A 72,089-nucleotide genomic window follows, 5' to 3' on the forward strand; every position below is an offset into this window, starting at 1 on the left:
TTAATAATCTTTATTTTTCCACCATCAGTATCACGAATTGCATGAAGTTTGTGTGGGGCGAAGGGGAGCATCTCGTGTATCTTTGTGATGAAGGTCGAACCATACCTTACATTCCTTTTCCATACTAAAACACTTTCTGCAATACATTTAATGCAACAGCTAGGTAGTGAGTAAAATACCACATTTTGACTGTTGCAGAAAAATCATCACAAATTAAATCTTTAAATTATTTTTGTATATATTTCTTTATTTATTTATTACGTTTATATTATAAATTCTGTTAGATAAAATCTGTTCTTTCGTAATTTGTGTGAAGTTAAAATCGAAATCAAGTAGCTCTGTCACCAATCGTTGTCATCGGCAAGATCATCGTTTTGATTCTTCAAAGTTGAAAATAGTACATCACGTACCTTTGGTCTCGGATCTTCACTTATCTTTGTGGGGACTGCTTTCGCTTGGCCCAGTAACCATTCTAGCTCTGAAAATAGAGGAAATATGATTCCATAATATGAAATTATAGATAAATAATTCATAGAATAGTCTCATATTGTGCAAATACAAGTCGATTTTTAATTCTGAAATTTTAACTTAGTTATAATTCAATTAATAACACATAAAGCCAATCCCAGTAATAAAAATCAAGTATGAATCTTCTTAGTCGTTCCAACACCAAGAACCTTGACTTGTACACAAAACGATACAATATTTCTGTATCAGTTGACACACTGGATGGGGCATTTAAAGTATGACAGAGCAATAGTACTCAAACTATTGATGATACTCAAAAGAGTTTCAGATGAAAGTTACATTGTTCGAGAAGGCCGTCATACTGGACCATCTTATTTCTTTTTCGATGGAGGCGCCGAGGCTACGTCAAGGTCAACGCCACTTTTTTAAATGGAACAATGTATTTTTTTTCTAAGACATTATTACTGACTTTGAGGCAAATTCAGTAATCTACAATACAAGGTCATTCTAGGCACGCGAAGTACGAAAATAGTCGAAAAATGGAATCAAATCAAAATAATTATTGCCAAAGGATTTACTAACCTTGGTTTGTGTCTACCTACAGAAGCTGCTCGAAATGATGACCCTCGACTTTTAAGCAATTGTAACACGTTGTAAATTCGCTGTTTTCGTTTCGCGTAATCGTGGCAGCACCTACCACGCCTGACGACATGAATAAAAGAATATACCGAGCATGTGCTGAAATTACACCACAAATGTTGGCTGAAGTTGGACGATCTTTTCATCAGCGAATTAACAATTGAAAATAATTATTTTGATTTGATTCGATTTTTCGACTATGTATTTTAATACTTCGCGTGCCTAGAATGATCTTGTGTTGGAGATCACTAAATTTTCCTCAAAGTCAGTAATAATGTCGTAGAAAAAAAATGCATTGTTCCATTTAAAAAAGTGGCGCTGACTTAGACGTAGCTTCAGCGCCTCCACCGAAAAATAAATAATATGGTCCAGTATGACGGCCTTTTCAAACAATGTAACTTTCATCTGAAACTTTTTTGAGTATCATCGGTAGTTTGAGTACTATTGCCCTGTCACACTTTAAATGCCCCACCTTGTATGACATATGCAGTAGCCTACAATATTACGTATACATCAGTAACGGGCTGTCCATATATTATATAAGTTGATTTTTCGTGTTTGTGAACCCTCCTTCCCCTCAAATAATAAATCATAGAACTTCGTTAAGCCTCCCTTCCTCCCCACCTCAAAATCTTACATCACATTTAAAAACTATGTAAACATTCAAAATTTGTAAAAAATATTTGAAATTTACCAGGCTAAGCTTAGAGTAAATCCGATGTGACAATATCTACAAACATTATTTACTTCGATTCACCGGGTTAACCCATTACAAATACAGTTGAAGCTCGCTCATCCGACCTTCGATTAACTGAGGTTCCGCATTATCCGAGACGCCCATTTCATCCAAGCACTCTGTATTGACCGAGCTATATCTTTGGATAATACGAAGAACCTTGGATGAAACAGAATAATCCGCTATGCCTTGTAAGTATGAAATATTTTTGTGACGCTACTTTGTTTGAACACGCATAAACTTGTAAAAGTTTCATGAGATTTTTTACATTGCAAGATATAAACCCGACATTTCCGATTCTAGAATCAATGGGAGAACATCGCAATGGCTTGAATTGTATATGTTTTCCGTATCATCCGAGATTTCACTGATTCGGGGTAGGCTCTCCCCATATTATCTCGGATAAACGAGGTTCTACTGTACTGAAATTCATACCCATCGGGCACATGAAAACGTAAAATAACAAAATTATATCAGACAGTAAATTGCGTATTTTACAACAAGTAAATACTACTGATATAATCACAACAGTCATTAAAGTTATCAAAGGTCTATTAGGTCAATCCATTAAATGTATAGTTTAGGTAATACTAACACGATTTACGCATCTTTTTTTCCTGTGTTCCATACGTAAAGTAATCGTTTTTACATCAGTACAAAAAAGAGAGCATTGGAGTACATAAAAATGCTCTTTTTGTACTCCGCTGTAAAGAAACATCTTGTAAGTAAAATAGACGTTTGTTACGTAAAATATCATGTGCACCATGGAGGCAGTTTTTTTTTCTCACATGTTTGCAATTTACACTCGGCGCAAAAAGACCTTCTTTACCTCTTTGGTGCGCAATCTACTGTTAAATGTGTATTGGAGCCTGACTCCGTCTGTGTGCTTGGAAGGGACCCAGATCCCCATTGATCACAAACTGTAATTTTGACGATATTTGCGAAAGTTTATTCGTATTTTCACAATTTATTTCCGCATAAAACTTTATATCTTCCAATGAATCCAGAAAAAAAATCAAGCCAACCAGATTTTTTGTTGTAACTAATTCTGAGCCTCTCAGTAACCAACCTGTGTTGAACTTCGTTTGGTCTAATCAGTGTATATAAATTGAGCTATGTCCAAGTAATCTCCCTGGGATTTCTTACTTACAATTAAATTTGCTGAAAATTGAAGGACAATTGACTTTGTTGTTGAAAATTTTCAATAGAAATAATAAGGAAACTAGATCAATATCGGATGGAGCGTAATATACAGTGGTACTATTGTTTCAGTAATCTTAGGGTCATTCGAAACTCTTGATACAAAATACAGTGTCTTCAGGACGATGTCCTTTACGAAGTTAATATATGATATACACCTCACTCGAACGTTAAATATCACTCTGAGATCTTTGGTTCAACTTGAATAGGCTAATGGAAACAAGTAGAGTTTATAGCTAACAGTATATACATTTTACGATCTTGGAAAACTGATGCCATCAAATTTTTTTACGTTGAATCTTAGGCCATTTGTTTCACACCATTTTGTTAAACTATCAATATCAGTTTGGAAGAGCCTTCAATCTGCCTGCTCTAGGTTGCACAAATTTTCAAAGGTTTAACATCACAAGGCTCTTTACCATAGTAGATACGGCCCTGACGCGTAAATTCACTTTGATCCTTCCTATACCATTTTTTCTGCTGGGCAGACCCTTAATCGTCGATTCGCTGCCGAACTGTACAGGTCTAAAAACAAGTTCGGGTCTCTCAGACCCAACTGTGTACGAATCGGGCGAAATTTCGAAGTAAATACATGCATTTTTTTTCGTTGGTTCGATTTTAAATAAGTTATATTGAACAAATGCAAACGATTTTATTACAGCCTTTCGATATTACCATTTTGTCTTTTTTTTTTTATTATAAGTGTGATTTTGATATGGATGTGTAACATAATACGTATACTCGCTGCTAAGTGCATGTAAAGTCACAGAATAAATAAAGAAAATGTTTATTTGTTGATTTTATTATTGGCAAGCCCCATGTTTACTCGTAGTCAGGCAACCGCGTCTCGGAACGCGAGTACCATCGCTCACTGCTCTGCTTAAATTGCGCACTCCACATAGAATAAAGTTTTCCTTATAAACTATTTTTGTACTCAACAAAACGTTCTTGTCGAATTTAAAACCTATTTCGTATTATTCCTACCTAGAAACATAGAAATATACGTAGGTTCTGCTTTTGTGCTTTTACGCAATATAATTGAATCATAGCAATTTTGAGATCGGCAATGACGGTTTTCGTTATTCTTGATTCAATGTATACAAAACGTATCCAAGAAAATTGTACTTTTACAGTAGTGACATGTGAGAACGGGCCATATGTCAATTGGAACGAAAATCGACCTACTTCCCCTCTGGAGGTTTTGTTGATAAGGATCAAAAATTATATCATATTTTGTTTCTCAAACTTACATCTTTGCCGTTTTGAAATCTACAACGAAAATTGTATTTATATATTAAAAAAAAAAAAAAAGAAATGTCTAAATAGTCGTAAGTTCAGGGAAACTACATGATACGAAAGTTGGCCGGGTCTGGACCCAGTGTGTATAACTAAGTAGCGAAAAATACATATATGTGCACTACTAGAGTTAACTACGTCAGGACCATTTTCTGCCTCCAAATCGTTCAAGTACAAAGAGCGTGGAATATTATCGTTACTTCTTCGGTTATTTACAAACTTCCATAAAGCTACTATGTCAGAGTAGATCCCCACTTCTGTCTCCTCAAACGATATACCGTAGTCCACTTCCATTAGGATTTTACATTTGCTTCGAAGTAATTTAAACATGGAGTCATAATTAATGGTGTTATATTTTTGATCCACCTTATGGTATTTTTTTGTTACCCGTAGTGGCTACCCTGAGACAGTAGCTAAACCGTCTGAGGAACTTCGAGAAATGTGTTGCGTATCAAGCAGCATCTAGACTAACAAACTATAGTTATCGTAATATCGTTTGTACTGTCTTTGGATGATTTTTTCTTACATTTAAATTTTCACCCGATGGACGGTCAGATGCGAAAAATGCTTTCGTACCTGACCGCCATAAACGAAGGCCATAAACGAAGGCTATAAACCCTTCATCTGACAATCTGCCAAACTCTATCTCTCAACTTCTGCTTTTTTATTCTGCGTCCATACGGCAACCTTATGTTTTGCGTCTCTAATGCGAGACACTGCCAAATGGACAATTTTTGAATATTTTTAATCTTTGTGTCCACGCTAACCGTCACGTTCGGATTTTATTCCTTAAACTCGGGAAGTTTCTAAGTCAAGAAATTTGTCGAGTCTGCGTGCCAGCTGTCAGTAATATAATTTTATTATAGAGTGCATCCTCGTTTTAAGCCTACGCACATTTTTTATTTTCTCAGTATTTTCGCCAGATTTTCCATCTGGCAATTTAAACTACAACTCTTCCGTGATTAGCGACCTCTGGACCTCCTTCTTGGGTTTTCCGATCTGCGTGACCAATCATCTGTTTCTTAATATTCGAATAACGAAGTAAACGTCAACGCCTTCTTTTCTAAAGAACTCGAAATTGTCAATCACGGAAGTCAGTCTAGCCACAACCATCGAACTGTTAACGTCACACCCACTGTTTGACTGTTAGCTTCACGTCCACTTACTAACTTCTTAATTCGATACCTATAACTTGAAATCTTCGTTGTAACAAACGTATACTTGAATAAAGTATTAAGTTTTTTTAAAATAAAAGCACCGCGCAAGATTAAGTTGGCGCGCGGGTTCCCGTATTTGCGTGACGTCCTTTTTACTCCACCAAAAGGGTGGTGAGATTTACAACCTCATCAGGTATCGTACCATCGACGCGAGGAGACGAGACAAAATGTGTTGATTAGGGTACTACAGTTGATTATCTTGAATAGATACGAGTCAAGTTCATTAAAGCCCTCTGCACTGAGATCAATCGAATCTTTGATTAGTATACTCAGCTAATGTCTGCTCTGTTATAAACCTTCCTTTGTTCTCTTTCACGTTGTTCAAGGAGACGGTGTGGAGCGCAAGAATATTTGTACTACGCCGTTGTTGGGAGTAGACTGCTGACTATTCTGTCTTCATAGTCAATCCGAAGTCTCTAACGAAACTTTTTCAAAAATATCATAACTCAACACCTTGAAACTAATTGGAAGAGAGAACATTACGGTCGCACCTATATACCTATAAGGTAGTCGTTTAACACTATATGACAGTTTGCGCCATGTTTGTCTAACCAGGTGTCAGTAGGCACTATTATGTTACAGCTAACTAGTAGGATCACAACATTGGGGATAAATTCAAAGGACTGTTGTTAAACCTTGTAGCGAACAAGATAGAGTGGTATTGTTGGGTGTGAAGGTCAATGTCGAAATATGCCCAACCGAAACGTTTTGGTTTTTTATAAATAAAAGTTTATTTCGACATTGACCTTCACACCCAACAATACCACTCTATCCTATTGGGCATGAAGTCAACGAACTTCATTTTGAGGCTTTACATGTTTTTATAGTAAATTTTAATTCCACTATTATAATTCATTATTTTTGTACCGCTTGACTACCGCGTTGGGGTGATATAATTTTCGGTATCCCATGTATCAATCGAATCACCAAATCGGTTTCCCCTTTACCCTTTCTGTCATCCAATTCAGAAAAAACATTGTTGATCAACTCTCTTCACTTACGATTTCTGTCCTATGAAAGTTAACTATTATTCTTGGTGATGACTTTAGCATTTTGCAGTACCCAGATTACGTGCTCAGTTTCTTCGAATGCACATAGTGGGGCAGAATCCCAAAAAGCTGGTAAAAAATCAAATTTTTGAATTGTATGTATTCGTCTATATACGTCAAGATCTGGTTTACAGGTAGTCTTAGCATGAAATTCCGGACCTAGCAGATATGTACCTGCTCTAGGGTCGCCTCGGCATCGGTCGACATTCAGCCGTCGTTCGGTACGCACTGAACAAGTATACGCGTCAAAAAATTCTTGCCTGTTTCAAAGTGCTGTGAAACGGACGAAACTATCGCAATTTGGATTCTCCAAAATGGAATCACTTTCTGAAGGTATGCAGAATATATAGTTATGCACAGTTATTGCGTATTGTATGTTAGAAATATTTAAATTTTGCAACAAGTAAACATAAAAAATTGAACTGTTTTTTCTCAAATCGATTTTCTAATAGAGTTTTAAAAATGTCTTCGCGAGTCTCTGCCTCGTTTCGACAAGGAACTAATAGTGTATAGTATAAAGTATAATATACTAAAAAACTGGCTGCTCAGGACTGCTCAACGAATAGTTAGACTAATTTTTCGGAAGAAATACGTGGCGTGACATTAACGGACGTGTGAATGTAATGCATTGATTATTACGTTACAGCGCGTTGATATATTTTGGCAGCTCAAACGATGGAAATACAGCCCGCCGTTTTTTCGAAAACGTTGCCACATCTGCTGAAATTACAGGAGTTGATGAAAATATGATTCACCGATTTCATGTTATTTTGCAGGTAATTTCGACCGGATATGATATAGACGATGAAAAATTCAAAGACTATTGTGTAAATACTGCCCGTTTATTCGTTGCTTTATATCCATGGTATTACATGCCAACATATGTACATAAAGTGTTGATGCACGGAGCAGAAATTGTAAAATATGCCCTTTTACCGATAGGACAACTTTCTGAAGAGGCCCAAGAGTCACGCAATAAGGACATTAAGAACTACAAATTACATCATTCAAGAAAATGCTCCAGAGAATCGAATATGAGAGACATTTTCAATAGGCTTCTCGTAACATCAGATCCATTTCTCTCAAGCATCAGGAAATTGCCCCAGAGACCGGCGAAATCTCTATATAACGAAGCTAGAGAGATGTTTAAACAACCTGAAGTCATCAGACAAGAGACAAGGAACGATTCCGATTTAGATACAAGCGGGTCAACATCAGAATCGGAATCGAATGATTCGAACATCGAAGATGACATTCAAGATTTTTGTTACTAGAAATAAATAAGAGTTATTTGATTTGCTGCAAACTTTGTACTCAAAAAACTTTTGATAAATAAATACATTGCTCAAGAGATTTTTTACTCATTCAAACCCAAAAAAAATCATGAAATATTTTCTATTTAAAAATATTAAAAATTGAAAATTTTTACGGAATCGACCATATATCGCGTCTGCTATTTTACAAATTAACATTTCAATAACAAATTCATAATCAGTGATCCCAAAAACCCTTAAGAAATACGATTGGGTATTTTTTACTGAATAATTTGACTAATTACTTAAGTTATGTCTGCCATTTTGGGTCCGCCATTTTTAAAATCGTGATTCTGATAACAGTTTCGTAATCAGCGACCCCGAAAACCCCCGGGGAAAGAATTTAAAATCATTTACGCCACTTTCTGATTTTTGGCCAGCTTTTTGGGATTCTGCCCCACTGTGTCGAATGTGACCAATACCGGTATAGACTTTGTACTTCACGTCTTCTATAATCTAACAATTTTGATGTTGCTGCTATAAAATAATGTATTCCCAAGCAAGGGGAAACTTATCTCTGTCAGAGTTACGACCCTCGGTTTCATGTATGTTGTGAAACAGGATATTCTTGCCACCAACTTTTTTTACGCTTGATTCCTTTAAGACTTTCTCTTCAATATGTGTATTATTGTGTATGCTCGTAGTGTGATCATGCTTCTTACAGCATAAATCTTCTCAACAGCATTATCTGATCTACTTTCAACATCATTGATACAAACAACAGCATCCTGCATTATACAAAAGTTTACATTTAAACAAATTTTACTTATTTACAATTTCAAAATGCTATTTTTAATAGCAATTGCACAAAAAATACCTTACCTTAGAAAAGTTATAAGAACCCCCCTCCCTCAAAATATTATCAAGTAAGTAATTATTCTGCCCCCTCCTCGCCATAAACATTTTATGTAATATGCAGACAACCCCTAAGGGTTACACTAAATTCAATGATTAAAACTATGTAAATCTGTTGCGCGGACGCTATAGTCAGTCTTTACAGACCGCGTGTTATATCACTTATCTTGACTAATACCTAAGCACAAAACTGCATGCAATGCCAAATACAAATGTCCAATAAACTTTGTGATTCATAACACAATAATAGAAATGGTTTTTCTGCAATTGGTGGTAATCGAATTACACGCATACATGCTATGGTGTTTTGTGTAGTAACTTTATTGTCTTCTTCACCTGAAAAACTTATTAATCGAAAAAAAATCCTTACAAAAGGATATCTCTTGAAACCGAACAATCACTGAAAACCAGTATACAGCCAAAATAAAAGTACGAGTGTGACTCACAGTGGCTATGTAGATTTTGCACCAAGATTTGAATTGCATCAAAATATATTATAAAAGCAATGTTTTTTTTTGGTGTTGCGATACTAAAACTGTGAAACGTTATTTCACGGTAAATAGTTTTCTTAAAGTACCGATTTTTAAAACAAATTATCGATAAAAACTGTTTCATTTCATACCATTGAATATGATAAAATCATTTTTAGGTGTGGACATATATTGCATAACAAAATGGGTATGGTTGGCTCGGCAAGTTCGTCTCGTAAAACGTTTTTTTTCCAATTCTCAACATGCATTTTTTACCTGCTTCAGTGATCTTCATTCCACGCAATTCAATTGGACCAATGAACTGCTTAACCATGTTTCCGTTGTTATAGATGAAAATCGTTGGCAAATTACTGTCCGGCCAATTTGGAATACAAGTTGTAGAGATGCTTTTCAAAAACTTCGTCGCTGGGAACTTTCTAGCCAAAGATGTCAAGTGTTGATTCAGTAGAGAACACAAGGGGATCCTGAAAGAACATTGAACAATTGATTAGTGATTGTGAATTGAAGGTTGTAAGGTTGATTTTGTGAAAGAAACGAAATACGTAATAAATTAGTTCCGAATCAGCCTAATAAAACCATTACTATTGTACCCTACTATCCTCACCATGTTAAATTGTATCCAAATTTAACATCATCCAGAAAACAATTAGTCTTTTTACAGCTGTTATTTGGAAACAAAACATGACACAGACATGAAAAATATGATTGTAAAATTTCAGACATCTACAAATTTATCTGACATGGTCCAAACTTCAATTGTTTCCTAATTATTTTACGATTGTGATTTCTCGTGATTCATTTGCCAGCCAAAATATACACTTTTCTCCATAAGGAGAGACAAAATGAGGAGGGCCCCCTTAGCGCCGAAACATCACGAATTAAATCCCTCACTTTTTCATTGAACTAAACATTGAGAACTTTCACCGAGATAAGGTCGAGAAAATATTCAACACGAAATAGTATATCCTGAAAGAGAGAGGTATACCTCTGTGCTCAACAGGTAGTTAACAATTGATTTATTAAATAAAGATTATAATTTTTAAAATTAAAAATAAAATTTTTAAATCACAAAATACCTTGAGCCAGTACAACAGATATTACATTCATAGATTATTTGGTTATTTCTTTAATCAAGGTTGTGCTTAGCACAGTTTGTTATCTAGCACAAATTTATGTCACACTTTACAATTATCCAATAGCATATCTGATTCGGATAACTGTTTTATAGTACATAATAATGTACAACAAATATGTTTAATATACTCTGATATTTTTGCGCCTTTTGTTTTATCTGACACTTGTACATTTGGTAATAGGTTGAAATACTTAATAGATGTATAGATTTTTTTTTGAGATTGTTTTCTTATTCAATGGTCTTTTGATGTCTTTATTTCTTGTTACTGTTATTGTAATGATATATAGCATACTTCTTTCTGCATAGTTTTGTAATACCAAGTATTTTAGTACTTTTGAAAAGTTTTTTGAATCTATTTTGAAGTAATTCAAGAGGTTGCAGATCAGCTGCGTAAGCACCTCTCCAGACAATTAGAACATAGTTCAAAATACTATATACCAGCATAAGACCTAGGTATTTCAAATTTTTCGACTTACAAGAGGAATATACGGTCGACGGGTTTTTGTAATTCTTTATACTTATAGTAAAGAAAGGTCCAGACGCAAATAACAAATCCGCAAAGCTATAGGGCTAAGTATCCAGAAGTTTTCGAAAAAATGAATTTGGAATAATGTAGGAAAGTTACGAGCGAGGGATATACGCTTATGTTGAATAACTTGATAACGAGGCTCGTGGCTCGCCGGGTAGCACACGAGTCTAGTATCCTGTAGATCGCTAGATCGAGTTTCACTGCTGAACTTATTTTTTTGTCTCAAACTCTTTGAACGCCTATACCCACATCACTTAACAAGGAAATTTGTTTTCGGATGGAGATTTTGTAAAAAAAAATTTAGTTGCAAAACTTCATCCTTCATACAATGTGCAAGATGCCGTAAAACAATTTGCTTTCCTTGCTTTTACGACGAATATCATCCGGGTTCATGTGAAACTTTGGAGCAAGAGTAAAAGGTTACGTGATTGTAAGAAAAACTATAATGTAATAAAAAAGAATGAACGCCATATATGTAACGATTATTTTTGTACTGTAAGTTAGTTAGAATTAAGGAAAAATATAAAATAAACTCTTGCATTACATTTTTGATTTTTGTACAAAAAAAAAAAAAAAACGTGAGCTTTAGATAGAGATAGAGAGAGAGAGGGAGAGAGGAAGAGAGGGAGAGGGAGAGAGAGAGAGAGAGAGAGAGAGAGAGAGAGAGAGAGAGAGATAGAGAGAGATTATTTGCATCGTTGTACTGCTCGGTACACTATCCACATAACTAATATAAATTATTGCACTGCAAATATTATACACTACCATTACTTTACACGGAGATCTGTTTTCCTCTATAATCTGAAGCTTTCTTTGTCCAGCACAGCTGGGTCGACACATAATTTTTAAATTTTATTTCCCAAAAATGAACTTTTACCTGACTTTTCCAGCGTCTAAGAATTCCTTGAAATTTGCATATTTCCGATATGATAACAATCATGATAACCCGATATAAATAAACAAATTTACTTCTATTTGATGTAAATATGTTCATTCGGCATGCATTACCCTTGCTTGTAGAGATGTAAAACAACCCAAATCTCTTTTCCGGCACAATTAACTTCTTGAACATAATCTTGTGCTGATATTTCTCTAACTTCGCCAAATTTTGCCTTCTCCGTAAGTTCTTTAATTTCAGCTATCCTCTTTCTCCGGTATTCCAACAGCACTTTTTCGTCTTCTTCGTCTTCAAGTTCATCTAGCTCATCGAGTGTTAGACTGTCCGCGTTATGGCTAGCTGGAGAAAATATAATAATGAATAATACTGACTCATGCAACTCAAGGTGGGTAAATTTGCTCTCGCTCATCAGCAATCATGGTGACCACTTTTCGGACAAAAAATTCCCTGATTTCTCCCCGACCAGTTGTCCAATTTTACCTGACTAAACGTCTTATTATTTTCATTAGTGCTACGAGTTCCCAATTAAAATACCCCCAATTCTTCATTTCATTTAAAAAAAAAGTACATGTTCCCATTAGAAAAAACAATGTTGACCTCCAAATAACCTTGTAAACCTCCACCAAATGAAAAGTACGATGGTACGGTGTTTTTGCCCTTTCGAACCATGACACTTTTATTTCAACCACTTTCTCTAAAATGGCTGGTCTCGAGATATTCTGCTGTGTCAACTTAAATGGACCACCCTGTATACCGCGACTTTTCGTGGATGGTGAATGACGGGGACACCAACCCAAACTAGCGTGGCCTATGGGATTGCGGTTAACCATACCCTTTTCAAGCTAGATTACGGTTGGATTCTCACGTGTAACAAACAGCTGGATGCAGCATACTCTGATAGGTCAATTTACCAAAACCACCATTTGGTGACGTCTGACACTTGGTGATTTTGGTGAATTGACCAATCAGAGCATGCTGCATCCAGCGGGTTGGTGCACGTGAAATTCCAACCGTATACTGACACTACAGTTTGAACTCGAGAACAGCGCGCGTAGAATTTGAACTCCAGGATAGCTCGCGTGGAATTTGAAGACTGAGAGCATTTTGTTCAACGGAAAGAAAAGTACAATGAATTAGTTTGCTCGTATACGGAAATTATTCTGTGAATATTTATGCAAAATCGATCAATGTAATTTCGATATTGGGTGGTTCATGTAAAAAAAAAAATTGTTCATATTGTGAAGAAATGAACTAATCGATCGACAAAATTTATCAATTACGGTCAGGTTTGACTTGCAAACATTTTATCATGAATCAAGCCATTCGTAAAAGTTTTTGCTGAATCGTTGGAACAAGGAAATTATTGCCCATTACAATAAATGATTAATAATTATATTATAAGAAAATTATGCTAAATTAGTAATTTGTGTTACAGGACTTCCGTTTCCGGAGTGGTGTGAGTGACAGTTGGTAGAGAGAGTGAGCGCGACAGTAAAAGAAAGTAGTGGATTGGTAAGGGTGAGTAGGGAATGAAAGAGTGCAGGGAAGGGGGGTAGGCCGAGTAAGGTAGAGCTAATAGGTAGGGAAAGGAGCCATAGTATGGGATCGGTGATAACGGTGACGGATCTATGGAAGAGGAAGAGGGCAAGGAGAGAAGAGGAAGTAGAGGAATTAGAGGAATTATAAAAAAGGGAAAGAGTTTTTGGGAAGAGCAAGAAAGTGCAGACGTCGCCAGAGGGCACGGGAGGTGAGGAAGAGAAAGAAGAGGGAGGTAGCATAAAAGAATTATTAAGGGTGATGAGAAAGGGGATAAAGGTAGAGAGAGAAGAGGTCAAAGAGCAGGGAAAGGGCCTCAGGGAAGAAATGGAGAAAATAAAAGGGGAAATAGAAAAAAGAAAGGAGCAATAGGTAGCAGAGAGAAGGAAGATGAGGGATGCAATTAGAGACCTGGTAAAGAGATTAGAGGCAGTGGAAGTTGCGAGGAGGGGCAGTAGAAAAGATAGAAGAGATGCTGACAAAGGTAGAGAAAAATAAGATAGAATATGACGTAAGGAGGGTGGGGGAGGGGAGGGTAGGGGTGGCTGAGCAAGCAATGGAGAGAGTAAAGGAGATGGACTGGGCGTTACAGAGGAAAGAAAGGGAGGAGCGCAGGGAAAATGTAATAGTGAAAGGGGCAAGAATAGAGAAGGGACAGGAAAAGGAAGGGCTGCTGAAGATTATGCAGGTAGAGGTTGAAATGAGAGAGATGTGGGAAGTAGGTACAAAAGGGGAGGGGAGAAAAGGGATATGGGTAGTAAGGCTAGGGGTCAGAGAGCAAACGAGACAGGTAATGGAGAAGAAACGGAAATTGAGAGGAAGGGAAGAAAGAATAGAAGAGGATCTAACCTGGGTAGAAAGAAAAATGAAGTGGAAATTGAGAGGGGTAGCAGCAGCTGAGGAGAGGAAGGGAAATAGAGTAGGACTAGGATATGGGAAAATATGGATTGAAGGGAAGATGTGAAAATGGGATAAGATAGAAGAGGTGCTCAGAGATGATATAGGCAAAGAGGGAGGGAGAGGGAAAGACGGAGGGGGAACAGAGCCCAGAAAAGGACAGGGAGGGGATAACGAGAGTCGAAAGGTAAGAGGGTGACGCGGAAACACTGGAAAGGGGGAGAGGGGATAGGCTGGCGGGGGAATGGACAAAGGGGGAAGAGGAGGATGGGCAAAACACAGAGGGGTGGAAAATGGTATTCTGGAATGCAGCGGGGCTAGGGAAGAAAGTCGAGGAGTTATGGAAGGGATTAAGGAAGTAACGCAACTACCCACCTAGTCATAAAAACATTTGCCCGTGGTTTGACCAAAGTAGTACTTAATCTGGCAACGTCGCTTTTCATTGGTTGTGTGCGCGTGTATATGTATGTCAAATATGCCGTCGACAGCTCATCAGCGGTATCAGTGAATTTCTTTTAAGCGCCAGTTCGATATGCCTGAAGAAAAGAAGCCAAGATTTTATTGGAAAGGTAAAATATGTCGTGCAAACAAAAAACAAAGAATTATAAAAAATGTAATAGCCTGCACGAGTTGTCACATACGTTGAAATTTCAAAATGCGCGCTCATAACCTCGAATATGCGACGTTGCAATATTTTTAGCGATGATCCGAAAATTCGCTATTAGTACTTTTTATTGTTTTCATTATTTCTCTCATAAGTCACCTTTGAATATTTTTAAGCCGGATAAATGATGTTGAGTATTTCATCTCACTGCTGTTTACATTTCATTCTGATCTATCCATCAATTACGGAGATATAAGGAATAATGTGCAGCTAACTCCGTCATTTCTCATAAGAGGCCATGTTAAAGTGGCTTGTAAAGATATAAAAAGAATTACAAATATCTCGCGTAAAAACCCACCTCGGATCGTAAAAATTTGTATGAGTTCTTTTTACATTATAATCGAACATTCTGCCAAGTTTGGTATTTTTCTGTCCATCAATTCTATTTCCTGCGTTACTTCCTTATTAGAGTGGTACGTTGTGGTCTTAATGGAGACTTGGATGGAAGAGAAGAGATAGGATAAGATAAGGAATAAGCTGCTAGTGGGGTCCGAATGGGAAGTGCGATATACGCAAAAAACAAGAAAGGAAAAGTATTGGGGGAATAGTGACAGGGGGAAGAAAGGAATTCGTTAGAGAAGAGGGAATACAAGGAGAGGAAAAAGGGGGGATGGTTATGATCAAAATGAGAGTGGGGGGGCGGGGGGGGGGGGGGTGGTTGGCTAGCAATAGGGATATACGTAAACGGGGACGTGAAAAAGAAATTAGAAGAAATGGAAAGAGTAGAGGAGGCAGGCGAGGGGACAAAAATGCTCGTAGGCGGAGATTTCAATGCCAGGATAGAACAAGAGGGGGGAGGGTACTGGGGAAAGAGGAAGAAAGTGCAACTAGGAGGTCGAAGGACAGGAAAGTAAACGCGGAAGGACGGGAGCTGTTAAAGTTTATAGAAGAGACATACTGGTCGGTAATGAATGGAAATACAGAAGGGAATAAAGAAGGGAAATTGACGTACGTGTGAGGGGCAGGGGAGACGTTAATAGACTATGCTATGGGAGATAACGAGGTTAGGGACAGGATGCAAAGAGTGAATATAGGAGACAGCGTGAACTTACAATCAGATGATCATCCAGTTACAGTATGGATGAGGGGGCAGTGGTCAGGAAAGGAAGGGAAAAAAGGATAGGAGAGCAGCTAGAGGGGTGTGGACAGAGGAGAGCAAGCAGAGATTTAAAAGAGAGGTGAAATGGGAGGGAGTAGGGGGAGAGGACATAGGGAAAGAGATAGAGGAAAGGCTAAGGGAGTTTAGACGAGCAGTAGAGGCAGGGAGGTGGGGGGATAGAGAGAAAAAGGGTTGGTGGGACGAGGAATGTAGGCAAAAGAAAGCAGGGGTTAGAAGAAGTCTAAGAAATTGGAGAAAGGGGATGGAAGTGGGGGAAGAATGTAGAAAGACAAAAAGGGAATATAAGCTATGCGAGGTAAAAAAAAGGGAAGAGAATGAGAGATTCTTAAAGGAAGCAGATGAAGCAAAGACGGAAAGCAAAGTATGGGAGATAGTAAATAGAGAAAGAAAGAAGTGAAAGAGGATAAGTAAAGGAATAGGGGCAGAGGAGTGGAGGAGGTGTTTTATGGGACTGTTAGGAGGGCTGGAGAAAAGGGTAATAGGGGGATGGGGACAGCAAGCAAGGGCGGAGGGGGGGGGGGGGAGGATGAAGAGAGTGAGATATAGAAGGAGGGGATAAAGAAGGCGATAGGAAAAATGAGGGACGGAAAGGCACCGGGAGTGGATGAAATAGGGGGGGGGGGGGGGGGGGGGGGGTACGTGGTATGGGAATATCGGGGGGAGGAGATAGAGGAGTGGGTTTAGAAACTTTATAATGAAGTACATACTGAGATTGTGACCGGAACAAGTATATTTTAAATCGCGAAATCCAATGATGCTGAAACTGGCAGCCAGAGTTAGTAGCCGAACCTTAGAATGCAGGGACGAATAATAGGGGACGGGGCCCCGGGATAAAAAATTTTTAACGCATGTCCAAAAAAGTCTGAATAAAATTCACAGAAGTAGTTTTCCCATCGTAGAACACGGTGCCGTTTCAACTGTTGCGTTGCAAAGCTCCGTTGTTTATTAATTTGTTAATTAACAACCGGCTGCTAACATTAAAATCTACACGCATGACCGAAAAAATCTGAAAAAATTCACAGAAGTAGTTTTCGCATCGTAGAACACGATGCCGTTTCAACTTTTGCGTTGCAAAGCTCCATTGTTTATTGATTTGTTAATGAACAATTGACAATTCGTATAAAATGCTTTTTGCCGAAAGGTTGAGCAGAGAAGTCATGGAATAAGTGAGTCAGCGCGTATGAATAACAATCGGAGACGTGATATGTGATAAATAATAACAAAGAGGACATGCAGGTCTGCAGTGATTCTTGAATGTATGCATGCGCAGAACATATTTATAATTTGCATGAGAATAGTTATGTTCATTACCAGTATTATTAAAAAACGTGTGGGTTGTATGGATTGATTGTGTTTGGCATTTCAACAATTCTGTTAATAAACAATTGACAGCAAGACGAATACACATGCTCGTAAGAATTTTTGATAATTCACAAGTATTTCATTTTTATTGCACAAGACGGTGAATAGTCGACTTTTGCGTTTCATGACTTGTTTATTGATTGTTTTCATGAAAAATAGACGGTGGATGAAACGCGCACGCTCGTAAAAACTTGAGAAAAATTACAGATATTTCATTTCGCACCCAGAAAACGAGTTCGTGAGAACTCCGACGTTGCACGGCCTGGTTCGTTTGTTATCAATTTTTTTAATTAAACAAATGATAGCGACAAGGGCCCTCATGCTGAAAAAAAAGTTAAAAAATTCACAGACGTCATATTTCGAACCCAGAAGACGGTCACATGAAAACTTTGGCGTTGCACTTCCGAATTGTCGAGTTGAAAAATTATAAACAATTAGCAGCCGGTAGCAGCAACGCATCACGCATGCTCGGGCAAATTTAAAGAAATTGGAGAATGTTCCAATTCCAACTATAAAAACGGTAACAAGTCGACTGTTGCGTTGCACGATTTGGTTTTTTTTTTTATCTATTTTTTAATGAACAATCGACGGTGAGACGAAAACGCATGCTCGGAAAAATTTGGAAAAATTCTTGAATATTCTCATCTCAACTCTGAAAAAATTTACATGAAAACAACTATTAAAATTTGAAAATTGTAATTATTTTCAATTTGATTATTGAAATATATAATTATACATACATGATTATATAATACATAATTATTTGATATTGAGAGTTCTTTGATCGTATATTAATAAAAAAAATAAGTAAAAAAGTTGTCAAGAAACAAATTTTTTCATAAAACTGTGGAGGTACCCCATTTTACCCTCCTACCCCCCCTCCCCCCTTCTCTAAATATCACCTCACGTTCTTAAAAGTGTAATATTAATTTAAAGTTATTGTAATTATTAATGTATAAGTAGACTATAAATTTCCGGCTGTATAAATGAATATTTGCGACAGTTAAAGATTATTTTTAGACAGTTAGAAATCATTCCACAGTTGAAGAAATTTGATAATCGTTCTGAAATTATAGCTCGTTAAAAAAACGGAGCTTTGCAACGCAAAAGTTGAAACGGCATCGTGTTTTACGATGGGAAAACTACTTCTGTAAATTTTATTCAGATTTTTTTGGACATGCGTTAAAAAAATTTTATCCCGGGGCCCCGTCCCCTATTATTCGTCCCTGCATTCTGAGGTTCGGCTACTAACTCTGGCTGCCAGTTTCAGCTTCATCGAAATCCACCCTCTTGGTGAGAGGGGTTAGAGTTGAAATGAAAATCCGGAAAAATTAGGGAATCCTTTTTGAATTATTTGGGATCGATTTGGGGGGCAGTCTGGAAAAATTCTTCAACAGTCTCAATAATTCCCTTCCAGCCATTTATTAGATGTTGGTCTTCTTTTTTTTTCCTTGATCAAGTTTGAAATTCCCTGACATTTCCATGATTCCCTGGCCAATATTTTTTCATCCGACATTTCCCAGTTTTCCCTAACCATGGTCACCATGTCAATGCGTATCAATGGCATTTCAAAACAGACTTCGAAAAACTATCACAACCAAATTTTTAGATATCCAATATTTCTGGTTTCCTAGTTATGGAAAAAATTAATATAAAAGAATTGCGCTAATACAGGAGAACTAAAACTTATAAAGCAAGCTTCTATGATTTTCCTAGAGTACTAACAGCCCGTTGCGACTGCATCTATTAACATTTTCAAACGCGAACTTGTTTGTAAAATTCTTCGAGACTTGAAAACTTTTAAATATAACTTTCCTCTATTTATCAAAGTTTATTCAGCATTCGCATAAGTGTATGATCCCGTTTCGACTTGGCTTACAAATATTATATCTCCGTAAATGTAGCTATCCACATACAAAAAGAATCTCAATCGATTCACTAATTCTGGAGTTATAAGGTAACATCCGGACAGACAGACAGAAAGAAGTTGAGTTCAAAATATGCAGAGATTAACATTTTTGGAATTCTTTTAAAAGTTTTCAAGTGTTCTCCCTCGATGGCATTAAGAGGTGACTCAAAGGATTTCACGTGAAATATGGATTCCAATCAAATCTATCGAGCCGATCTTTGTAGAGGTCGAAAAGTGGTGCGTCGTAGTTTAAATTTGAAAAAATCAAAATTCAGCTGTTTTCTGATTTCTCGGGTTTTTCTGTAAAAACAGTGATATTTTTGCCTCAATTTGTAATCAAAAAATCGAAAAACCATATGCCTATGTATTTTTCAGCTAATATAAATGGGTCATGATAAAAAATCCATGTTACAGTAGAACCTCGCTTATCCGACCTTCGATTAACCGAGGTTCCACATTCTCCAAGACGCCCATCTCATCCGAGCACTCTGCATTGACAGAGGGGTATCTTTGAATAATACGGAGAACCTTGGATAAAATGGAAAAATCCGCTTTGCCTTGTAAGTATGAAATAGTTTTGTGTCGCTACTTTCAATACGCATAAAATATAAAAGTTTCTTGCGATTTTTTTACATTGCAAGATAGAAACGCGAGATTTCCGATTCTAGATTCAAGAGGAGAACATCGTAATGGCTTGAATTGTATATATTTTGCGTATTATCCAAGATTTCACGCGTCCGAAGTAAGTTCTCCCCATATTACCTCGGATAAACGAGATTTTACTGTACAAATTTTTTTTACAACATTCATCTGTTCTTTAAACTTTCTAGAATTTCTCAATCTTGACTCCAATTTCGGTCTCAGACATACTAAGAGTATTGACTTTATGTACCTTCAAACTAATGTATTTGAAATTCCATAAAATTTTGGCACTGGCCTACTCAGTGATTTGATTCATTTGTTTTATCTCAAATGAGCGAATCTGGTGATCACCGCATATTGCATGACCGCGAACTTCAGTAGACGTGGATCACAAGACTAACACGTCCTGAAGAGAGAAGTAGACTCCAGCGCTCGAAACTTCTAGAATATTTGACACCAAGAAATGGACCTAGACCTATCAGCCCTAAGGAGTGAAGGCGATGGGAAGACCTCCGTAAAGTTGGCCCCCCCCACTTGCTCAAACAAATTGGAAAAAAATAATGATTATAGAGCTATTTATGGACTCTGCAGTGCCGCAAACCGCGATTTTTGAGCTCGTTTCTGTTACGAGAAAATCAATTTTGAAAAGTAGGGGGGCCAGCTTACCGAAAAGCTAGCCCCCCCAGATTAAAGTAAATTTGTAAAAATTATTTTGAACACGTGGGAATTACGAGCTAATTACGAGCTCCTGATATACGTTGGAAACAATGTCGAAGAAACTACCCCTATGGATATATCCACGCCCAATCGCGATGAGAAAAAAAAAGAAGGATTCAAAATGATGAGTATTGCATGTTGCCTGATTTGAAAGCTTTTTAATACCAGAGGTGACAATTTTTGATCTCCACCCATTAGTAACAAAAAAAAAAAAAACACCATGCTTAAAATTCATGGCAGCGAATTCTTTTTTATGGCAAAATGTTCAGCGATTTGAGAGGCAACAGGATATACATGATTCAATTTTGGAGCCACATTCGCTTAAGCTGACTTACCGATTGAAGTGTTCTCAGGGTACTTCAATTTGTATCTTCTGCACCTACCTTAATCTTTCACCTTCTGCTCACATTCGTTGGCAATGAACATGGAATCCAGATTTCCCTCTGAATTTGAATAAATTATCCACTTTGTGAGTGTATGTAGAAATTGATTTAATGTTCTTTCGTATTTTGTTCAAATACCAATAAAATGCCCGTATTATTTTCAAGGACTACACATATATTCAATTATTGTCATTATACTAAACTTACATTTTAAATGATTAACAGTTTTATATCAACTGAGTATCGGATACGGTGTGCTTAATATTTTCACGGTTCCTCAGTAAAACTGTTACCAAGCTTCTTGACTAATCTTGAAACATATGTAAACTAATATTTAGATATTTTTATTCCTTCAAGAGCATATACGAGTCGACTGCTAAAGAAGTGAGTGAATTTTGGGAACTTACACCTCGACAACCAATGATTCAATTCGATTGAGGTTTTTTTTTCAATTTAAAAGCGGATAAATCGAGCGTGATTTGTATATTTATTTAATTATAATCAATTAATAGGAAGGATTTTGATTGACAATAAAGTCAACCATTTCACTCGGATTCCAAGTTGTCACTTGAACTGTACCAAAAAATCCAATACTTAATGTTCGTTGCCACGATCCCACTTTTTAAAAAATAAACACATTTATTCTCCTAGATCTACTGCCAACTCGAAATCGTGGGAATCACAAAACATGTCACATAGCGAAATGGTTCACGTTATTTTCAATAGCAATGCTTCTCATCAATTGATTATAATGAAAAAAAAATGTCAATGAAGCCCGATCTACATACTTTTTAATAAAACAAATCCCAATCGAATTGAATAATTGGTTGTCAGACACAACTTCCTAAAATTCATCCACTTCTCGACCGGTCAACTCGTACATACCCCCTTAATAGCGATTGAAAGTCAGTAGTTGATGCGTTTTATGTACCGTAAGTCGATTTTTCAATAACGGCAGGACACGCTTGAATATGCCAATACACCTCATACAGAGTTACAAAAAATATACAATCGAATCATGCATATCCTGTTAGCTCTTAAGTAGCTGAACATTTTGTCGTAAAAAAGAATTCGTTGCCATGAATTGAAAATCAAAACATGTCACCGCTGGTATTAAAAAGCTCTTAAATCACGCAACATGCGGCACTCATCATTTTGAATTTTTCTTTTTTTTTCTTTTTTTTACTCGTCGCGATTGGCCGTGGATATATCCATAGGGGTTGTTTCTATGACATTGTTTCTAACGTATATTAGGAATTTCTAATTAGCTACTAATTCTCACGTGTTCAAAATAATTTTTACAAATCGACTTTACTCTGGGGGGGGGGGGGGGCTAGCTTTCCGGTAAGCTGGATCCCCTACTTTTCAAAATTGACTTTCTCGTAACAGAAACGAGCTCAAAAATCGGGTTTCGCGACATCGCAGAGCCCATAAGTAGCTCTATAATCTATAATGGGCATAGCCGGATAAGCAGGTCGAATCGGCCCCCGCTGAATATTTTGTCGGTACTTCAGGGATCAATTTGGACCCAAATGAAAATAATTCAGTGAAAATTTCAGCTATTAATCTTAAACGGTTTCCGAGTAATTGTAAAAAAACCTATTTTTTAGTATTTATTTTTTTTTTAATAGTAATGTTACGGGGTAGATTGCGTAGGCTCCGATGAGCGGTAATCGGAGCTTACTCCACGCCCAGCCAAGGTGTTATTTGGCTATTGTAGGGTCCGTTCACGTCGACTATGCACTCGCGTGCTACTACTCCCAATGCAGGAAGGGAATGGAATAGAAAGGGATCGGTATTAAGGGAAGGTAAACGATTTAAAGTATATGATTATTTATTAGTGGTCAATGCAACGGAGTCGGTCAAGGGAAAAAGGGTATGGTCTTGGTTTAGAGGGATAGGTGTCTTGCTTGAGTGCTGGGATGGATCTGCGTGCTTCTGCCGGATGTAGCAGGCAAGCTAGCCGCGAGTTACAGGAGAACCTGCTGACTCGCGAACGATAAGGGTAGACTACAGAGCGTAAGGTAACTAAGAGCGTGGGAAAGGAATATGAAGTCTGGAGGACGTAACACGCCCCCCCTTGGGGAAGAACATTCGGTGAGGGTACGAAATAGAATGTTCGGAAGGAAGCGGAAGGCCATGAAACGTAGTGACTCACTTACAGAATATTACAAAGAAAGGTCTTAAAATCTAGCGCCTAAATGTTAGTGCGCGTTTAAGTGGGTTAGTGTACATTTGAATAAAAAAAATTTTATAAATGACATCTTATCGTACTGAATCACTTACAGAATATTACAAAGAAGGGTCTTAAAATATAGCGCCTAGATGTTAGTGCGCGTTTAAGTGGGTTAGTATACATTTGAATAAAAAAAAAAATTATAAATGACATCTTATCGTACTGAATCACTTACAGAATATTACAAAGAGGAGTCTTAAAATATAGCGCCTAGATGTTAGTGCGCGTTTAAGGGAGCTTTCCAGTGTGAAATTTTCAAAAAATCGATTTTTTTTTTTTTTGCTTTATCGAATAGTATACACTCTTCCGAACATTCCGTGAAATTTTCATGCCGAAATTCAGATTTTTTCGGTTACTGTACAGCATTTCTTGGAAGAAGGCAACGGAGCGCTACAGCTACCGCGTCGGCTGTTTGCCCGTGCGATCGTTATTTCTATTGTCTCGTTCCTACCTGCACGTACATGAACTTGTCTCGCCAATTGTCGAAAATGTGAATTCGGACTATTGTATAATTTGGCGTTAATTAGCCGTAAATTAGTCGCGCGACTTATTTTTTTGTCGCAATTTTCAAAAAAAAAGCGGTTGGAGTGCTAAATTCTTGAAAATCAATCAATCACTGTGTGTGGCAACTAGACCCAAAGTACGTATTCTGCGGCAAGCAGATAGTAGAAATCGCTACGCAGTGTGCTGTGTGCACCTTCAATGAAGGTTATGACCCAATTTTAAAAATTTTGGAGACGATGGGATGCACGATAGGGCCGAGCGCCGCAGATTTCGCCGCTAAGTAGAAGAATGCGCGCATCACCCAAGCAAACCGCCGGGCGTCCCTGGATAGCAAAGAGGCGAGGACAGCTCGTCGGACTGAACAATCCATTGAGCACGATCTTTTCGAAGAAGCAGAAGGGATATTGCATGGACCTGGTATCGCTGATTGACCGTAAGTAAACGATTTACCTAAAATTTCCTCACTTGAAACTTTGAACGCGTTTTTCTCGAAACAGCATTTTTCAAAACGGTGTCCAACTTGGAGGGCAGAGTTTTAAAGCTATCGAGTTGAATTTTTTACACAATATTCTTAACGTCATTGTTTATCGTGCTATGGAAGCTTTTTTTTTTTTTTTTTGACATCTTCCTATTTTTTTGTAAAAAAAACTGCCAAAAAAAATGCTAAAATCGATACTTTTTTTTCAAACCGGCGCCATTTTTGCAAAAAAAAAAAAAAAAGAAAAAAGCCTCCATAGCACGAAAGCCAATTATATACCGATCAATAATCTTTTTGTGTTTTTTGTTTCAGATCAAAATTGTGACCCCCAACGTGGACACCATATCCAAGTGCATTTTCTGCAACAATTGTTTCATCATTTTTATAGATATTAATTAATAAATAAATCGATCTTTAAAAAGTTGTTTTGTATTCTTCAATACCCAATTAAAATACAAAAAAAAACCAGACCGATTAGACTATTTTTTCTTTAAAAAAAAAAATCGCGAAAAACAGCGATTTTTGGGGCTGTCACACTGGAAAGCTCCCTTAAGTGGGTTAGTATACATTTGAATAAAAAAAAAATTTATAAATGACATCTTATAAATGTGGTGGTATATATGATAGATATTGTATATATGGTAGATATTGTGTATGTTATAAACGAAACTTATGCAACGTGCTGATGATTATATTATGGCTGCAGATTATTATGGGCAGAATAAGGCAATGAAAGAATATGATTGCTAATAGCGGAGGGCTTAGCGCCAGACTTCGAGTGATTCGGAGCTATTGTTAAGGGTCTGCTCGGGGAGCAATTTACGCGGCCTAGATATGCCTAGTGCCGTCATTTCAATTTCCGATTGGGTCCCGAGTAGCGACGAAGAGCGAGGAGGCAGGTCATCGGGAAATGGTATTATTTCTAGGTGCGGGTGGTGGATGGCATGGCGCATAGGAATTTGGGGTTTTGTACGACGCGGGTGAGGGATATGTCGTGTCCTTCCCAATTTGCAGCAAGAGTACAGCCTTGAGATTTTGCTAAATAACGAGATTTTGTAGCAGAAGAAAGCTACTGAGAGGGACGCGAGGCCGATGCCGCTATAACCAAGGCTGGTAGTGAGGCGGTGCATGTTATCTCGCGTGCGATAATGTGTGCTTAGGTCAGCTGAGCGTTCCAGTATATCATTCAGGGAGACGCTGGTGACTGCAAGATCGTGGGGGTTAATATGCGATGGTGCGCGAACGGGAGGGATGGCAACAAGGGATAAGTCGGTGGAAATATTAAAATCAAGACTGAGGGATACTTGACTTAGATCCAAGGTAACTTTGGGGACGTAGGAGAGGGTCTCGGTAGATTGTGAGCGTTTCGAAGTTTTGAGAGTGACCTCAGAAGTACTAGCCGTACACAGGTCGTCTAGGGTGATAATGCCTGAACCGGAAAGTGTGACACGAGAGGTCTGGTCATTTGGGCAGAGAGTATGAAGAGTCTCAGGAGTGGAAGCTGAGAAAATCCAAGAATTAGATGTTGATAATTCCGTCCAGTAGGTTCCATCGAATGCGGTCAATCTGATATCACATTGTTTTGAAATTTTTCTGGACGGGTTCAGAAAAAGGTCTACCTCGCAGAGTTTGTGAGTCGACGGTCGGAAAAGCGGTTGTGTCAACTTACATATGAATTTTCCTAAGGATAAAATGCATTTACTAAATTTGGATTCCGAGATTTGAAAGTACGACGCTCGGTTAAGTGCTATAGCTATGTAGTCGCTGCCAGGTTGAATGTAAGCGAATTTGTTATTTGCAGAGTCGTATGTCTGTCTAACGGGGACGGGAAGCAGTCGGTACAGGTCAAAAGCCTCGGAGTTGAGCAACGGAATAGATATCACATAAAGCAGTCTGGGTTCGTAATACGCTATGTCGATTTTAGAGATTCGAATCAGTTCTTCAGCGTAATTTGGATCCATTGGAATAGGAAACTCTATTTGTGGTCTGAGTGACTGGATATGTTTAAGACTGGAAATAATTTGTTCTGGTGATAGAATTTTAGGGTGGACGATACCTTTTTGAGCGAAGAGGATAGCGTTTACTAAGCTGGACAGGTCAAGTTCGTATTCGTTCAAGTGTCGGTCCAGGTCAATTAGTCGGTTAAGTAAAGTCGTTCTGAAGGTATTGTTGGCGATTAAGGCTTTTGAAATAGCTGCATCAGTCGAGAGGGCCGTGAGTAATTTATGTTGTTCGCGGTCGTGGCTTATCATGCTGTTGATTTCTTTCCCGTAGACGCCCAACGTTGACTGTACGATATTTGTCTGTTTGTTAAGCAGGGATGCTAAGTGTCTACTGTCGTTGTACAAGTTGTCAATTTGTTGGTTAAAATATTCTCCGTCTTTTACGTCTAGGGTGCCGAATAAGGATTTTGATACGCTACCAATGAAATTAATCGCGCCTCGTGTTCCGCGATGGTGGGCTAATTTAGCAAGTTCGGAGTGAGTGGATTCGCTTGCGCGATGGCCAACTAAATATTCTATTCGGTTTTGGTATAGTTTCATGGTTTTTATTCTATCAGCCAACATTTGAATATGGTCACCGGTGTAACAGTAGTTTTTGGCGACAGAGCATTTACCTTCTATTATGGTTAAGAATTCTGATGTTTGGTCAAGTCGGTCGAATAAATATTGGAGGTCTATGTAGTTCAATAAAGTCCATTCTTTGTTATATGTACGTAGGTCTTGCAATTGTTCGAAGAAGATTCCCGGGTTCTGATTCAGTTGCTTAATCGCGACGTTAGTCGAATCGTCTGTCTTGCTGTCGAGAGCACTGCACCTGCAACGATATGCAAGAGTATGAGACGTAATGTAACGCGATCGCAGGCAATTTGGTAGCATATGGCTGTTGATTTTTTTTTTTTTTTTATTTTAATTGCTTTCTTCTTGTGCCAATTTCAATTTATTGAAATGAACGATTTTAGTTTTTTGGGGGGTAATCCAAATTTCAGCGTTGATATTGTTAATTATACGCTTAATCGTATACGCTCCTTTATAGTGGTCGTCGAATTTGGATCGGGTTTCGTTCAGTAGATAGACCTTTTGACCTGCTTCGAAATTTTGGCTGTTGACGTTACGGTCGTAATACGTCTTGGAACGATGCTTTGCTTGTTGTAGGTTGGACGCGGCGTGTTTTCGTATGCTGGATAGATTAGCGATTAAGTCTAGAAGGAAGGAATCGTAGGAACGAGTATACGCGCTGGCAGGGTTCGCGTCTGTTGGGAGTCTGGCTTGAGAGCCAAAAATTAGTTGGTGGGGGGTGAAGTTAGTACCTTCGTGCTTCGCGGTGTTATAACAAAAGATTGCAAAGCGGATGTAATCGTCCCAGTCTTTACCAGCATCCGTGTAGTGTTTGATGTGCTCAGTGAGAACAAGGTGACTGCGTTCTAGCGATCCGTTAGACTGTGGGCGGTAAGCTGTGGTTCGTATTTGCTTAATTTTGAAAAGTTTACAAAGATGTTTGATGACTGTGCTCATAAAATTCTGTCCTTGGTCTGTGAGTATTGCTCGAGGAGCACCGTAACGTGTAATGTATTCTTTTGCGAATGCTGCGCCTATAGTTTTGGCGGTGGCATCAGGTAAAGGGATGGCGTCCAGGAATTTTGTCAAATTGCATTGTATTGTCAAAAGATATTTGTTGTTCGATTTAGTAAGGGGTAGAGGTCCAACAATATCTAATGCCACTTTGTCGAATGCATCGGCAGGCGTGTCCGTTATCATCATTGGCAATTTGGTTTTTACTCTGACCAATTTTTTTCTTTGGCAACTCTCGCAAGTTCTTATGGAATCTTGGATTTGTTCTTTCATACGGGGCCAAAAATACTTTTGTCTAATACGGTTATATATTTTAGTGACACCTTGATGACCGCCGATCAACGATTCGTGGCATTCTCTGATTATTTCTTTTCGTAAACATTCGTCTGGGATGGGAGGATCGGATTGCAGTTGCGCGAGGTCAGTGGACTGGATGGGGCAGGAGGGGGGATTATTAGTCGGTCGCGATGTACGCTTGGCGGCAGAAAGAATTAATGAGTTGCTGAGGAGAGGGCCTGGGTGCAAAACGAGGGTTTTGGCGCGGGCATCGCTGTGGTGGTTACTCGATGCAGTGGGCGTAGCGTTGGGCGTGACTGTACTCAGTGGCTCGTCGAACTCGTCTAGGGTTACTGTTGGGGGTCTTATCTCTACGGCAGATTCGTTACAATTGAACGCGTACGAGTAAGCTATGCCGTTCTGGTTTTCAACTAACGCTTCACCACATAGAACATTGTTGCCTAAATCGATGCGTTTAAGGTAACCTACTTTAGTGTCTGGGTTCGCAACTATTAGTGGGATGGCTTTCACGGTACGGGCCTGTATTGTAATTACGCGCGTTTTTTCGGGCGCGGACGAGGGTTCATCGAATTTACTAAAGTGGATTGGCAATGAGGATCCAAGCATCACCGAGTTTGAGTTGAAAGAAATAGTTGCTTTCTCTTTTCGTAAGAAGGGCTGGCCTAAGATGCCGTCGTGCGGAATCGGAAACGAGTCAGGGACCAAGTGAAAGGTATGGGATTTATTATTAAAACGTATTTCCGTTTTTGCGATAGTTTGCGTCTTTTTGTCTGTTATACCAGTCAGCGTCAAACGTTCGTCGGTTGTTCGTCGTACAAGGGGCCTAACGGAACTTTCTTTGACCAAGTTGACGTCTGCACCGGTGTCAATAATAAATGTAGATATTTTTATTAGCTCGGGGGTGTCGATCGAAATTAGTGGAGGGTCAGCTGAAGCTGTTATGAGGATATGACTTGAAGATCGGAACGCTAGTTGTTTGCATTGCTCGCGGGCGCGTTCTCCCCGCGGGCGATGTTCCCGTTTAAATGTTTATTTGAGTCTGCATTGCCTTGGTTATTATGCGGAAAGGATCTACATCGGTCTACTGTGTGGCCTCTGCGATTACAATTGCCGCAGTATAGTTCTTGATTTCTGTTGGTCCTGTTGCATTCATCGTGGAAGTGGCCCATTCTGCGACATTTAGTACAATATCTTTTACTTTGCAAACGGTGACATTCCGTGATGGAGTGACCCTGGTGGTTACAAAATTGACAAGTGCTGGGCAGAGCATTAACGTGGTCAGCAGAACTGGTGTTCGGATGGAGCGCTTGGGCGTAGGTTCCGGGTTCGGTACGAGGCGCTGGTTGATAAACGTAACCACGTGTGGGCAATGACATCAGGGGGGGGATAGAGGAGGCCGCGGTGGGTACCTGAGACGGAGGAGCAGTATGGGGGGGTAACGGCAGACACATGGGTGTAGAGGGGGTAAAATAGTGTGCAGAGAATTGCATCTGACGGTTAATTAGCTCGGCTTCTTCACCTTCGGCGATGCTGACGGCAGTTTCGAAGGTTGGTAATGGTCTGATAGTAGCGATTCTCCACTCCAATTCTGGCCGAAGCCCTCTAATAAACGATCTAGAGGTATCCTTCTTTAGATCGTTCAGTAGAAGCGTTGCTAAGTCTGGTGGGTGTTTGGCTATGATTGCTGTGCTTATTTCTTTTGATATTGCTCTTATTCTGCACGAGTAATCTATGATGCGCTCATATGGTTGTTGTGTAATTCTATCTAATTGAGCGGATAACTGGCGTATGGGGATATCCGGGCGGTATGCTCGGCTAAGGGCAGTTATGAGGTCCTCGACGTCATTACAGTTAATGCCTATTAAATATTGAGATGCGGGGCCTGTAACCTTTGATTGCGCAAATTTGGCGAAAGTCATTTTATCCGAAGCTTTTATAAGAGTCTCTACGTGACGTAATTGTTCTACAAATGAGTCAAAGGGCATGTTGTGGCCGTCAAAAGGGGGGATTGTCGGCAAGACATCTTTTACTGACCAAAAATTTGAACCGGTTTCGTTAATTGGTGCCATGTTGATTTAAGCAGGGTATTGCAAGTACAGGAATAAAAATATCTACTTAATACTAAGACTTAGAATAGACTTACAGGGCGAAGGTAAACGCAAAAACAGAGTACAGCATGGTTCTAGGCAGCTGGACGCAGGTGAAACTTGAAGAGGCGATACACGTCATGCGTCGGCACGAGGAGGGTATAGATGAGGTACTCCGTGGCGTGTTGATAAATAAGTGTGGTAATCCAGGTCTTAGGGCGATGTCACTTTCGGGTCCAGGTTCTCGTCTCAACAGGGTTGCAGGAGTCCGAATGAGCGGGAAGGGTCCATTCAATATTTGTCGGTTCGAAGGGTGATGTGTTCAGATGCGGTGTGCGGCTTAACTTGGCTATCGCACTGAATTTCCACTCGCTACACAGTTATTCGACGTCGTACGTATCGATGAATTTCAATAGTACCAAAATGTGACGGAGTTATTGAAATTGGGGACTGTTTGCAGAGCCTGTGTCCGTGGCGAGTTGAATAGGTTCTGCGTGCCTGTCACAGTACTTTGTGGCCCAGAGTTCTTTCGTAACACGGCTATCACTGATTGGTACGGCGTTAGAAATTTTGAGCACTGAACACTTTCGTAGAAAACATGCAGCACTGCACTGACGAGTAGGTCGACGGGCAAAACCGCTGCCACCAAAATGTTACGGGGTAGATTGCGTAGGCTCCGATGAGCGGTAATCGGAGCTTACTCCACGCCCAGCCAAGGTGTTATTTGGCTATTGTAGGGTCCGTTCACGTCGACTATGCACTCGCGTGCTACTACTCCCAATGCAGGAAGGGAATGGAATAGAAAGGGATCGGTATTAAGGGAAGGTAAACGATTTAAAGTATATGATTATTTATTAGTGGTCAATGCAACGGAGTCGGTCAAGGGAAAAAGGGTATGGTCTTGGTTTAGAGGGATAGGTGTCTTGCTTGAGTGCTGGGATGGATCTGCGTGCTTCTGCCGGATGTAGCAGGCAAGCTAGCCGCGAGTTACAGGAGAACCTGCTGACTCGCGAACGATAAGGGTAGACTACAGAGCGTAAGGTAACTAAGAGCGTGGGAAAGGAATATGAAGTCTGGAGGACGTAACAGTAAAATTAAAATTTTTTTTTTGCTGATTTTTTTTTAAATACTTACGAGTAAAAGCTGTGAAAAAAATTTTTTTTTATGATTTCTAGACTAATAGCCGATTTTTAAACTAAAAAACAAAATTACAATTATTTTTTTTTATGCCTATTTTAAAACATGCAATCACCAAATTTGGACAGAATACGTGTTTTATACCCCTCTGTACTCAGGAATTTTTTCAATTTTTTTGGTTTGGTGCAACGTCATGAAAAAAATTAAAAACCAATTTTTTGTTAATTATTTTATATTTGAACTGCTTAGAAGACTACTTACAACTAATTATAAAATGTATTTATTCATAAAAATATTCATCAAAAACGTAAGTGGTCATCAAAATATTTGTTAATATTTTCGTCAATCTTCATCACTGTCTTCATTAATAACTACACAGCGCCCGGTATTATTGAAAATGCGACTTAATTGCATATTTTACTGACAGGATCATACCAGCTTTCTCAAGCAGTGTCATACTTAGCTGAGATGATGGATGAAGATAATAATATAAGCCTTCAGTACGTAAGATCGGCTGAAAACATTCTTAGATTTCAAGTAAGATCTCGGCATATTAATGCAAAAACATATCGCTGCTTCATTGAGTATCATCGTGGCAAAAATGGAGTTAACGGAATTTCTCGATATTGCTGTGATTGTGCCAACGGTCGGCGTACAGTTGGTTGTTGTTCGCATGTAGCAGCTATTATTTATTACCTATCACATGCTAGATATTTATCGAGAATTGTAAGACCAGCAGAAATTTTAAGTCGCATTTTCAATAATACCGGGCGCTGTGTAGTTATTAATGAAGACAGTGATGAAGATTGACGAAAATATTAACAAATATTTTGATGACCACTTACGTTTTTGATGAATATTTTTATGAATAAATACATTTTATAATTAGTTGTAAGTAGTGTTCTAAGCAGTTGAAATATAAAATAATTAACAAAAAATTGGTTTTTAATTTTTTTCATGACGTTGCACCAAACCAAAAAAATTGAAAAAATTCCTGAGTACAGAGGGGTATAAAAGACGTATTCTGTCCAAATTTGGTGATTGCATGTTTTAAAATAGGCATAAAAAAAATAATTGTAATTTTGTTTTTTAGTTTAAAAATCGGCTATTAGTCTAGAAATCATAAAAAAAAAATTTTTTCACAGCTTTTACTCGTAAGTATTTAAAAAAAAATCAGCAAAAAAAAATTTTTAATTTTACTATTAAAAAAAAAATAAATACTAAAAAATAGGTTTTTTTTGAATTACTCGGAAACCGTTTAAGATTAATAGCTGAAATTTTCACTGAATTATTTTCATTTGGGTCCAAATTGATCCCTGAAGTACCGACAAAAAATTCAGCGGGGGCCGATTCGACCTGCTTATCCGGCTATGCCCTTTTTCCAATTTTTTTGAGCAAGTGGGGGGGCCAGCTTTATGGAGGTGATGGGAAGTAGGGTGGGCCCTTCCTTCGTCACCCTCCCGCCCACTAGAACTGTTAATCATGATACACCATTGCTGTAAAATTTAAGATCAAAACTCTGACGAGAACAGATAAAGTGATATATCTATTCAAATATATGCCACCAAAGATATTCATAAACATAAACGTTTCAAAAAGAAATCAATATTATTCATGAACAGTCTTCTGTTTTTTTAAATGAGATGGATCATCAAAGTTTTCAGCTTTATGAAGCAGTGATTTCAATGAGATCCCACTTTTTTTCATCTTGAATGGTTTTTTGCATGGAATTCAATGGAATAAGAATTGCAAACTGAATAATTATTGTAGTGCCTTAGAATTGTGTTTTTCGAATAGTCCACCTCTGTATGCATATATGAATGAATAACACATTCGCAATGGGTAGGGGTAAATTAAGATCTGAAAAGTTCCAAATACGCAAACGCCTACTCTATAAGATCCTGAACGTATAGAAACTCAAGATATAAAAAAGTGCAAACGTAGAAAAATGAAATACATAAAACCAAAACATAGAATTGTCAGAATTGTACAACATTTCTATTTATTATGCTGATTCTATATCACTTATACTTTCTATACTTTGACCTTTCCGATTCAAATTTTCTATATTTTGACTTTCTGCATTCTGAAAATCATATGAGATTTTCGCATCCTTGATAATTCAGTATTACGATACATTTACTTTGTAAACGTTCTATATTTTAACCCCCACCTATATGCAATTATTAAACAAATTACAAAAAAATAAAGTTTTACCAATTGACTATGATTTTTACTCATTAAAAGTACAAAAAAAATATTAGCACTTACTTGAGTACCTCAATGCGGAAGTTTTACGGGATTTGGAATATGTCAGTTTGAAGACATGTAAATTCAATATCTTGAGAGACTCTGATTGAGAAATTGGAGTTCAGATTTGACAATTCTAACTAGCTCCAAAAACTTATGAAACAACGAGTATTTTCCGATTTTCGAACACGATTCATCTATATTAACTGAAAGATATATACTCATATGCTGTTTCGATTTTATGATTATGAATTAGAGGTGCAAGGAACACTGTTCTTTCAGAAAAACCCAGGATATCAGAAAAAGTGCCAAAAAACGTTATTTTTTTTTTAATTTTAAGTATGACGCATCACTGTTTTTTACTACCACCAAGATCAGGTTGATAGATCTCATCAAATCCTATACCTCATGTGTAATTCAAAGAGTCACCTCTCAATGCCATTGAGCATGAGCACTTTGAAAATTTTGAGAAAACAAAATAAAAACTAATTCTTAAAAATGGTAAAAGATTTTTGAAATTTTAGTCGTCATTGACAGGCTCCATTATTTTTTTTTTTTTTGTTTGGATTAGTATTAATATTTATCAATGTCCATGACAATGTTGGACAATTTATTGTTAGATTCATCTGTCTTAACAGAATTAAACGATTACAAAAACAAAAAATCTGAAATAGGAGAAAGCCAAAAATGCTACTCTAGAAATTAAAATACAATTTAAGAACTTAAACTAGCCAAAACAAAACCAAAACAGTCAAAGTAAGCGAAACAGAGAAAGAATAAACCCAAGTAAAGCGATAAAGAATAAGATTACAGAGAAGCAAAGTAAAAGTACAGAGATGAAGGTCAGGTTATGTAAAATAAAATTAAAAATAAAAATAAATATAACCACACAACTTAAAATTCAAATCAATGTAATAAGTAGTTAAAATAGAATGAAGCATTCGGGTTAGACTGCACCCTGTCACGCATCCCCAGCGGCTAGCAGGTAATTAAAAAGACCCTGTGTAGCCTTCCAAGGAACTGGATTCCCTCAACTCAGTGGAAAGGAACTCCCATAAACGCAACCCTTCAACCGGAAAAGATCGCCGATACGATTCACTTGCAAACCGCAGAGTAATAAAACTGCTCAAGCAGAACCTGGTCAGGTCACGAACTGCAGGTCCCTAAAAAAAAGTTCTCAGGAAACCTGGTCTCCCAGATTGAAAAATTATGAAAAGCAGAGTACCCAAAAGATAAAGCTCGCGATCCTGAACAGAACTAGCGAGCCAAGCTTTCGATGGTAAGGCGTAATATGCTTCCTCCTTGCCACATTGTGAACAAAGTATATGCATGAATTAAGTAGGTGCTACAAGCATGCAATCTACACCCCAGAGAGATCGTTATAGACAATAGACAATTGTCAAGAAGGTATTGTGAAACAAATATTTTGAATTTTCTCCATATCTAGGAAATTGGAAGTACTGAGGGTCCAAAAGTTTGGTTTTGATAGTTTCTCAAGATCACTATTAAAATGCCATGAATGTGCACTTGGTAACTACTAAATGTAAATTTACCTATCTTAACCTGCATGAGTTATAACCTCTATACAGGTATACGTACGTCGCTATTACATACTCATTCTGGTGATTTATACTGACGTATAAAATGTAGCTGATAATACATACCTCGGCCAAGTTTTTTATCGATTGTACTTTCCAAGAGATCGACAATTTGATCCTCTGTGATTTCTTTCTCCTTTTCTTTTGCAGGAATAATTCCTTGCTTTCTCAAGGCATCATTCCACTCGGTATCTTCGTTTGGGTCTTGCTGAAATGTTAATTAATTGCAACTATACATCTCATTCCAAATCAAAATTCTTCAAGCGAAGGACGCATTTAAAATCGTACAGATAGAAGGTGAATAGCAGAAATAATACCATGTACATATCAACCTTTTATGTTTGGTAATAGGATCTCATGTTAATTTCAGGTATGTAATGGGGCAGTGTTTTTAGAAAGAATTTAAAACATACATGTCAAACACACAACATGTACATTTGCTATGTGACGAACGTACAATCGTTAGGTCCAAAAACTGCCTGGTATGAATGCGATGTTGTCACGTTTGAGTAGTTTAAATGCAGTGATGCGAAATGGCCATGTGTGAAATATCTATGATATCACGTATATACCTCTGAATAGTATTTACAATTCTTGTTTTGAGAATGACACCAAATAAGGTAACACTCACTGATAGGATAAAAATACCCTTGCTTATGGAAATATCGCTAGGGTTATGATTCTTGAATTTGTATACTTACCATTTTGTATTGAAAGTAAGAATATTAATAATTAATAATATGAAAATACAATTGTCTATAGAATTCTTTTAAGAGTACGTCAAAAACAAACTTCAGTACTCCACGCGGTGGCACTGCTTCGCACTGCTCGCAAGCTCGCATATACATATGTATAGATGACACGGATACCTTGCGTAGCATGCACGGTCTTACATACAGATCTGGCAACGAAGCCAATTTTCTACAGAGCGGCGTGGGTGGTTCTCTTGTTGTCCGTAGTTTTTAGTGTTTGAAATAGCCGTGTCGCAGCGCTGCTATCTAGGGATGTACGTGGGGTAGGGATGAAAATGTGCCACCGAAATTATATTTGTAATGAAGCATATAACCTAAAATTAGCGCGTGCGTCATACTCACGGTCTTACATACGCGTGAAACGCTGTTGCGTTTTAAAAAAAAAAATGGTTAAACCATGTGTGGTATCGTGGTGTGAAAAAATTATCGAAATTGGTTAACCAATAAAAACAACACCGTTTCTTTAAACAACATACGTTTATTTCATTTATTACCTTCGTAGATTTATTATTCGTACATACACATGAAATTTATATATTTTTTTCCTTAAAATGAACGATATTGATATAGATAATTTGTTTATATTTTTTTATATTATTCAAGTTATAGCCCTGCTTAGGGTTTAATCAAGCTTGGTGGTTTATTCGGTTAGGTCACTGCCTGAATTAATTCAAACGCAAGCGATACAAGTATTCCATAACTTGATAAGTAAACCATAAATTTCCATAATGACGGCTAAAAATAGAAAACGGAGATGATACTCTTTGCCTCTTATTCCTAACAAGTGATCAATAAATGTGAAATAGGAGTTTAATTGCAACTAATTTTATTTGAAATTACTTGAAATATATTTAAAGGTGTTTATTTTCTCAATAGACCGTTTACAGGGCACTAAAGGTTGAATAATAATTATTTCAGAGTCAAGACGGGCAAAAGCGTTATTTGATCGGCCAGAACTAAGTTCTAAAAAATGGAATATTTAATTGCGAGAAAAAGAATATTGGTTCTGAATTTCTGAGACAGCTTTTGAACGGGTAGCGTAGTGTGCAAATGACTGGGTACCGCAAGACTAGGTAGAGCAGGAATCTACACTACAGGTGGGATCTGTGGTATAAGCCGACAGAGCGTTTTAGAAAGTGAATATTTTATACTGGTGATAAAGGAATTTGAAATGTAAGAAAGCATAAGGATTGCGCCAAGAGACTTGACTCGAAAACAGGATGTCAAGTCTAGGGGCACGATCCGAAAGAGCGTTTTGACGCGTGGTGCCCTTATTTATAGGGACCGGTAGCTATGTTCTTCTAATCCCTTACTCTAGTTTTTTGTGGTACACTACGCTTCTTTCGTCCTTAGAGCATATACAGTATATGTTCTAAGCTTCCGTCGACTCGAGTAACTAGCTAAAGCAGGTCTATAGGGTTGTCGTGGTGTGGCCTTCGGAATGCGTATGAGTTTGATGATTCATACTGGGTGCCTTCCATTTACTGACTCAGATCGACTTGTGTCGCTATTTCTGATGTAACCGGCCAATCTGGGCAAAGGAATACACCAGAAATAGCGACACAAGTCGACTAGAGTCGGTAAATGGAAAGCACCCACTGTGTTGCGTTAAGCCGCCGTCCCATAGTCCGGAATTTATTCCGTCTCCACGAACCCGGAATTCAGTGACTTTTCAAGCCCCGATCAGAGGCGTTCCGGACATTCCGTTCCGTGTGCGCTACCAGTATTTGCGACAGTTTGCGAACTGTCTGTAACATCCGACCGGAACGTCCGTATGTTTTATCGACTATTATTACTGCATGTTACTTTTATCAACTAACCAAACTCGAAGTACGAGAATCTTGTAACCATAAGGAATTAAAACAATTGTCTAACTATTTGGAATATCCCTAGATGGAAATAACTATGACATTCACTAACCAAAGCTTAAAAACCATGTTACGAGATCTTCGCACTACAAAGAGCTATAATATTATTATACGTTACTATATATCACTATCATATTAACACCATAATTAACTAACACGATTATATCCAATTATTATATAGCACTCGACAATGCCATTTGTGCATTCGGAGCTGAGAGCTATACTATAGGCAACTTATGCTTATACCATATAGCCTGGAGTATAGAAGACTGTAAAACCATAGATAAATGTATAACCAATATAATGTAAAGATAGCACTGCTGCAATAACCCATAAAACCAGAGACTGCAAAACCTTCAAAACCGTGAAAACTAATTATCCAGCATGAACTATACCTTCCTCCGTAACGCCGGATTGTAGGCAACACGCGCAACGTTTTGAAGGCAATGCAGATCTCCAATGTGGAGCCATACAGAGCTTCATCTAGAGAACACATTAGGAAACTTACCGACGAAACTATTGAAGGTAAATCAACTCGCAATAAACTCAAAGATGCATACGTGGCAACGCCCAATGACAGGCAACCAACAAATATAAAGAAACGTTCTAGAAGCTTCCAAGCCGATTTATATCAATATAAGAATTAATAATTACAGAAGAGAATTATATACGAAAGCACACATGTAAACCTGCTCTAAAACTATGGATTATCAAATTGTTAAATACCCTAAATCTGTTAAGATAATTATAACACAAACACCTAAGAATATTCGCAACAGCGCGATTCTAATAATGTTAAGCAAACAGCAACTATGTCTCATAAACAATCGCTATTGTACTCCAGGTGAATAACGACAGTAATCAATTATAATACATATGTAATTTTATATAGATACACGCTATAAAACTAACAAACGACGAGTAACCAATATGACATATGGACTTTGTAACGAGCAAGATAGTAAAAATATTAAGAAGTAAACAGGAACTAGAATTAAGCGCATCGTGACCCCGAAAATGCACATGGCACTAACATAAAACATGAGTCACCACCAGCGCATACGCACTGCGATTACCATATTAGGAAATAGCTGCCGAAAGCACAAGACGGGGGAAAAGCACAGTAGCCGCGGGGCCAAGGGGGGCTTGCGCCCCAACAACAAAGCCCACGCAGAATGGAAAATTACAGAACAAAGACCCCGCACCGACACCACCGCACCAGTGCAGCTTTATACCATATGTAAAAACTTGCAATATAGTAATAGCTAATGAACTAAGATCACAGGCGTGCATGCGGTGAAGATGTCGTGTCCTAATTAGAATTCCTAGAAAAAGGGGGAGGTGCGGAAAGGGTGACAAAAAATCTAAAGAGGGGGATCGTTCTGCGCAACGATCGACCCCTATAAAAACGGCGACCGGTCACCCGATCGTCCTCTTGGTTTCTACCAGCAGATTCGTCATCTTGTTCCGGTACAGTCTCGCGGTAAAATCCTTTTGCCTTTTGCATTTGAACTTTTCATACAACGTTACTCTGCCCAAAAGTCCAGCGAGCTTTCAGCTCCATTTTGTCGTATTAATTTAAGATCTTACACTAAGTAACTCCATTTTTGTGACTTGAAATATTGAACTTATAAAATAACTCCAAGTTAATCAAAGTATCCAAATATATTAGAGTCAGTTATTCCGTTAAATCCTCTCACCAATCTACGCTGCAAGTCATCATATCCAGAGTATTCTCAAGAGGTAAGCCAATTGATTAAATCTTTTATCCAACAATTATTCCTTCCTCGGTTCGTTCGATTAGAGCGACAGAATGCCCGTTGTCCGGTGTATTTCAATACTTTATCGGTAATTGGTGACCCAAACTACTGATGTGAGTCTAGCTGTAGCTGTGTGAATGATTCCGGTGTCTAACATCTGGAAATTTCCACCAGGTACCGTTCCGACGTCACATGTCAAACAAATCTCTGTATCTGTGTCGTGGTCACGAACCACGGTCTGTTTTTTCAGGCCAGGTTCCATCATAGACTTATAATGATAGACCGAGCGCTCTTATAAGAGGCACTGAACCTTACGTATAAACGACAGAGATATGCCGGGAGTACTGCTCTCTCTTTTCAATCGGTTTCATAGCGGGAGACAAGGGCGCAGTGGAAGTGGAACAGCTATAGATATAGGCGCATAATTTCGCCTCATTCTCCGCTAGCGCCTCGATCCCCGCCACAAATATCGTCAGAGAGAGAAAGGAGTACTCCCGGCATATTTCTGTCCTTTAAATGTTTGCTTCAAGCGACTCATAAGAGCGCTCAGTCTATCTTATAAGTCTATGGGTTCCATCAAAGCAAGTAATTGATTGAAAAGGCCGGGTGTCATCGGAAAATAATTCACGTATTTGTCGTTGTCAACTGAATCCATTTCGCTTATCAAGTTGTCACTTGCACCCTGCTGAAATCGCATCTCTGCAGTAAATATTGGGCGAATCCAAAATTTATCTTTATCGAGATCATTTTCTGTCTCCAAAACATTGTAAATGCACATGAATCGTAACAACTTGCGGGGCAGCACTTCTCTCTGTCTCGGCGGTACTGCCTTCCATTTCATCCACACAGCCGCGATAGATAACAAAACGGTTACAGCATCCATTCTTAACAATATTACAATTCATTCACCAAAAAAGAGGTTAAGTGCGAAACACAAGCATGTAAACCACTGTCTTACATACAGGTCTTGCAACTCTGGTGGTGGGGGTGACTCACTTCTTAAGACCGCTTTCAGTAATTCTTAGATTGGCCGCAAGGGTCGCTGTAACCTAGTAGGGTTACTCGTGTCACCTGTGAGCGACAGAGATAGAAAAAATTTCTCTCTGTTGGCGCAAGCACGCTACAGCCTAACCCTAATCAACCACACTAATTACTTTATTAATATCCGAAATTGCGAATATCAGATAATAATACTATAAAAACGAATACAATGATATGAAAAAAATGCGATATTAAAGAGAATGGGCAACCTCACCATTTAGCGGTTTGCGACAATGGCCAAAAATAACGAAATTTGAGGTTCTGTAACTCAGCCCCACTAGATAGTAGCGACGCAGTGCCGAAACCGTAAACTACAAATTGATTCAATATCTGAGTCACTCCGAGCCTACCCCCACCACCAGAGTTGCAAGACCTGTATGTAAGACCGTGATGTAAACAATACATATGCTTGTGTGGGTGACACGAATCCGTCTCTGTCAGCATCGGGTGTCCCATAACACGGAATGCACAGGCCCAGAACCACGGTCCTACATACAGGTCTGGAAACTCCGGTGGTGGGGCTAAATTCAGTGCCACGTCAATGATAGGCACGTAGTTAAAACATTGTATAACATTTTGAAGAGTGTATCTTACCGTTATTATAGTATGTATCAGTTACTACAATTATGTTTGTAATTATTATCGTATATCAGGTATAGTATGTGATGTATATTTCAATATAATATATAGTAATATATTATATTATATTTACACTCGAGAATTCATCACAATTGTAACAAAAAAGGATAATTGTGGTTCGAAAGAAAACAGATGGCACCTGATGGCTGGAAACATGAAATAAACTGTCAAACAACTACAGACACCATCCAAATGCTTTGTTATGGGGAACTGCAAATTTATTGTGTAATATTGTTAATATTAAATATTACCGTCTGAATTAAAAAAAAAACTAGGAAACTAGTTTTATAGTTAATAGAGTTCTCGTGCTAAGCATTGTTGAGGTTACATTACTTACCGTACATGGTCTAAATATACTCATTCATTTCCTGTCGTGAATTTTGTTTGTAAATGCTCGCCAACATATCATTTTTTCAGTAATATTAAAATCTTAGCGCGCGTGTAACGAGTTCAAATTTCCAATGTGTCTTGACCAGAGATGAGTAGGGAGATCTCCAACGCTCGGCTTTTCGTGATACCAGCTAAGTTGGAGCGTCGACGTGACACCTAGGCGGCCACGCACCGAAGGTGGCCCATTTCCGACCTGACATCGAGCGGCCATGCACCGAAGGTGGCCCACAATCGTGTATATATAGATACACTCGGCTGCTCGAGCAAGTGGTTGCCAATCGCATCCTTGTCCCCGCTCGCACAGATGTTTCCAGGAATGCAAGAATTGGGATTTTTTTTGTTTCAGTTATGAATGTCAGCGAATAAAAGTATCTCCAGATTTGATAAATCTTGGAATCAATTAGCGGACGCTGAACCAAATTAGTTAACTATTCCCAGTCCGCATACTTTTTTTTTTTTTTTTTAATATATATTATTTTTTTATTGATATGAAAATATGTGACGCCTGGTATTCTCGAATATTTGTGCACGCAGTCTATGGAAAAATATACGAAGCCAGCTCGATGACATTTATGCAAAATGTGCAATGGGCAAGTGGTTGGGGGAAATTTTTTTTTTCTCGAACTGAATCTTCCAGAGAAGCATCAGCGAATTCCAAGCAAGCTCCATAAACATACCGAGCAAACGCGCGCTCACGGACGTAGCTGTGGTGTGGCTGAGTGGATACCACATGAGGATGAATTTTCAATCACAGGTTTTTGCGCGAAGTTTTCCTGTATTTAAGTTAATTACTGCTGCCTTTGCTATAATACTGTATTCAAGTCTTAAACAAAACACTAAAAAATAAGTTAACCACTTAATGTAAAACAAAATGTTAGATTGAGCTTAAAATTTAAGCCGGAGTTACATAAACTAAGATAATTACAAGTGCAACATTGTAAATATTGTACATTTATTGTTCATCTAAAAAAATATGGTTTCCTTCTCAAAAAAAAAAAAAAAAAAAAAAATGAGGATGGAGTGATGCGGGACACGGGTTCGATCGCAGTTCACTCTTTTTATTTTTTTTTTTTTTTTAAATTCAATCCCGGCTTTTGTTTTTGTATTTTCGGAGAGAAAAAACAAATGAAAGAAAGAAAATTTCCAGAGCCGGTCGATTTTTTCCTTCTTTCCTTTTGCTTTTTGTTTTACTGAACCCACCCTTTTTGTAGTGGGGGTAATCCAGAAGAGAACAAATAATTGAAACAATAAAATTCCGAGTGTGAATCGATTTATTCCCCGTTTTTGGCGCCTCTTTTTTAATAAGGAAAAGTTTTGACAGTAATGAAAAATAGAGATTACTAAAAACAAATGTATTGTTTTTTAATAACACCGGTCCACAAAAATAAAAAAAAAGTGGTCTGTACTTTTGACCGGACCTACCTATCTTTATGTATTTTGACGCACTGAATCCGAATCTGAAGTCAGTTTTGCCCGTACACCCTCAAAATTTTGAGTAAATTGCAAAAAACCATAAAAATAGCCAAAAATTAGCAGTTTTGGTAAGAAAAAAATTTGTGGAACTATAGACCAAGTATGATTTTTATGCATTTTGGTCCGCTAAACCCAAATCTGAAGTTTATTCAACCATAAGCCTTTTAAAATTTAATTGGGCCGGTGTTATTAAAAAACAATACATTTGTTTTTAGTAATCTCTATTTTCTATATATTAAAGAGTCTTGGTGATCGGTCAATTAAGAAAACGTAATTTTAGTTAACGTTTCGACCCGGATATGGGCCCTCCTCAGAACGATTTATTTAAAAAACTGTCAAAAAAAGAAAGGAAAAATAGGATTTTATAATATAAATAACTCAAAAGAACACTGTTTCCGCCAATTGCAATTGTGAATTCGACTACATCTTATTACACTTACTTAACTCAAAAAGGTAAATAACACCAAAAAACATCCTTATCACAATTAATCATAAGGTTCTTACTATCAACAATATTTAATAGCTCTAAGAATATTACATCTACAATATTTATGTCCGATTACTACTAGTACCATTATTTATATTATAAAATCCTATTTTTCCTTTCTTTTTTGTTTTTTGACAGTTTTTTAAATAAATCGTTCTGAGGAGGGCCCATATCCGGGTCGAAACGTTAACTAAAATTACGTTTTCTTAATTGACCGATCACCAAGACTCTTTAATATATTACATACGAGGTCGAGAATTCTTATTCATCACAATCTCTATTTTCCATTACTGTCAAAACTTTTCCTTATTAAAAAAAAAACGCCCATTTTATATCAGTCTTGACGAGTATTTCTTAAGAATTTTGAGAGATGCGAGATCGGAACGACAAAATTATTTCAGTAGCAACAATGTATGGACCCCTCTCCTTTTCTGATATTGGCAGCCAGTTAAGAGGCTTCACAGTGTTCAGTTTAATGCCAGCATCTCTCGAGGTATCAAGATGGTAAGTGAATTACATAATTATTTTACATGCATGCAAAAACCGGCAGGTTTGACGCTCGTCTATTTACTTTATAGATTAAAAAGAGAAAAAAAGGGAAGGACCTGTAGTCGTATTTTATACTTTATTTAATTTTCCTTGAATTGTCAAACGTTTTTATTTTTGATTGTATAGGAAGAAGATGTGTGGGGAATTCCATTCTAGTGCCCAAGAATGTAGTACACATTTTCGATCGTTTTAACTTTTTTTTTTTTTGGCAAAACATGTTCCTCAATTTCCAAATTTCCTTAATTTTTTGGTATTCAAATCGATTCTTAACAATTTTGCGCACAGGTGGGATTTCTTTAATTATTTTTTCCCTAAACCTGAGGATATTTCCTATCTGAGATCACTGTCAATAGGCGAGATTCCGGAAATCATTAATTACCTTTTTTTCTAATTAAAAAGAAAATCACATAAGGCCACTAAGAGCTCGAAATGAAAATCTGAAAAAAATAGAGACGGTTTTTTGTATTCGAAGCCATTAACGTAAAAAATCCGTTTAACGACCATCCTAATAGATATACATTGTACGTTGGGCATTTCACGTCAAATTTGCAACCCATGTACCTCACCCTCTTCGCTTTTGATAATTGTTTGGTATGATGTTGCAACCACGGTTTCAATCGACTTAAAACAGTGTCGGAATTTTTTTCAGATTTCTTTAGCCACCACTGAAATAGAAAAAAATTGAAAAACCAATTCCGAAAACGCTTCTTTCAAAATTCTGAAAAAATTCACACTGATTTTATAATTAAAAATATGATTCTTAAGCACGAGACGATAATGGGATCTCTACATTTACTATAGTTTTCGCAAGTTTTTAGTTTTCTTGGATCTTTGAATAACTTGAAAAAAAAGAATGAAATGGTATGAACTATATTCAGGCCTTCTGGCATTCCTCTAGATTTCAGAAAAATTGAAATCCATTAGTAATAGAGAAATTTATGACCGAATAAATAAATAGAAACTCCAATTCCGGCATGAGAAAAAAAAACTTGCTAGAAAAGTAGTAAATGTTGAGATCCCGTTATCGTGTTGTGCTTAAGAATCATATTTTTAATTATAAAATCAGTGTGAATTTTTTCAGAATTTTGAAAGAAGCGTTTTCGGAATTGGTTTTTCAATTTTTTTCTATTTCAGTGGTGGCTAAAGAAATCTGAAAAAAATTCCGACACTGTTTTAAGTCGATTGAAACCGTGGTTGCAACATCATACCAAACAATTATCAAAAGCGAAGAGGGTGAGGTACATGGGTTGCAAATTTGACGTGAAATGCCCAACGTACAATGTATATCTATTAGGATGGTCGTTAAACGGATTTTTTACGTTAATGGCTTCGAATACAAAAAACCGTCTCTATTTTTTTCAGATTTTCATTTCGAGCTCTTAGTGGCCTTATGTGATTTTCTTTTTAATTAGAAAAAAAGGTAATTAATGATTTCCGGAATCTCGCCTATTGACAGTGATCTCAGATAGGAAATATCCTCAGGTTTAGGGAAAAAATAATTAAAGAAATCCCACCTGTGCGCAAAATTGTTAAGAATCGATTTGAATACCAAAAAATTAAGGAAATTTGGAAATTGAGGAACATGTTTTGCCAAAAAAAAAAAAAGTTAAAACGATCGAAAATGTGTACTACATTCTTGGGCACTAGAATGGAATTCCCCACACATCTTCTTCCTATACAATCAAAAATAAAAACGTTTGACAATTCAAGGAAAATTAAATAAAGTATAAAATACGACTACAGGTCCTTCCCTTTTTTTCTCTTTTTAATCTATAAAGTAAATAGACGAGCGTCAAACCTGCCGGTTTTTGCATGCATGTAAAATAATTATGTAATTCACTTACCATCTTGATACCTCGAGAGATGCTGGCATTAAACTGAACACTGTGAAGCCTCTTAACTGGCTGCCAATATCAGAAAAGGAGAGGGGTCCATACATTGTTGCTACTGAAATAATTTTGTCGTTCCGATCTCGCATCTCTCAAAATTCTTAAGAAATACTCGTCAAGACTGATATAAAATGGGCGTTTTTTTTTTAATAAGGAAAAGTTTTGACAGTAATGGAAAATAGAGATTACTAAAAACAAATGTATTGTTTTTTAATAACACCGGCCCAATTAAATTTTAAAAGGCTTATGGTTGAATAAACTTCAGATTTGGGTTTAGCGGACCAAAATGCATAAAAATCATACTTGGTCTATAGTTCCACAAATTTTTTTCTTACCAAAACTGCTAATTTTTGGCTATTTTTATGGTTTTTTGCAATTTACTCAAAATTTTGAGGGTGTACGGGCAAAACTGACTTCAGATTCGGATTCAGTGCGTCAAAATACATAAAGATAGGTAGGTCCGGTCAAAAGTACAGACCACTTTTTTTTTATTTTTGTGGACCGGTGTTATTAAAAAACAATACATTTGTTTTTAGTAATCTCTATTTTTCATTACTGTCAAAACTTTTCCTTATTAAAAAAGAGGCGCCAAAAACGGGGAATAAATCGATTCACACTCGGAATTTTATTGTTTCAATTATTTGTTCTCTTCTGGATTACCCCCACTACAAAAAGGGTGGGTTCAGTAAAACAAAAAGCAAAAGGAAAGAAGGAAAAAATCGACCGGCTCTGGAAATTTTCTTTCTTTCATTTGTTTTTTCTCTCCGAAAATACAAAAACAAAAGCCGGGATTGAATTTAAAAAAAAAAAAAAATAAAAAGAGTGAACTGCGATCGAACCCGTGTCCCGCATCACTCCATCCTCATTTTTTTTTTTTTTTTTTTTTGAGAAGGAAACCATATTTATTTAGATGAACAATAAATGTACAATATTTACAATGTTGTACTTGTAATTATCTTAGTTTATGTAACTCCGGCTTAAATTTTAAGCTCAATCTAACATTTTGTTTTACATTAAGTGGTTAACTTATTTTTTAGTGTTTTGTTTAAGACTTGAATACAGTATTATAGCAAAGGCAGCAGTAATTAACTTAAATACAGGAAAACTTCGCGCAAAAACCTGTGATTGAAAATTCATCCTCATGTGGTATCCACTCAGCCACACCACAGCTACGTCTGTGAGCGCGCGTTTGCTCGGTATGTTTATGGAGCTTGCTTGGAATTCGCTGATGCTTCTCTGGAAGATTCAGTTCGAGAAAAAAAAAATTTCCCCCAACCACTTGCCCATTGCACATTTTGCATAAATGTCATCGAGCTGGCTTCGTATATTTTTCCATAGACTGCGTGCACAAATATTCGAGAATACCAGGCGTCACATATTTTCATATCAATAAAAAAATAATATATATTAAAAAAAAAAAAAAAAAGTATGCGGACTGGGAATAGTTAACTAATTTGGTTCAGCGTCCGCTAATTGATTCCAAGATTTATCAAATCTGGAGATACTTTTATTCGCTGACATTCATAACTGAAACAAAAAAAATCCCAATTCTTGCATTCCTGGAAACATCTGTGCGAGCGGGGACAAGGATGCGATTGGCAACCACTTGCTCGAGCAGCCGAGTGTATCTATATATACACGATTGTGGGCCACCTTCGGTGCATGGCCGCTCGATGTCAGGTCGGAAATGGGCCACCTTCGGTGCGTGGCCGCCTAGGTGTCACGTCGACGCTCCAACTTAGCTGGTATCACGAAAAGCCGAGCGTTGGAGATCTCCCTACTCATCTCTGTCTTGACCTTCCTAATCTAGGGACCTTGGTTCCATTCAAGGTCCCTAGATTAGGAAGGTCACGCGTGTTCCAGTTTTTCTCACTATAACGTGGGCAAAAATGTTCTATGCGCGTTCGCCCAAAAAATATCAAACTTACATTACCGCATTAACCAGTTTTGACCACGGTCTTACAGCAGAGAGCTTATAGACAGGTCTGGGCACTCCGGCTGCAAAACCGTGCTCGAAAATGAAGCCGATGTTGTGAATTTTCGCCAATAGCGCTAGTGAGGGAGAGGCCTACAGTAGGCATACACCGGCCTCGGAGATTGCAGCGCTCCGATGTTCGATGCACAAATTGAGAAACACAGGCTTCAAGACGGTCACGCTGCGTTATATAAGAAGGGGCTTGGAGTGCCCAGACCTGTCTATAAGACCGTGGTATTGACCAATCTTGCTCAATTTTTTAAGGTTAAGCATTAACGAGTTGCGTCTTTAGTGTCCTGACCACGGTCTTATGTACAGGTCTGGAAACTTCATTGGAGTGGGTAGGTCGCTTATTGAAGCAATTTTTGTGTGCACTAGTCGCCACTAGGTTCGTTGCGATCTTATCAACAGCGGCAGCGGGGACGGGGGGTCCAGACAAGCCGTGGTATTCGCCACGTATTCGCATATATGTATATGGGTATTCGCTACTCACGCTCACTCATCGTATTTATTGAGGTTATTGTTATTCTGGTAACTAAACCGCAGCGACAACTTTTCCACCACGTTAGTGAACTGTGATGCGATGTATACCTTAAAACTCACGAGTGACAACAAACCCATAACCTCACTACAAATCAGAACAAAGCAATATAGTATTTTACTTGAAAAACAACGTTCAATTTGATAATGGTGTACTTAAAACTCAAGGTATGAAAGATTTCGTCAACAAATTCCAAAAATGCTTTATCTTATATACTAATTTGTTGTATTAATAAGTGTTTCGAGGAAAAAAACTACTGTATGTGACGTGCGCCATTTTCTTGTCCCCACTTTTCTGCACCTTTACACTATTGCGTTCGCGCTATCTTATAAGCTACACTCGAGAAGCCGACGTACACTCCCCCGCAATCCCTAGTACACTACCCTAGTTCTTTTTACACTCACGAGTGTAGAGTGTAGCTAACACGAACAAACCTAATGTTTACACCGTGTCATATTGTGCTCTAAATGGAAAGCATCCATTGTCATACGAAACTTTTGGCGCATTCTCACTAATTTTTTTGCCCACGAGTGACTTGACCTTCCTAATCTAGGGACCTTGAATGCAACATATGATATCAGCGCTGCGGGTGGTGCTATCGGTACTACAAACTTTCAATCAGAATGTAGTCCACCTTTGCCTTCGGAAAGAGTACTGAGTTATGTCTACTTCTTCTTTTTTAGCCACGTGAACATAACTATTAGACGTATCGTAGTTGTAATACCGAGGTTTGGATTTAATAGATTGTAATTCGAATCATAAATGTTGAAAAGCTTAATTCTTTATTCAGTTATACTAGAATTAACGGACTTATCACATGATTCATATCCGCTAAATCTAACACTTCACACTGGATTATAAAATGCTAAATCAAAACAGTCAACCTATTTGGAATTCTGTAGATAAATACATTGAACCATTGTTGAAACGCGTTTTAGAAACGCAAAGAATTGGTAAGAAATTAGTTACAACTCAGTCAAAACGTGAAACTATATTCTTATTTGTGCCTTCTAAAATTTTTTTTAAACCTGCAGGTGTGTCATGTGGCAAAGTTGAAGTAAATAATATCACATCTAGCTGTGGAAAGGACCGAGGTGATCGTTTCTACCTTTCCATACCCTACGCTGGAAAGACACTTATTTGGAACGTGTTGTTCAATTCACTGTGCCCAGAGCTAAGCCCAGATTTCTTATTCGATGATGACAGTTTTCTTGCTGACCCAGACGTGACTACCATTTTAACTCATGTCCCAAGCCTAGCCAGTTGGGATGTGACAAATGACGATGCCTTGCTCATGGTGATCGTTCAACTTCTTTCATATTATAAAGAACATCAGGTTAATAATTCATTTACATGATACAATAGCAAAGCACAAAGTTAGCTACAAAACGTACTGACAATAATTAAAATAAGCCAAGGAAGCCTATTAGTTCAAATTCTGGCTGTTATTGGGAAAAAGTAATATATTTATTACTTTGGAGGTGTAAGACTGTATCATACTATCGTATGTGAAAAAAGTTTTCTCGTTTTGGCGGACAGTTTTGGATTTTAGCTCACTATTATAATGTGGATGTAAATACCTAGTTTTGATGTATCATTTTTTTAAATTTCTATTATGATGAAACAATTTTTTTTTCTATTACATTTTAGTTTTAGCAATTCTTCTAGTTGGCTATCTTCTTGTAAGAATATGTGAAAATTTTAGCAATTCCACAACTCCTAAACTCTACTGTAGTAGAAATCAATATTTTTTTACTGGTAATTCTCATAATCTGGAGACATCAAAGCAAAAAGAACTGTCATAAATGCAAACTACAATATTTATGAAAACGTTTTGAAAATTGTCAGCAATATTTTACAATATTCTTATTCTGGCAAATATCATGCAAAGTACCATCAACTTTGAGTATGATAGTCAAAAACAGCTTTTTATTTTTACACATTTCTGGACAGGGTGGTGACAGACTGGGAAAACTGAGAACAGTCAAGGAATTTTGTCTGTTGGGAAAAGTCAGGGAATTATAATGGATCATAGGGAAAAATGTACTTTTTTTCCAAATCGTTTTCAAACTTCACTTAGCTCTGCTTCGTAAATTCAGTTAAGCTAACTTTTGAAAATAGTATTGTTTAATTTCTACTTATTTGTGTCAAACGAAGCAATACGATGTATTTATTAGATCCAAATTTATATATTCAAGGTGCACAACTTCTGGAGCTTTTGGTCATAAAAGCTGCCCAACATTACCTAAGTTTCGTAGGAAAAAGTCAGCGAATTCTGAATTTTTTGACAGGAAAAGTCAGGGAAGTCAGGGAAGAAGAATTTTATGTCAGTAAAATTGTCGCCACCCTGCTGGACCAATATTCTATATATCGAGAAAGACAATGCGGTCTGTACTTTCATAATACCTTAATTTCAATCTGATTCTACTTAGGAAGCAAAATCTTATGAATTCTAACTTGATACCAATGAGGGTCGTTAAAGTCTAATTCCTGTTTTTCACTTGTACTTTAAGGACAGATATTAATCAACTCATAACTGGAGTCTGCTAATACCTAGGGTTCATCCCTAAAAATTCGCGAAATTTTTATAAATTTGCAGACAATTTTTTTTGGTATGCATTGCAAAAACTCACAAATCTAAAGAAATTCACTTTTATAATTTGAAAATTTCCCGAATGTAATAAATATAAGTTATGCAAAATTATATGAGATGTTCTAGTTTTTCCACGACAATCTTTTTTCAAAATTATATTGATATCAATACTAGTTATAAAAAATGTCATTGTTATTCTATTAACAGATCAACCTTCTTGAAAAACAAGGAGAACGGTTGAAGTTCGAGTACAGCACTCTAGTTAATGAGACTGAAATATGTCCCGAAGACATGGAAGTAATATCATTGCCAACAGGTGTGAGGCCTGTAGAAACTCGATTTTTAATACGTATGGCAATGGATTTTTCAAAATTACCAGAACGCATTTCTCATCCTCAAGACGATGAAGCTATGCTGCTTGTAACCTTCAATGGGCCAGATTATGACCATATAACACCAGAACTATATCTTTCTAAGAGTTTGGAAGATGCTTTTGGAGGCCCTGCAGCTCTTCATATACCACCGTTCCAGTCATCAAAATACTTGATGGATTATGTACCGGAAGTGAAAGGATATATAAATGAAAAAGTAAGCTTCTGTCTTGTATCGATATTAACATAAATACGAACACTTCATCATCTGCTAGTTAACTATCTGAAACAATAATCTCAGTCTTTGAACCTAAATTTTGCAAATGAGATAAGTTTCAGACCTTTGAAATTGAGTGGTCTTCGGTTATACTGTTGAGCTTATCACACATTATCTCAGTTTTCAGGCGAGTATAAAAATGTATGCAAGTTCCCAAACAAAGTGTTCATTCTTTGATATGATCATTTAAAGAAAGTCACATTAATAATATATACCATGTAAAAATCGCCTCAAAATGGGTATAATTTATCACTGAAACTGTAAGATTTTTAGGGTCAGATAAAAACCACCTACCATTAAATCTTTTCACCTATTGATATCAGATACATTGCATGAAGGCAGATCTCAGTATACTGCAACTGATGAAATTCGGACATACATTTAAAAAACCATGAGTAATAAAGGTCTGAGATGTACAGATTTTCAGTTCTTAGTATGTATTACGCAGATAAGGAATACGATCTGTCTTTCAGTATTTACCAAAAATCGTTGGAAATACCGAAATATAATTATATTCCCTACATTTCAAAATAGGGGTGTGCAAATAACATTCGAATTATCAAATAATTCAGATATTAGAATTATTTTAGTAATTCAAATAATTCGAATAATTTCCGTAATTTAGATAGTTTGATTTACTCAAATTATTCGCTATAACTTTCAAATTTTCCGTGTGTTATTTCCTGATTTAAGAATACCGACTTATTGTTAGTTGAATAAAAGTTGTGAACATTGAAATTATTTCTGACAGGAAATTGCATGTAATATGTAATGTAAAATTAGAGTTGATTGTCAGTTCTGCCTGAATGGTTCTAAAAATTGGAATTGTCCGAACTCGAAGCAAATTATTCCATTTGAATCACATTACTCGTGATTTCGAACTATTCATACACTCCTATTTTAAAAGTCTACAATATAATTACTCACTCCTAACAAATCATGTGGTTTCTTTCTACAGATCAATTTACTAGCAATTTGCTTTGAGAAGAGGAAGAGTTTCATAGCAGCACTGCTTCTGTTAAAGCGTGGTAGCATCATAGAGTACGATGCTGTGGAAGCCAGTAATGTGACATTGCTGGTTGAACACCGAGACTTTTATTGCATGATTCATTTCAAATTGCCAACAACATTTCCAAAACAACCGCCACAAATCACTTTGCGGTCTATATATCACATGACTTCATTAGGGACACTCTTCAGTCAAAATGTAGAAGATCTTCCATACAGTCCTCGATGGGTGCCATTTGAGATGGTTACAAAAGCACTAAATCATATTGCAGAAAAGGAAATTCATAAATTTCAGACCAACTCTGTAAAGAATAGTCACTTCTGAATCAGTAAATATCAAAGTCAGATACACAATACCTGTTATTTGGTGATAGCCCAATATACCGTTTGCTGAACAGTAACACACTTTTGATGTATTATTATAAATAAGTCTATTTTCAAAAAGGTCATATAAATTGTATAATAACTGCTTTAAAATACTAAATTAAAAAAACATTTCATTAGTCTTACTTTATCATCCGTGATGCGTCAGTTGAATCAATGTGATTAATCAGTAAATGAGGTCAAATACCATGTCTATTAAGTTAGGATTGGGACATGTACTGCACCATTCCTCTAATATTCGAGAATTGTGATCTAAAGGGATCACAAAAATATGATTTAAAATACAGCAAATTCTACGAAAGAATGCATACTGACTTCGAATTTACATATTCACAAATTGCATTAGTTACATTTCTATTGTCAGTTCTTGTAAAAGGTGGGTTTAAATTTCTAAGTAAACTCTGTAGTGACTTGGAGCAGCAGAGTTTTGGAATGAAATCCTTCAGAATTCGTGTTCAACTTTTTTATTCTGTGTCAAAAAATGTACGTTATTTTTTTCAAACGGATAAAGTGTTTCGTTTGGAAGCAAAACTTTTTTTGGCTCCCACCTGAAAAATTACTTTAGAAAAAAAATTGATATTTCTTGCAAAATGATACGTCTTAAATTCAATTTTCAAATATCTTGATCGAAATTTGAATTTTCCCTATTTAAATAATATTAAAAATGTTACCATTCGTAATCAGCTACGTTCAAAGACTAATACTTCATTCCGTGGACCTTAATTTTAGAGAATTGGTTTGGCTACGAATTTATCAATTAAATTTTTGCTATAAACTCAATAGCTTAGTCACTAACGACTTCTAAAGGTAAATTGTTAAATACAATTGACAGTGGTTTATGCATACTTTTTGAATCGTTTGGGCTACAGAATTCGGTCGCGGACTTTTGTTAATTCTCCAAAAAAAAAAATACTTATAGTATCAAATCTGTGTCATTAAATGCGGCTGAGTGGTGCCAGAAAATGATATCTTCCCGATTTGGTTTAAGAAGTAAAAATTTATTTTACTTTCTATTGCAAGTTTTTTAGTTTGGAGCAAGAAAAAATGTTGCATCCAATTGGAACAACTTATTGCTCATAAAATCAGACCTTTATACAATGACAACACTTCTGTTAAGTCGAATGTCGTTATGTTCCACAGACACATGAATATAAATTAATCTAACTGGACGACAGGCTCTGCAAAGATGAGGATAAAATAGAATATTGTGTTACAATAGGCTAAGAGCTGGTGGCCATTTTAGTTATGTCATTTGATAAACAAAATTTTCCATCTTATCGTACTCTCTTAAAGACACCCCAACCTTCATTTCTAGCTATATGAAGCAACAATGTCCCAAAGCTGAAACTTTTTTAATATGGAGTATTTTTTACATAGGATTCAATTATAAAAAAAATAAAAAATCTATTTGGTTGTATTTTTTACGAAAAAAAAATTCTTTCTTTTCTCCAAAACGTTTGTTTTTTTTTCTCGATATCAACGGCACACGAATTTTCCATTCTGTATTTATCATTTTTATTCATATGATAGTAGGTTATTATGAGTACCCTCCATGCATATACTATACATACTTCCGAACGACTTACTATATTTATAGTCAATGATTTCGCAAAAAGTCGAACTTTGCTGTGAAATTCACATGATGCTCATGTGGATATTGCCTGTGTATAAGACATGCTATTCAGATATAGTAGATCATTTTTCCCCTTTGAAAATCACCAGTATCAGACATTCAAAACATGACATTGAAGCATCGTTTATGCCTCTGTGGTCACACCGGAATAGTCGTGTATTGTATTCATTCGCGTTTACTATACTTCGTTTACCCGTATTACACCATCAGTCATAAAAATGCTGGCAAAAAGAAAGCAGTGTTCGTATTTCGAAAATTTAGTGTGTAAGAGATGGAGGAGTAATAATTGTACCACTCAAATGAGATCCGAGCCCACATGTGAAACAAGCACAAACGTTTTGGAGATTGATAAAGAACTACAACTCAACCAGCCGCTTCCGAATATTCATGTTGCCAAAAAAAAATTCGAAATCAGTAATAATGATCAGCAGTATATGATCATTGACGTATCAGTACTAGAAGATATTTTGAGTGGAACAGTTTGTAGTGTGTGTTTTACGAAAAATATGGAGATCCACATACCGGATGTCAATTGTGGCTTTGCGTATAAAACAGAAATAAATATGGATTCGACAATATCGTCAACATGGTCTTCAGATGGTGTGACTGAACCTGGATCTAAGTGCAAAACTTTTGTCATAAGCTCACGTCTTACTGCAATAATTCTGCGCATCGGTAAAGGTTAAGCCAGTATTGTAACATGCGCGATGGTAATAAGTATGAATCCATTTTGGAATAGAGCATTTGATGGGTACACGAAGGCTTTGAATGCTTCAATTAATAAAAGAATTGAGTAAACGCTACATGAGACTTATTTAATAGTAAAAAGGCGTACATAAATCTCTCAACCGACAGTATTAGTACCTGGTTTACTCGTGGCCATACGTCAAAATATGTCGTGAAATACGTGATTGATGCAATCACCGGATATGCAATCGATTTTACAAGCATGTCAAAGTATTGCTACAGCTGTTTACAAACAAAACGACTTGGGCGAAGACATTCCAGAATAGGATCGGTGAATTGTAAGATCACAAAGCAGAATGTGTAATGAATTGCTCGTGGTCTTCAGGAGCAATGGAAATGACCCTGGCAGCGGAACTGTGGCAACGTCCTCAACAATATGGTCTATGATATACTGGAATGCTGTCAGACGGTAATTCTAAAGCGTTTTATCATTTAAACCAATTACAAGTATATGGCCCAGAAATCGTAATAGTCCAGGAAACGGGTAGAAAAAAGGGCAGTTTTATGTCACGGCGTGCAGAAAGGATGAGACCTGCGGATTCTGGTAATTCTACTAGGTAACTAGGATTCTGGTAATTCTACTAGGATCTCCTAAACTATTAATTATACAGAAAAAAAGTTCAATAACTTTTTGTAGGTCTTAGACGGACGAACAATTTCGTTTTTGGAAAATTGAAATCGGACAATTAGTTCTCTTGTAAAAAAGTAAAAACCGGCTGAAATGTCCATTTCTTAATTAACTAATTATGAGTCCAACCATGCATGTATGGCTTTAAGAATCTCGGAAAATATGTCTCTTAGGGCACTCGAGAAACTCGCAAAACCGGGGCTCGATCGGATAAATAGTTTGTGAGAAAAGCTATTTGTTATGAAAAAACCGACTTTTTTTGCAACGAATTTGCAGAGCCGTAGAGCGTCGTACAGCAATTTAATTAGCGGATTTTTAATCGAGAAGGATCCTATTATCATGTACACTTAGGGGCGAAATGATTTTTTATTGTTAAGTTGGTGATAAATAGCTCCAAAAAGAGGGCATGTTTTTCAGCCATAAACAAATGGAATTTCATCACCAATTTTTACGTTACAGGGCTACGATTAGTCTCACTCGAAAGCTGTTATTTTTTGACGAATTTACAGAAAAAAAAATTTACCAAAAGTCAATTAGGGAGGGAGATAAATTTTTTTTTTTCCTTAATTATTGCACCGCCGGTTTTAAACATAGAGGGCTAAAAATTGGACACGATACAGGAAAGGCTTCATACTAACCGTCAATAAATTCTGGTAGCAGTTGCTCATGAATTTGTTCATCCGCTTTGCGGTCAACTCAGTGATAGAATACAGCACCGCGTATGGCGGTGGAGTGGGGGAAGCCATCTCGGCCGGCACGCCCTCGCGTAAACCCGACTAACTTTTTCCGCTGATCAAGAATTTGTTATAAAAAATATTTTAAAAAATGATCTTCCGTTCGAAATATGTTTATGTAAATTTTTTTTTCTTTTTTTACCGTTAGTTTATTTATTTTTTCATTTCATCTGAATTAAATTATATTGACGTCATATGCTTTGATTACAGAACTCACAAAAAAAAAAATACGTTGTTATTGCAATACGCGTCTCTTCGTTTTGGAAAAAAATCGACAAAATAAGGGACATGATATAAAATAAGGACAAAATAAGGTCTGAAATAATTATGAAACGTTTTTATAAGTTACAATGGCCTATTTATTATGAGAATACGTTACAAATAATATCAGAATAAAACATAAAAAACGTTGGAAAAAAATTAAACACATTCAGACACGTTTTTTTCTTCATTTCACGAATGTTACAATATTTTTATATTTAATGTACTAAATAATAGCTACAGACATTTTTACTTAAATATTAACAATGTTTTCTTAAACATACAATTCTTTACAATCAGTATTTACAAGTCTACGTATTCTACGCTGTTCGCTCGAGTTCTTTTTATTGGCACCTCTGGTTCATCCATCTGATGACAGCAGCAATGATAGTCAAATAGAATTTGAGGACGAGATCAAAGATGGTTTAAGTGACGAGAGCGATGATGAACCAGAGGTGCCAATAAAAAGAACTCGAGCGAACAGCGTAGAATACGTAGACTTGTAAATATTGATTGTAAAGAATTGTATGTTTAAGAAAACATTGTTAATATTTAAGTAAAAATGTCTGTAGCTATTATTTAGTACATTAAATATAAAAATATTGTAACATTCGTGAAATGAAGAAAAAAACGTGTCTGAATGTGTTTGATTTTTTTCCAACGTTTTTTATGTTTTATTCTGATATTATTTGTAACGTATTCTCATAATAAATAGGCCATTGTAACTTATAAAAACGTTTCATAATTATTTCAGACCTTATTTTGTCCTTATTTTATATCATGTCCCTTATTTTGTCGATTTTTTTCCAAAACGAAGAGACGCGTACTGCAATAACAACGTATTTTTAGCAGATCTTTTTTTTGTGAGTTCTGTAATCAAAGCATATGACGTCAATATAATCTAATTCAGATGAAATAAAAAAATAAATAAACTAACGGTAAAAAATTTAAAAAAAATTTACATAAACATATTTCGAACGGAAGATATCCTAGGAATTTCCAGGACTATGTTTGGTCCTTTATTGTTTGGTTACCCTTATTCTTGTTGCTGCTTTTCTTTTTCTTTTTTCCCTTTTCTCTTTCCTCCCCTTCTGGAGTGTACCCAGTTGCGTTGACATTTGCAAGGCTTCAGGCGGGAAGAATGTGACAGCATGATAAAAAAAAAAAAAAAAGCGTGTGTGTCAGCTCCGACGCACGACTGGAGTTTACTCCTTACGAACGATAACTATGATATATATCGAATAGAAAAAGAGGGTAAATGAACGCATCTTCCAAAATGATAAGAGAAACAAACATATATCTAATTATTCGGATTATTTATATTACTTCAAAAATTTCCAAATTTTGAGTGCATATTCGTAATAAGTGACCGCAAAAACCCCTGAGTACTAACTTTCGTTCCCGTCAAACGACTTTTTACATTTTCGGTCCGCCACATTGGATCCGCCATCTCGAATTTCTAACTTTTGAGTACAGATTCGTAATTAGCGATCCCGAAAACCCCCGAGTACCAACTTTCGCTCTCGTCAAACGACTTTTGCGTTTTGGTCCGCCATATTGAATCCGCCATCTTGAATTTTTAAATTTTGAGTGCAGATTCGTAATCAGCGACCCCAAAAACCGTCGGGTACAAAATTCAAGTCGATAGTAAGTAAGGAAAAATGTGTGCCGCTAAGAGTTAATATAAGTAATGAAAATAATATATGAATATAAAATATATTAAATCAATTAATCAAAAATAATAAAAACACTAAATAAAAGATCTAGTTGTTCGTATTTGAAATGTGTATTATTCATAAATGTAAAAGATAAGCTTACCAATTAACCACATCCATGTGTTTTTCGGATTCTTCTTCATTATCATCTAAATCAATTTCTTCCATATTTTCAAATATTTTGACGTGATAACGTCACGTCTTATAAATTCATACGCAGGCACACAACACACACGTACAAACATACGCACACATTCAACTCTCAGACCAGAGGTAGTGAACTATACAGTGAGACTACGAACCACCGCAGAAAGAGGAGACCCCGAGTATAGGATACGCTGTGTAATGTATTCCATCTCATTCTTTTGCACGTTCAATGTATATGTTTTTCTCTTTCTATAACGCCTCAAGTTTTCGTGTTACACTTGATTTTACTCCTCATATAATTTCCGTGCCGGGCCCTATAACTCAAATCGTTTCTTAAGGAGTAAACTCCAATAAACTCCAAAAACACTGAAACAGAGACAGTTAATGTATTATTGTTTAGCAACCTAGATTATAAGTTAAGATTATTTCTTATTATAAAATCAGCCAGAACCGTGATAACCTGGGTTGTCCATTTTGGGAAAATTTCTTGCACGTCGGTGCCTATTGTAATTTTGTGTGAGTAAAAAGCCTTTGAGCTTGACTAGGGGGAGGCTAAAGTATGGGCACTCCTAAACCAAGTGGTCAGCCGACGGAACAGGGTGACCACACGTGCAAACCTGTGGAGCAGCCACACCCATCCTGGCTAGGTGCTCTTTGTAATTTGTATGACTTGATTTAACCCGATTCATCAGTGCTATTTTTTTCTGCCAAGGGACATATTGGCAAATCATGGACGGCCAGTAAATTTGGTCGCTAAAGAGCAATAGGTGATTCCTTTCAGGCGTCCTGATTCGAGGGTACTAGACTGACTTGAAGTTAAGGTAGTGCGTCTAGATAAGTGCCTTAGGTCGGCCCAGAATAGAGCTCGTTTTCGGATCCAGATACGGAAACATTGGTAGTCTAGTTTGCGGAGGTTGAAAAGCTTTACTTTTATTGAGATTAAAATAGGATTAACTTTATTGTAGGTCAATGGGAGCGTGAGGGCCGTGAGGACGCTAAGGCAATCGGAGAGGATTAACGATCTGTTGCATCTCATTTCAATAATTAGCTCAACGGCCTTGCAAATACTGAGCGCTTCCGCAGAAAAGATGGATGGAGTTGCTGTTCAAGCCAAAACAGGCTGGTTCCCTTTCTCTCGGTGGAATAACCGAGGTAGAGACCCTCAAAGGGGAAGATCTTTTGGAGCCGTCTGTATAAAACTGTGAGTGATTGGGAAACCTCGTACCGCAAATGGATCTCAGCCTTGCAGTGGGGAAAGGATCCTTCCTTACAGTGAAACCTATTTCCGTGTTAATATTTGGTTCGGTGAAAATTGCAAAATAGTCTAGACCGAAGCATGGGGGAATCTTAGAGGACATAATCCATGATGCCGACGTCCGGATACAAGTCCAGACCTTAAAACTGAATGGCGGGGAGCAACCCGGGCCCCGACCACGCTTATCGATGATTGCTACAACGAGTTTGAGTTTGGGGGGGGGGGGGGGGGGGGGGGGGCACTGAGATGGAGGCCACGTTATTCGAGGTGGTTTTTAAATAACCGATACAAATTTTTAAAGATATAGACTGGACAACATCCAGTCTAGACAAGTGGAATCTAGCCGCATCACCAAAAAATTGGGAGCCCTAATCAAGGATGGCCCTCACGTAACTCTTGTAAACAAGTAGCAAAGTGGAAGGATGACGTCCCCAGGTGAAACTGGAGATAGATTTTAATAATGCGACTGCTTGTAAGGCCTTGAGTCGTTTGTACTCTATGTGAGCTTTCTACAAAAGTTTCTTGTCCAAGTACATTCCCAAAAATCTAACTTTAGCGAGGTTGTAAATCGGTGTGCCGTTCAATTGGATCTGAATCGGGCTATTCCCAAGACACCTTTTGGAAAAGATGTATAATTGTGTCTTGGTTGTGCTCACCGAGAGACCCCTTTCGAGAAGCTCGATGCTGAGGGAGCTGAATGAGGATGAGATCTCATTAAGGAAGGTTTGTAGGACTTTATGGAAGGAGTAGATTACCACGTCATCGGCATATGTAAGAGTCCTAGTATCAGCACCTGTAAATTGGGCGATGGTTTTTAAGTAGCCGTTGAAAAGAAGAGGGCTCACAATAGAACCCTGGGGTAGTCCCAGGTTAGTAGATCTGATTCCCAGGCTGGCACCCAAGGCTCCCCCATGGATCACTCTAAACGAAATGACCTTCCGGATGAAAAAGATTATCCCTTCCGGAAGGCCAAGGTCTTGGATTAAAATTTTTGGAATGACATTATCAAAGGCACCCTCTATGTCCATAAAGACTCCGGTGAGGAATCCCTTGCAGGGAAAAGCTATGTTGATCTCAGTTGTAAGGACAGCCACGTTATCGTTAACCGATTTGCCTTTCCTAAATCCGAAAATCAATCTTGGCAAGGCAAGGTGGTTTTTAATCCACCAATGCAGCCTGAGGTTTATTATTCGCTCCATGGCTTTAAGAAGGACCGAGGAAAGGGATATTGGCCTTAATCCCTTGGAGCCCGGCTTTGGGATAAAGCACAGTACACAGTAAGACCACTCTGAAGGGAATTTGTGGGATTTAAAAATTAAGGTCCACAAATCAAGTAAGAAAACCAGCCCCTTGGGCTGGAGACGTTTCAACACTTCGTTAGAGATGAGATCAATCCCCGGCGAGGATTTGCTCTTAGAGACCCGTATATACCATTCTAGTTCTCCTCTAGCGAGATTGCTGTCTTAAGTTGGGTCTATTTTACCTGATATGGAAAAAACGGGTTTTTCGGCGACGTAAGGAATAGATATCTTTTCAAAAGTAGATATTATTGCAGGATTATCGGGGGAGTAGAAATCCACAGATTTAGGTAGATGAAACCTTCTCTTAAAGCCTTTAATTGATGCCCAAACTCTGTCGATGCTCGTTCGAGGGCAGATAGAAGAGCAAAATTCTGTAAAGCTATTACACTTGGTTTGCCTGAGGAAGTTTTTCACCTCCTTTTCAAGTTTGTTATAATCTTCCCAATTCGACTCGGAGGGGTTATCCCGGAATCGTTTGGCTGCCGCCCTCCTGGCGGTAACCTTGATGGTACAGTTCTGACTCCACGATGGAGCGGCGGGAGGTAGGTACGGGGCGCCTTTCTAAAGGGAGTTATCCGGGAGTTATACTTCCAGTTAACATCTGCCTCATTAGGAATGGAACGAAGGTTGAATTTCAAGGTGTTATTGAAAAAAGCCCAGTCTACCTAATTAAGGGACAGCCTTTGCTTGACTTGCAGCTTGTGGAAATTTAGTTCCGCCAGCCTGATATAAATTGGATCGTAATCGCTAGGGGATCGTCCAAGTTTGACCAGGAGAAGCTCGAGAAAAGCGAAGTTGAAACAAAAGTCAGGTCGGGCACGCTCTTTCTATATAAATGTACATGGATTCTGGTGGCTGATCCATTGTTTAGTATGCATAAATTACTCTCTTGGAACGCCTCGGACAAAAATCTTCCGTCCTGATTTTGTAGTTGGCTGCCCCAAAGGGATAGTGTGCATTAAAGTCTCCGCAGATGATTATATTATCGAATTGGGATACAACCTGGAAGAACTCCCTCCACTCGAGACGATTCAGAAATTTGTTCGGAGGGCGATAAACGTTAAGAATAGGGATGCTGCTGGAGTTCGAAAGCCGTAGTCGGATCATGTCCCACTTCATCTTATTCGGGAGGGGGAGATGGTCAATTCTTTGGAAAAAAAGGTCTTTTGAGATCAGCAAGGCAACGCCGTCCCGAGGTGGGGCCCAGCCTCTCCCTCCTGACCGTACTGAAGCGTCTGTGGTGTAAAAGCTGATTCGAAGTTAATCAAGTCTCCGTCAGACATACGACGTCGTATCTATTACGAAAGCCCTCGAACTCGTTCCATTTAGAGAAAATACTGCGACAGTTCCATTGAAGTATATCTAGAGAATAAGCCATATTAATTGTGGCGTTGCCGCATATAAAGCTCCTCCGAAGCTTTGATGTTCGCTATGTTTTTTCGGAGTCGGGAAATTCTTCGGCAATCCGATTGCATAAAAATTTGGAGAAGTCCCCAAGGAACTTCCGAATTTCAGTCCGCGCCCAGTCCATCATCCTCATGTCCGAGTCTGACGAAGAGGGTAAGGTTTGGGATATATCAAGATACTGTGCTACATCCATTGAGGAGTAGTCTGTTTTTTCCTTAAAGGGAACGGGACCTGTTAGGGGGGAGTCTGAGAACGATATGGAGGTAGCCTGTCCAAAGAAATTTGTCGTAGTTCTTCTGGAGTTCCGGTTAGCATAGGAAGAGATTACTGGAGAGGATGTGGATGACATGGTCTTAGAGTCGTTCTTTCTGGCGAGAGGTTCTTTCTTCATAGCGAAGAGAATTCCTTCCTGTTCAGTAAGGGAACCTGAGCGGTGGGCGGATGAATGGCCTTAGAGGCTACCGTTTCTTTAGAGAATTTAAGTTAAGAGAATAAGTTCTTTTTCCTTGATGTGAACCGGACAACCCCTGTCTGACGCTCTGTATTTACCTTAGCAGTTTGCGCAGTGGAAGTTTTGAGTTGAACTTGGCACCTCGCAAGATGTTTCATGGTGTAATCCACCCCAATTATTGCACTTGTTTTTTCCCCGATACTGAGATTGTACGTGACTGAACCTAAGGCAATTGCGACAAATTTTTACTGATGTTAAATATGGCACTACGTCCCTAGTGTTCTGAGAAATAGCAACCTTGTCAGGGGGAGTCAAACCTCGGAGGAAGCATTTTATGCGTGTCGAGTTTTCCCGTTCAAGACTGCCATCCGCGGAGCGAAATACCCACGGAATTCCCAGATTGTCCTAATACAGTGATGTTCTCTCGAATCTCCTCCTCTGAAAGAGGCGTCTACACCTTTCATTAGCGCTATTTTGTAGATGCACCCATCTGGAACATATGCTCCTAAGGCGTGATTGCATTTTTCAATACCTTGTCCGACGAAGAAATTTGCATCCTCGACATTATTGAAGAAAAGGTTGTAACGAATGGTTCTTGATGTCGTAATATTTGAAATGCGTTTGAGGAGTCTATTGTTCTTTAGTAATTTAGCGAAACTCATAGCGTGAATCTTGCCCACATTACCCTCAATTTTGTCATAGACCTGTACCAGGTATGGCGGGAGGTGACCCTGTGTATACTGTAACGTGTGCGGTTTTCTTGAGGTTTTTACGTATGAAAAAACCGCGTTATTATGTAGTTCTTTTACCTTGACCCCTGAAATTAAGGTAAACATGGATTATATAAAGGACCCCCTCTGATGGGCAAAAGGAAGGTCGGTTTTTCCGACCCGCAAACACCCTGAATTAATTAGCTATACGGACTTAGGTGATACCAAAGCCGCCTTGGTTTATGAACGAGCACCTCCTTCTTATGCTCCCTCACGTAAGACAAGAGCTGTGTCGCTTTTGCTACCGATCGGAGACAAGAGAGTGAGGTGTATGTCACCTGTTTGGAGACACGGGTTTCCCAGTGCTCCCTTCTGAATGCGAACTCGGAATAAACAGAGTCGCCTTCCTACTTCTAGTCTTGGGTTGATGACCCAAACACAACACCGATCCTACAGACCAGGGACAATCTTGGCTGCCTGTCGGGTTTTTACACAAGGTGAAATTCTGAATAAACAAACGATGTAGGACAGAGAAACAGATTCGTTGTATAAATTTTTGATAAACAACCAAAGTAAGTTTTAATGGAAATAAATCATTACAATGTTGCGCTAAGCGCTCAAACTATTTAAATTCTAAAAACTATCCGTGAAAATTAACAAACAAAAAATATAAAATAAAATAATATTGCAAGAATTTCTAGGTTCTGCTTCCGGTTGTTTTCATGGTTAAAATTTTCTATTCTAAGCTCTTGTGAAATAATTCCTAACGCTCTAGACATCCCGTCCTATCGTGGATATTCTACTTAACTCATATGAATCTAACAAAGAAGGTACCCCAGCTAGAACTCTCCGATCTGATTTCTTTTGTAATATGTTATAGTAGACTAAAAACTAAGCGACACGGAGTTTTTTTTATCGGCCATAAAACAGTTTAAGGAGGCGACACCACCCTTCAAAGTGAGGCATGTCAAGGGGCGATTTGGCAGTTTCACCCACAAGAATATAATATTTTTTAACCAATCCAACTGGAAAAGTTTTCTCATGAAGAGAAATGAAAAATGTATTTTTCTCCAAACGAAAAAAAAAAAATTGAGGGAGTGAGGCAGCCCTAAAACATTTATGTAACAAATTGTCAAATTCAAGTCTAAAAATCTGAAAAAATATATATTGCGTATGAATACAAAAGAAAATTCACGTGTTTTTGGATATTCCCGAAAAAAATATTGGCCGGGGTAACTAACCCCGAACGCTGTCTATCTTGCGTGTATGCACAAAATCGTCAAATCTAAGTCTGAAAATATGAAAAAATAAACAATGCGTACGAACACGAAGGAAATATGACATATAATTGGATTTCCTTGTAAAAAAATATTGGACGGGATAACTACCCTTGAACGCTGTATATCTTGCGCGTACGCGAAAAATTGTCAAATTCAAGTCTAAAAATCTGAAAAAATATATATTGCGTATAAACACGAAGAATATAAGACTATCTATAATATATATCTTTGGATTTTCTCGAAAATAAATATTGGACGGAACTACCTCTCAAATGTTTTGAATTGTTACCGTTTTTCATTTTCTCACTGTATCATCAAAGGGTCAAAAATAAATCATCGGGAACGAGAACAATTTCGGGAACAAAGACAGTGTCCCCAGACAAAGAAGCTGCTGATAACGGATTAGACGCAATATTGTATTATGCTGCGATAAATTACTCTTGAAGTGATAGTCTACACTAGAACCTTGAACTGTAAGAAAATGAAAATAATAAATTTGAATTTTTAAAGGTTCTAGAGTAAAATATCACTTCAAGAGTAACTTATCGCAGCATGACACAATATTGTGTATTGTCCATCATCAGCAGCTTCAATATCAACGCAACCATTTACACATAAGATAACATATTTGCTTCTACAAGTGTGGAAATATTCACTGTAAATTGGTTTTTTCGATAAAGTAACTTATGTTTTCAGTTTTATTTGTGAGTTCTGCACAGTAAGCGCTACGTCAAAGTGAGCAGTTCTTTTCAGAGAAAATTTAATATTTTATATGAGTTTATGTGTAGAAATCATAAATTTCTCATTCGGAAAACAGTTAAAGATTTTGTAAGTTTTTCAAATTTTCAACGAGATATTTTCGTATAGAAATAAGTTGGTTAAAGAGTCGAATTGAAATAATATTTTTTGGTCATTGTTATTAATTGAAAATCAAGTTCCTCTCGTATTATTATTATATTATTATGTTTTGTCTTGTGAATTATTTTTGTTGTCTATAACAAGTAAATTAAAATTGTTCTTGGTTAATTATAAAATAATATTTAAAAATTGTGGGATATAAATGTTATTTTTCTGATGCAATGTGAAGATGTGTTCAATAAACAAAACAACACGTTGGCCAACTAATTATTAAATTCATTGCATTATAAATATTAAACAACAATATCAAAATTCTAAAGCGTGAAAATAAGTTTCATTTTCATTGTCACTCGTCTGCCTTTGTCGCCTTTTTCAACTTCCTTATGTACCGCTATTTAGGAATAAAAGGGATATTATTCGAGTTATTACAACACATTTTTTCAGCAATACTGAAGATGAAAGTAAATCCTATAAATGTCGTCAATCTTTTGCTTGGCGTATTTCAATCGCTAAATACAGAAGAGACTCCGATATATCGAAGGGAAATTGAATTAAAAGAGTACATCGAAGATATTTTATTGACTGCGATGAATGAATTTAATGGCGTGGAAATGACGATTGAAGAATCCCTAGATTTTCAAAAACCATACAAAAATACTAATGCCCAAATAATAGAAGATGACATTATGCATACTTTACCTATCCAGCCTGTGCCACCTACAAATGAGTGTACGAAAGACGAAGAAGATGTATCGTATAATTATTAATCAAGAGCTGTAGATTTCTGGAGAAGCTGACAAAAAAGAAATTTACGCATTGAAACTGTAAGAAAAAATATTAAAAGAGTAAAATCTATAAATTAACTGCGACGATCGGCTAATTCATTAAATAAAGGTGGCACTTACAGAAATAAAATCGCTAGAATTTGCGACATTACGTTTAATAATTTTAAAGCACCTATCGACGCTTATTTCATCGTTCCTGATAATGATTTACGCAAATGGGCCTTACCAGCCCAGAAAGTAATTGGCCATGAAGATTTTCGATTTACAGCTTCAAAAAAATGATTGAATCGATTTAAACACGCATACAGTATAGTATCCAGGAAAATCAATAAATTTATCACTAGAAAAACTTCAGAAGATGCTGAATGGTAAAAAGTGAAAGCAGATGAATTTGTGGCTCATGTTAAACACGATATAGCAAATTTTGGAATTCAAAATGTGTACAATTCCGATTGAAGCGGATTCCAGCTGGAGATGCATTCAGGAAGAACTTTGGCTGTCGAAGGAGAAAAGCAAGTACAGTACGTAAGGGTAGTTCCGTCCAATATTTTTTTTTTTGACAAAATCCAGAAACACGTAAATTTTCTTTTGTGTACATACACAATATACATTTTTTCAAATTTTTAGATTTCAATTGGTCCATTTTTCGCGTAAGCGCAAAATAAACAGCGTCCAAGGGTAGTTACCCCGTCCAATATTTTTTTTCTAAAAAATCCAAATATATGTATTTTGTTAGAACGGAATTCGATCCATCACGCGGATCACCGCGCAAGTCGAACGCGCGATACATAGCATACCAGTCACCTACTACGGGACTCATACACAAAACATAAACACAAACACTCGACACACAAAACGTTATACAACACAAAACCACGAATGTACAGAAAGGAACAAATAAACCTACAATATTAATCATACAACTCGTGTCATTCTTGCACTCCGCAGTGCCGTGCACCGCAATCTCCAACATATTTCCATCGTCTTCATACGCATTGTATATTTTATCAGAGTTTTAGACTTGAAATTGACCATTTTCTCGCGTAAACGCAAGATAAACAGCGTGTAAGGGTAGTTACCCCTCCAATATTTTTTTACGAGGAAATCCAATTATATGTCATATTTCCTTCGTGTTCGTACGCATTGTATATTTTTTCAGATTTTTAGGCTTAGATTTGACGATTTTGTGCATACGCGCAAGATAAACAGCGTTCGGGGTTAGTTACCCCGGCCAATATTTTTTTCGGGAAAATCCAAAAACACGTAAACTTTCTTTTGTATTCATACGCAATATATATTTTTTCAGATTTTTAGACTTGAATTTGACAATTTTTTACATAAATGTGATTATATTTAGGGCTGGCTCAACCCCTTAATTTTTACAATACACCTTATTTTTTAAAATACATTTTTCATTTCTCTTCATGAGAAAACTTTTCCAGTTGGATTGATTAAAAAATATTATGTTCTTGTGGATGAAACTGCCAAATCGCCCCTTGACATGCCTCACTTTGAAGGGTGGTTTCACCTCCTTAAACTGTTTTATGGCCGATAAAAAAAAATCCGTGTCGCTTAGTTTTTAATCTACTATAACAGACTATAAAAGAAATCGAATCGGAGAGTTCGGGCTGGGATACCTTCCTTGTAAGTCGGAACTAAGCGCTTTGCTTGAAGTTCGGTATCACAATTTACTGAAGCTAACTTCAATAGTGCCCTCCAGATGAGGAACACTTCGCTATCAAAAACCTGGGTGAGACAGTTCGGCGCTTTGCCGGACAACTGCTCTTTTACAAAGTCTATCCCTAACTTGTGAGTCAGTTCGACGCTATGCCGGTCAACCGCTAACGATGCTCTCCGCGGTTCTCCTATTTCTACTCGTCCCGATTTCCCATCCCGCTACATCGTCGTCGTCTCCTCCTTATCCATTACCTTTCCGGAGGATCTTTGAGTCAGTGTTGTCAACAAGGCGTCGGTCACCGTTTGTTGTTGTTGTGATTTTTTGTATGTTATGGGCATTGCTGATGTCGATGGTGACCTCGATCAGCTGTCCGTTACAATACCTATTGCTATATACGGACCCTCAAAGAGGGCACCAAGGGAATTAGTTGATCAGCCCCCCTAATTTTGTTAGGTGGGGAATTTGAATCGCCGGGGGCCTCGTCAGAGAGATCCCTGCTCCTTTTCGAGACCGGTGTTGCTAACGTATCAGGCATAACAACAGGAAAGAGAAAAAAAGGAGAAAAAAAGACACAAAAACGAACAGGAGAGAAAGAAACCAGAGGATTTACAACAATCAACAAGACAGGACAAACTTTGCGGAGATCGAAACAGGTAGTTAGGAGAGGAGTAGCCCGCCTCTCCTTATCGCTTTCCAATTCCGGCTGGAACCGGTCTCTGTTGATAGCCGAAGTTCAAAAGTATTCGTTCGACTCAAGTTGTGATCGTAATAAACGTAATACCAAGGATAAGCAAGCCAATGGCTGTAGCCCACTTTGATCCGCCAGCTGCAGATCACTTTCGTTGCGTAGATGCGCGTGGATACGTAGAATAGGTGGAAAAATGTTTACTAAGACACCAGAAGGTATAGGCAGTTGTAGACGCAGAAATATGCACAAGAAGTTGACACCAGGATAATCATACACCATATAATTCAGCACTAGAATATTCAACTAGACGTGATCGGTCATCTTTGAAGCTTTTCAGGTCATGAAAATACTATTCATCATAGATATAGAGGTTAAAAATTTCCTCAGAGATACCAAAAGAAATAGTTTCAGAGAATTCTGCTCCTCGATTGGCCCGCAGACTAGTAGTCCAGTCATTATATACATTTGGAAATGAAAATGAACCGAGAAAGCCAAATTTTGGATATTACGTGGGGGGCGGCTAGAAAAGCTTAAGTTCAAATTGTCGACCAAAATAACCTTGTGCGTTTTCCGCCATCTTGAAAAAAGGGTTAAATTTAGTTTTTTCATCATAACTCGGTTCCCCGTTGAGATACGAAATTTTTTATACAATACTTTTTTGTTGCTCTCTACACGATCTACAATTAAGGTCTTATACATTTTTCACGTATCGATCGTCGTTATCGAGATATCGATAAAAAAAACCATAAATTTGGAGAGAAAAAATTGTTTTTCGCTATTTCCTTTTTTCTCGTCAAAGATATCGAAAAATGTCTGAAATGAAACTTCTAGAGCGTGTTCAGACCTACAAATTCCTTTTTTCATTTTTCATTTCCGACAAAAATTACGACCTCTAGCGCGCCGCAAAGTCAGTAAGACTGTGCCCGGTTTCGATTGAGCCGCTCGCACGGTTGTATCCACACGTAAAAATGGATGAATGGTAGTTCAGGGAATTATTGGTATACAAAATAAATTAATGAACCAGCCAAATTATAAATCAAACACATGAAATTTATTAATCAAATAATTTTTATACAGCAAAAATAATAATTATTCGTGGTCATTTTTTTCACACGTTTTTCGTCGTTTTGATGGTCCTGGCTGTTGAAGTTCCTCCTCGGTACATTCTTCGAGTCGTGAAAATTCTTCAATCGCGGCTGTTATTATGGAGTGAGCTATCGCTGTACATTTTTTTTCCATTGTTCCAATGCACGACGTTTATCTTTTGTTATCATTGTAGCAAGTAAAACTTGCAAAGATTCAGGAACAGCGGCTTCGACATCTTTCACGAATTCATCCGATGGGGGGTAATTGTTTTTATCGTAAACGACACCTCTAATGTCCTCACGGATTATCGCAGCAGCTTCGCGAATAACTCTTCATCTTTCTTCGTGATAATCCTTTGTTTTTTCTTCGTACCATTTATCCGAGAGTATTTTGAAACCGGTATTTCGAAAGCACACCACGCAATCACGTCCTTGTTTTTCGATTATGAGAATGTCGTCTCCATACTTCTCTTGCAAATGTTTTTTAACCGTTCTCATGTGAGGAACGAAATCTCCATTTATTTGGTTCACCAGCTCGCTAATAGAAAATTGACATTCGTCGGAATTTTCTTTTAGAAAGGAGTAAATTGCCTCCATTGCCTCGTCTACTTTGTCCCCCGTAGGTCGTCCTTTCTTATTCCCCTCCTCAGGTAGTGCATGATATACATGAGAAATACATGTTCGATGGTATCGAGCTCCTACTGCGACGAGATCAGGTATACCATGAATACGCTCGATGATTGAAGTGGCAAATTCATCGTCACGTCTAGACAGGTATCCTATAACTTTTTCTTTCATCGATATTTCTACCACGGAATGAATTTTTTTCCGTCTATGCATTGGTAATTTTGATTCGTTGCAAAATATTTGTCCACAAAATAAACATCGATTTTTAAAATCAAAAGTGGGAATGACCTGCAGTTGTTCTTCTGGTTCTGGTTCTTGCGATGGAGACTCGCTTCGTCGAGAAGCAATTGACGCTAGCCGTTGGTTTCCATATTTTTTGTAGCACGAACTATGAACACTCACTGAGTCAATATTTTGTAACATCTCTTGATGCTCCACACGTCCTCTTTTCACGCTCACCGCTAAGAGAGTCTGGACAGCTCTCTTTTTAGCCACATAAACATCGTCAATCAGAGGTGTTTTGCAAATGAAACAATCACCCATTTTCACACAAATTTTCAAACACGTTCGCTCGCTTCAAAAGACTCGAGACAACTGACTGGAATGCGACGAATAAGGAGCAGATGTTCCGGCACGGACACGAAAAAAGGGTCTTTTATACCTGACCCATGCCCAAACTCTAACGGTCGCCGTATAGACGCGCTCTATGGCGAGACACACATTATTGCAGCGTCGGGCGCGCTGGGGCCGACTTTGCGGCGCGCTAGAGGTCGTAATTTTTGTCGGAAATGAAAAATGAAAAAAGGAATTTGTAGGTCTGAACACGCTCTAGAAGTTTCATTTCAGACATTTTTCGATATCTTTGACGAGAAAAAAGGAAATAGCGA

General features: G+C 37.5%; 2 protein-coding genes and 1 long non-coding RNA gene across 4 annotated transcripts in view; 1 reads left to right on the forward strand and 2 right to left on the reverse strand.

Annotated features, from left to right (window-relative positions):
• Nucleotides 1-226: 226 nt before the first annotated feature.
• Nucleotides 227-36,096, reverse strand: LOC107227352 (viral IAP-associated factor homolog). Its single transcript, XM_046745398.1, has 5 exons — nucleotides 35,917-36,096; nucleotides 35,282-35,423; nucleotides 11,937-12,165; nucleotides 9,520-9,728; nucleotides 227-478 (listed from the first exon to the last, which is right to left on the reverse strand). The coding sequence occupies exons 1-5, from the start codon at nucleotides 35,917-35,919 to the stop codon at nucleotides 342-344; spliced, it is 720 nt and encodes a 239-aa protein (XP_046601354.1). The 5' UTR covers nucleotides 35,920-36,096; the 3' UTR covers nucleotides 227-341.
• A 13,128-nt stretch (nucleotides 36,097-49,224) lies between these two features.
• Nucleotides 49,225-55,430, forward strand: LOC107217653 (BRISC and BRCA1-A complex member 2). 2 transcript variants are annotated; one of them, XM_046745385.1, is made up of 4 exons: nucleotides 49,225-49,532; nucleotides 49,614-49,876; nucleotides 51,380-51,760; nucleotides 52,779-55,430. In XM_046745385.1, exons 1-4 carry the CDS (start codon nucleotides 49,442-49,444, stop codon nucleotides 53,151-53,153), a joined length of 1,110 nt encoding a protein of 369 aa, XP_046601341.1. In that variant the 5' UTR covers nucleotides 49,225-49,441; the 3' UTR covers nucleotides 53,154-55,430. The 2 variants fall into 2 exon arrangements, with proteins under 2 accessions (XP_046601341.1, XP_015510753.1); XM_015655267.2 differs by having other exon boundaries at nucleotides 49,226-49,532; nucleotides 49,614-49,915.
• Nucleotides 55,431-59,044: 3,614 nt separating this feature from the next.
• LOC107227737 overlaps nucleotides 59,045-72,089 on the reverse strand; it is a 19,560-nt gene continuing 6,515 nt past the window's right edge. The window contains exon 4 of the long non-coding RNA XR_006905375.1: nucleotides 59,045-59,443. This is a non-coding gene — a long non-coding RNA (uncharacterized LOC107227737). The remainder of the gene's footprint in view (nucleotides 59,444-72,089) is intronic.

Source organism: Neodiprion lecontei, chromosome 1 (genome assembly GCF_021901455.1).
Source record: "Neodiprion lecontei isolate iyNeoLeco1 chromosome 1, iyNeoLeco1.1, whole genome shotgun sequence".
In the NCBI taxonomy this organism is placed as follows: Eukaryota; Metazoa; Arthropoda; class Insecta; order Hymenoptera; family Diprionidae; genus Neodiprion; species Neodiprion lecontei.

What these genes read in the sequence shown, in the direction of transcription:
- LOC107227352 (XM_046745398.1), bottom strand. An exon ending in TTACATCTCTACAAGCAAGG is followed by an intron (nt 9,729 to 11,936) that starts GTAATGCATGCC and finishes ATGTTCTTTCAG; the next exon opens with GATCCCCTTGTGTTCTCTAC. An exon ending in AATGAAGATCACTGAAGCAG is followed by an intron (nt 479 to 9,519) that starts GTAAAAAATGCA and finishes CTCTATTTTCAG; the next exon opens with AGCTAGAATGGTTACTGGGC.
- LOC107217653 (XM_015655267.2), top strand. Translation starts at nt 49,442, where the DNA reads ATGCTAAATCAAAACAGTCAACCTATTTGGAATTCTGTAGATAAATAC. An exon ending in TTTAGAAACGCAAAGAATTG is followed by an intron (nt 49,533 to 49,613) that starts GTAAGAAATTAG and finishes TTAAACCTGCAG; the next exon opens with GTGTGTCATGTGGCAAAGTT. An exon ending in AAGGATATATAAATGAAAAA is followed by an intron (nt 51,761 to 52,778) that starts GTAAGCTTCTGT and finishes TTCTTTCTACAG; the next exon opens with ATCAATTTACTAGCAATTTG.